This window comes from Passer domesticus, chromosome 1 (genome assembly GCF_036417665.1).
Source record: "Passer domesticus isolate bPasDom1 chromosome 1, bPasDom1.hap1, whole genome shotgun sequence".
Lineage (NCBI taxonomy): Eukaryota > Metazoa > Chordata > Aves > Passeriformes > Passeridae > Passer > Passer domesticus.
The window spans coordinates 106,553,184-106,625,272 of NC_087474.1; the positions used below are offsets into that span (position 1 = coordinate 106,553,184).

The window sequence follows — 72,089 nt, forward strand, 5'->3', positions numbered from 1 at the left end:
TAATTTCTTTGTCTATCATGAAAACATTCATTAAAAACATATAATTTTGCAAAATGTTACTAGTCTCTGAATTTCAGGACTTTCATAGGGATTAGAAGTTAATTGATGATGAGAGAATATTGGTGTGGCCAGTCATTAGAAAAAAAATGTATTGCTTTTCTGTTAATTGCATCTCATTTGCATATATAAGATCAAAAACCTGAGCCAAAAATAGGATGAAGAAGAAATTTTCCCTAGTTTTTGTTGTAAAGACCCCCATTTTTAATTTGGAGCATGACATTGATCTTTCTTGTAAGAGAGTTCATATTTCCCCAAGTGTCTTCTAGCAAGGACATGAAGGCCTTTTCCACAATATATAAATATATAACAAGAATTAAAACTTAGACCTGAAATTTAGATTAAAGAATGCCCTTGTGACAATAGAGCATTTTGTCTTTTTTTTTTTTTTTTATGTGTGTTGGGGAATTCTGCCAAAATCTTTGAAAAATCCCTGCTGTTCAGAAAGTGCTGCAAATGTTATGAATTGACATTTTACACTTCAGCAATTGTAACCTCTTAAGTTACGTATTTCACTCATGATTCCAGAGAATGGGATCTCTTCAGTTCAAGGCTTCTGGGGCTATTTGAAACATGGATTTTGAACAAGGACCTGAGGCTGTGGAGGGAGAGACCTGCTGAAGGAATGAATTTGTTTCATTGTCTTAGGATAAGGAGATCAGGTGATATATAGAAGACAAATAGGACAAGGAGCCTCTAAACAATGTAGGAATCACAAGGCAATATTGCAAAGTTTTACTGGGCAAAAGGGGTAAGAGGGACAGGTAAGTACAGTATGAACTTTGGGAAAAGAAACAAGGACTTGAAAGATATGAGAAAAATCTGCTTGACAGGAAACACAGGCTGGGAATATGAGCACCATTCCAGCATTGTACAATGGTGTTTTTAAACAATCCTGGGATAAATAACTTGAAGTTGCAAGTGCTGAAATTCAGGCTGAACAGGACTTTGATAAGCCCAGTCTATTGGATGATGTCCCTGCCCATGAAAGCAGGGAGTTGGAGTAGATGATCTTTAAAAGTCCTTCTAACATGAAACCATTCTCTGATTCTGTGAAGTGTCTGGAACTGCTGAGGTGGAAAGAATAGTGTGAGAGAAATTAAGAGGAAATGCAGTTAGGCAGCATCAGTCTGGAAAAGACTGACAGGAGGAAAAATGTAAACAAAAGGAAGCTGGTTTCCACTTATTTTTTAAAAGTACAATTCATAATTTGGACTAAAATAATGATTTTGGTCCTTTTGTGCAGAGTATGAAACTCAAGTAACATGTGTGCCTCAGAAATGTGTTGCGTGTTATTAATCCTTATCACATCATTCATTGGCTATGGTGTGGGTTTATGTGGTATTGTTTAATCTATTAGCTCAGCAGTCTAGAAGATCTAGAGACTCTGGTGATAATTTAAGAACGTAAATAATAAAATTTCAGTCTTTTATTTTTTTAAAAATATTTCCTTTGCTAGGGAGCCACAGAAGCCACAGTACAACTGTATCTTGATTTATTCACAATATTTATAAAGAAAAACATTTTTTATGGTTGAAACTTTAAGCACTTGGAACTTAGAAAATGTCTGACTGTGAGTTTCTCATGCTTCGTGTGACCTGACCTCCCTTACACCTTTTTAGGAGTTTGGTTTCCAATTAATCACAGTGACAGCCTAGGCTGTTGTGCTTTCTAAGCAAGCTTTGAAGATATAAAAAATGAAAGCAGCTATGACCTCAGCTTTATGGCATGTACAATGTATATCTAAAGCATTAAAGTTAGTACTATATAAAACAATACAAAATACTACAGGTGAAAGAAGGGAGAACAATTACAGATGTAGAAAACAAAGTTATTTTAATTAACCAACCACACAAAACAGTCAGTAACCTCTCTCTCCTCTGCAATGCTGCTGCCAGCTTTGCATACTTGACTACAGTATGAGAATAGCTGCCACAGCTTGGAGGGCAAGGAAAGTGGCTACCGTGGTAATGACAGAGATTGCATTCAATCCTCAGCAATAATTGAGGACTGTGTTCAGTAATGGATTTGCTGTATTTCCATACCCACAGCTTTTGTTTCATTAAGACAGCCAGAGTTTCAACCTTTTGCAGTCTAATGAGAGAAAAATGTTGGCTCTCGTTTCAAGCAAGTGCTTAATCATGCACTAATTTTGAGTATGTTTTGAAGTTCTCTGAATTTAAATACCTGCTGTGTGGAAATGCATCTTAATAAAAGAACTGATGAGAATGAAGGTGCTTTTTGACACATTTCAAGGACAAGCAGACAATACACACAGGTCATACACAGACAAGCTTGACAATTGTTTGAAGCAATAACACTTACCAAGATTTTCACAGAAAATATTTTGCCATTCTTTATTTATGGTGGAATTAACCTCCTTTCATTTTAGGTTTATAATCTCAGCATTTAGTTGATATGATTCAAAAATATCTTTGTAGTCAGCAGAGAAAAACAGCTCCAGGGAGAGAATGCTCTGAAAAAAAAAAAGTATAAATTACATCCTTCTCTCTCTGGTGCATGAGACAGCCCAGATTTTTGGTATTGATAAGATACCTAGACCACAGATGTCTAAAATGTGGTGACATGAACCCCATTTTTGTTGTCCAGCAAGAAACAGTCAGAACATAGATAGAGCATAGATACAGACTCTCTAAGCTGACATCCAATTGTCAAGTCTAGACATGTAAATCTGGTTCATTGATCCTTAAACTCTTTGGCAAAAATTTACTTGAGCTCAATATTATAAACTGGGTATGCAGAATCACACAATCCTGAATTTTTACCAATTGAAAAGTATCTGTGTGGGAAGACTTGCTATCTGGCTGATAGTGAAATACAGGTAATCCCAATTACTGTCAGAGTTCCTGACTTTGGGCAAGACATGCAGTGTGCCACTGCTGAGCCACGTTCTTTAGAAGAACCTGGTATTACTGCTCTGGTTGCATGAAGCTGATATCAGCAGATAATATCACTGTAGAAACTGTTAAAATTTCTTCCTAATTATTTTCAAAGTGAGCAGAGGGAGAAAAGAGGTATTTACAAGTAAAATTTGCTGGTATGAAAATTCACACAAAGTATTTTGATGTTGTTTTTGTTGTTGTTATGCACCTATGAGGTGAAAAAACCCCAAAAAATCTTTTATGCTTATGATATACCTTAATGACTCGCTGGAGACAATTTCACATAGATGGCCTGAAAGACCCTGATGTTCAAATAAGCCCTGTGTGCCTGTTCTGTTTCTTGTTGAAATAGCTTGAATTCATCATACAAAATTAAATTTCAGGATTTATTATAAGACATGAAATCCACAAAGAGGGAAAAAAATTCAATTCAACAGGTGCATGTTTTATACGGCTCTTAGATTTATTGTACTTAATCCCTCATTTTACTATTAAATGGCTATTAGAAAAAGAAGAGTATGCATGAAGTATTTTGTAATAGTGTATTATTTATCATTTTTTGTAAGTCAGAACTTGGGCCTATGGAGCATAATGGGGAATCTGTGAAGGTTCTGTTTAAAACACTCAATGAGCTCAGTTTAATATGAGAGATAGCAGCCAACATAAATAAGCAAGGAAGAATGTAGAATGGGATAGTTGTATAAATAGCCATATATAGGGTGGTTATTATTTAAAACTGTCCAAACAGCATACCCAAAAATCTTCATTCTTTAAAAAATATAGTTAAATAATGCCAGTCATGGGACATGGAAAACCTTAGCTTCGCAGGGTACATTAGCAAGTGTCAAAATCTAAAGAATGTACACATACACCTGGTTGTATTTCTGAATCACTTACTTCCTGAGTATCTGAAAGAAATGTTTTAAGTCCAAAGTGATTTCTGATAGCTGCGCCATCATCAAATTTGCAGATGAGTGGTGTGGTTGACATATGTGAAGGATAGGCTGATATGCAGAGGGACCTGGACAAGCTTGAGAGGTGGGCCCATGGGAATCTCATGACATTTAAGAAGACTAAGTGCGAAGTGCTGCACGTGGATCAGTACAACCCCTGGTATCAACACAGGCTGTGGGATAAACAGACTGAGAACAACCCTGCTGAGAAGGACTTGGGGTTGCTGGTAGATGAGAGGCTGGACATGTGCCAAAAGTGTGCTTTCACAGGCCAGAAAGTCAAACATGTCTTGGGTTGCATCCACTGCATCCAAAGCAGCATGGCCAGCAGGGCGAGGGAGGGGATTCTGCCCCTCTGCTCTTCTCTGGTGACACCCCACATGTAGTGCTGCATCTAGCTCTGGGGTCCCAGCACAGGAAGGACATGGACTCTTGGAATGAGTCGAGAGGATGACCACCGAGATGATTAGAGGGACACAGCACATCTTCCCAGAGCAAAGGCAAAGAGAAGTAGATTTTTTGCAGCCTGGAAAGGAGAAGATGAAACAATAGGCTGAACCCATTGTGGCCTTCCAGCATCTCAAGGGAGCCTTCAGGAAAGATGGAAACTATTGACAAGAAGAGTATGCAGTGGCAGGAAAAGAGGGCTTCACACTGAAAGAGAGTAGGTTTAGATTAGATATTAGAAAATATAATGTTTATTGTGAGGGTGATGAGGCACTGGAACAGTGTGCCCAGGGAAGCTGTGGATACCTGCAGCCATGATATTTTATGAAAAATCCTTTCCTAGGATTTTTCCTGTCCTGAGGAGCTGAGAGCCTCAGGAAAGAAATGTAAACAATAACTGTCTGCTGCTGTGGAATGCAACAGGTGCATCTTCCATTGGTCCATGTGGATTGTGTTCAATTAGTGACCAATCACAGCCACCTGTGCCAAGGCTGTGAGCAGTCACAGGATTTTGTTATTCTATTCTATTCTATTCTTGTTCTCTGTAGCCTTCTGATCTTCCTCTCTCTCTGTTCCTTTAGTATAGTTGTAACGCAGTATTTTAATATAATATATAACATAATAAATCAGCCTTCTGAGGAAAATGGAGTCAAGCTTCATGTCCGCACACATGGGTGGATCGCCGCAAGAGATACCCCATCCCTAGAAATGTTCAAGGCCAGGCTGGATGCAACTCTGAGCATCCTGGTCTAGTGAGATGCCCACGCTAGTAAGAGCTAGACTTTAAGATCCCTTCCATTCAAGCCATTCTATAAGTTTCATAATTATTTCTCCTGATTTTTTTAAATTAATATTCATGGGAGTTCACCCCTCCTCAAAGCAAAAAATTAAATTTCTTTTGATATGAAGCTCTAAAAATTCATTCCAGAATCTGGAAGTTATTTATGAATGGTCTTATGAAGACAAAAATATTTTCTGGAAATTTCTGTGAAGGCAGTTTGCATTTATTTACCTTTTATTTATATGCAGTTTTACATTGAAAGATCCTAGAATATCTTGAGTTGGAAAGGACTCACAAGGATCATCAAAGTCCAGTTCCTGACTTTGCACAGGACAGCCTCAAGAGTCACACCATGTGCCTAAGAGCATTTTCCAAGTGCTTCTTGAACTCTGTCAGGCTTGGTGTACACCACTTCCCTGGGCAGCCTGTTCTATTCCCCAACAACCCTCTGGGTAAAAAACCTTTTCCTAATATCTAAAATCACAGAATCACAGAATAATGGAATCACTAGGCTGGAAGAGACCTTCAAGATCATCAAGTCCAGTCCACGCCCTAACACCTCAACTAAACCATGGCACCGAGTGCCACATCCAACCTTTTTTTTAAAGCACGTCCAGGGATGGTGACTCCACCACCTCCCCGGGCAGACCATTCCAGTACGTTATCACTTTTCCATAAAATCTTTCTCCTAATAGCCAACATATATTTCCCCTAGGCACATCTTAAGACTATCCTCTTGTTCTGCCAGGTGCTGACTGGTAAAAGAGACCAACCCCCACCTCACTACATCCACCTTTCAGGCAGTTGTGGAGAGTGATGAGGTCACCCCTGAGTCTCCTTTTCTCCAATATAAAAACCCCTATCTCCTTCAGTCATTCCTCACAGGCCTTGTGTTCCAAGCCCCTCACCAGGATCGTTGCCTCCTCTGGATGTGCTCAAGCATCTCAATGTCTTTCCAAAACTAGGGGGCCCAGATGTGGACACAGCACTCCAGGTGCAGCCTCACCAGTGCTGAGTATAGGGGAAGGATGACCTCCCTGCTCCTGCTGGCCACACTATTCCTGATAGAGGCCAGGATGCCACTGGCCTTCTTGGCCACCAGGGCACACTGCTGGCTCATGTTCAGTTGGCTGTCGACCAGCACCCCCTTCCTTTTCTGCCTGGGCACTGTCCCCCTGTAGCACTGCAGGGGGTTATTGTGACCAAAATGCAGGACTCAGCACTTGGATTTGCTAAACTGCATTATTGGACTCCAACCATCCATCCAAACCTCCCCTGACACAACTTCATACAATTCCCTTGGGTCAGTTCACCAAAGAGATGACTTTGGATCTGCTTAGACTTTACAACTCTCAAAAAAATTGGAATTTATAATCACAATTCTCTGAAATCCAGAAGTTTGGGACTGAGTACGACAGAATGGTATTTTCATGTTGATATAGAAAAGAAGAGAGATAGAAAATCATGTATTATTTTCATATCATGTTGATATGAAAAACTTGAGTGTATAGATTTCTAATAGCATATAGGTAATTATTGCATCTAATCTAATTTACTTGGTACTACTGAGCCTTTGATTTAGAAAAATAAGTTTATATTGCTGCATTTCTTTCATTTAATAAATGTCAAGTCTTCTGAGCCAGGTTTAATCAGTAGAAGTAGTAGAGTTTGTACATGTCTGAAAGTCAGAGGCAAATGAAAAGACATTATCTCTATCATTATTGTTTGCCATATATTTTTTCTTTTATTACTATCAATGTTTCATAGCTCATTGTTAACAGATTTTTATTCTTAGCAAATATACAGTTGTCACCTGAGCTCCACACTTTTGACAGGTCTCCTAACTTCATTCTTTTTAATGAGTGTTTTTAGAATTTGCATTTAGTTTGTTTGACATTTGAGTATTCTGCCAGGGAAAGAAAGGTTTTAAAACTGTGTTTATGACAAAAACCTTTAGGAAGTCTTTAGAAAACTCAGATATGAATTTATGAAATTTGAAGAGAATATGGTATCAAAGTATCAAATTGATAAAAAGAGGACAGAGACAATGTAAGATGTGATAAAAGTCACTTATTCCTAATCGCTAAAGATATTTTCAGTCAGGACAGTATTGCTTTGTATTGCTCTGCTTTGTTAAAATAATTTCTGATAAAGCAGCTGTAAAGATCAAAAAAAAAAACTAACAAAAACGGTCCAGACAAAAAAGTTTGAGATGAATATTTAAGAATGAAAAGAGAACTAAATGCTCCTTATTAATTCCTGCATTTATTCAGACTTCGATAGACTTTTTAAGAAGTATCCCCTTTGGGATAAACATTCAGTGCAAGTAATTAAAACAATTATTGAGCTGGAGGAGGTTTCTTGAGAAGATTTAGGAGGCACAAGACATGCTTGTGACATGTTTGGGAGTATGCTTGTTGTACAAGACTTGAGCAGGGCACATGTTCAGCTTGCATATTTTCTTTGAACACCCAGACATATGATCTTCTACCACTTTTATATCAAACCTATCTTAGTATTATTAAAGAATAATCCAAGGAATTATCATAAGATTCATAGAAATAGGCATAAGCTCTATATCAATACCAACTTTGTACTTTGCATTTTCTTCCTGAAGGTGCATAAAAGCAAGGTGATTGAATCAAAACCATGGATTCACAGAGTCACTTGATTGTATCACCAGCTGCAGAACTCAAAACACAGCCTGCCTGATTTATACTGCTTAAACCAGACTGAGATGAATACAGATAACAATGGGAAGCTGGTCTGTAATTACACAGATAAATTAGGAGGAAATTATAACACTCTAAATGTATGTCAGGAAACAAATCTCTACTAATATCATAAAAAAGTGCTTTTAAGAGAAGCAATGATGAAGTGCTTCTTTCAGGTAAGAAGGTTAGAGAGTGAAAATAGTCAGAGAAGAGAAAGGAAACAGTGATTAATTAGAAATAAGGCCTTCACCCATAAGTCATAATAGCTGAAAAATAATTGCCCTTTTTTTCAGCTGAGCAGAATGAAGTTTCTTCAAAATTTGTACATTGTACAAACTATGTTTCTTCTTTTTTTTTTGCAAGACTTCCAATACTAACTTTTTAAAAAAAATTTCTCCATAAAATCTCTATAACATTTATTCCATCAGTATTCAAAATTATATTACCTTGACATTTTATAATTTATAATGTTATAATTTTCCATGGAAATCTTTGAATTTGTACTTCAATTAGAAATTTTAAAAATACAGTTTTGATTTTTTTTCCAAGAGGAACACTTTTTGTTTCTTTTAGTTTTTAAATGAGCAGCTACTTGTCATTAAATAAATTGAGAAGAAAAAAGGGAATTTCCTATTTTGAAAAAAATGTGTGTTGTAAAGAAAATTAAAATATAAGCATGCAGAGGCAATTATGTTATTAAAGTTATTAATTAAAGCACAGTATTAAAAAAAAGCTTTTTAGAACTAAAATGGGGATTTATTGTCTGCATGCTAATTTTAATCCTTAATAATGTAGGTTTTTGAAATCAGAAGAACCAAGATTCAGATGAACAATCTTCGGAGAAAGTAATACATGTCTGTATGGAATTTATTTGAATGAAATTGCTACTGAGCATACTAAAATAATTTCTCCAAATACAACACTTCTTGTCTTGTGCAGTGGAGACTGATCATTTTACACAACTACAGAAAAGAATAAGAACATAACTTACCAGTTACAACACAACAGCCTTTTTGAAAGGCATCATAGCACTTCATTTAAAAGTCCTTAAATGGTGGGATTGAATGTGCAGGTACCAGCATTATTACGGATGGTCATTCTGTTGGTCAAGAAAAGAAAGTCAAAAATAAATGAAATTGATAAAAAAGAGAAAAAATTGTTAGAGAAAGTGAAATGGTGAAATAAGGAACAACGAAATAGAGCTTCCTCTTGTCAGGAATAGCATAGCAAGGGTGGATTCGGGCTGGATTTTGAAAGTCATGTGCATATGGAAGGTTATTAATGCAGCTGGGGTTTTTTGCTATGAGCCACCATTCCTCAGAGAAAAAAACTTCTCCAATGCAAAAGGGCATGCAAACACCATAACACAGCAGCAGCTGTAACTCAACAGTCCCAGGACTTCACTGAGCTTCAATCCTTGATGAGATTTTCTGTCTAAATATTTCTGCTGAACACCAAATAGAAATGATTGCTGATTTCTGGACCTCTCTCTTTTAATAGCCTATTGCTGTCAAGAACATATGTCATCCTGTCATAAGATGAGTAGTAGGTGACACTTAGACATAGCTCCTTAAGGCAAATTTAAAGATCAGAGTTAGGATCTCATGTGACCTTAGTCTAGAATCAAGGCCAAAGCACTCCCTTGTAGTAAACAATTCTTTAAATTTCATAGGTATCCTTGACTGAGAAAATTATTATTTTAATCTTCATCATAATGTAAATTTTCAACTAAAAGTCCATTATGTGTTTAAAATGGTCTTCACCTACACACTCAAATTGAAGTGAAATTCTCATTTTTTAGGATTTCATATACTTGAATTGAATACATGATTCTTGAAAAGGAAAAAAAATCTTCAGTTTTCATTTTACTGAGTGAATTTCTTATCTTTGGCAAATATTTCTATTTGCATATATGTGTACTAACCCTGTAGATGCCAGGGCAGTAAAGACTTAATGCATTACTTTGTCTCAAACACTGATGACCATTCAACTGGACAAGTTAGAACAGGATGTGCTTGGAAAGGGAGCCAGTATGAAGGTGCAACAGCACCTTTCTGGAGACAGTTTTCCTCTTGAGTTCCATGATGACAAGTGCAGAAGTGGCATTAAGGAGCAAGCAAGACCAGTGGCAGGGGAGGGGATATTGAGATGACCTAAAGACCTCAAAGCCCCCCAGCCCATTCCTGGAAAGCTCCAGAAGAACAGACTGCACATGCTAACTAATTTTCATGAAAAGGTAGAGATCTTGTTCTTGTTCTTGTTCTTGTTCTTGTTCTTGTTCTTGTTCTTCTTCTTCTTCTTCTTCTTCTTCTTCTTCTTCTTCTTCTTCTTTTTCTTCTTCTTCTTCTTCTTCTTCTTCTTCTTCTTCTTCTTCTTCTTCTTCTTCTTCTTCTACTTCTTCTTCTTCTTCTTCTTGTTCTTCTTCTTCTTCTGCTTCTTCTTCTGCTTCTGCTTCTGCTTCCTGGGCTTCTTCTTGTACTTCTTCTTGTGCTTCTTGTGCTTCTTCTTGTGCTTCTTCTTGTGCTTCTCCTTCTGCTGCTTCTGCTTCTGCTGCTTCTTCATCTTTGTTGTCTTCATCATGCCAGGAGTGTAGTGTGCTAATAAACTTAGTGCGTTTTTCTTTTTTTAAACCTTTTTGACTTTTTCTGTTCCTTTTCAGACCTGGACATCTGCAAATCTTGGATGATCCCTGCTGTGTAGGGAGCATACACATAACACAATTTTTCTGGCTTTATTGTATTTTTGGCAATCTTAACTGAGCTTCTCAAAACTAGCAGGACTGTTTTCATCACAAGGATCAGAAATGTAACTGAAATTAAATATACAGAGGTGCAGAATGATTGACATCCTAAACTATTTTCTCTAGGATTTAACAACAGAACCTTATACTTTGAAATGTAAATGGTAGACAAAATTTTGCATCCAAAGATTGGTTGATCTGACAGCTAAAATTGGTTGATTCTGAGACAGCTAAAAGTCTAGAAAAGGAATGAGACATAAATTCACATATTCTATCTTCTTAGAAACCTTTTCCCCCCTCTATATATAAGAAAATAAAGAGTATCAGTATGTAAACAACCTAGAGTTTTGGGAGCAAAGAGTACACTCAGCTCCAGTTACACTGAGATGTTATTGATTCAGTTTGGTGATAGGTACCCGAGTAAGCAGAAAAAAATAAGGAAAGGATTACATCATAACGATGAAATCACATGGCTGCCATCAGCCTAGAATTTGAAGGTGATGCCAACAGCAATATGGAGGCTGAACACACAGAAAAAAAAAAAACCCTGACATTTTGAAAGAAAAGATTCAGTGCATTCTTGGCAGTAGGGACCATGGCTAGCAACACTGACATGGTGATTCTGATGCAGGTTCTGGGAGTCCTAAGTGGCTGAATGAAGAAAAGTGTGTGTCACAGAGAAAGTCTTGTTTCTTGTTTCACTAAATATCTCTTATTGGCTACTATTGTGATTTGACCTGGATAAACAGAATCAGACTAATGAACAAGTTGGGAAGACTTTGTTTTGTTTCCATGTGAAGATTTTGTCAGACATAAATCATCTTTAGTCTATCTGATCCAGATATTCAGGAAACACTTGCTAACTCTCCTATATGGTAGAGGGTTGGGCAGCATGGAGTTGGTAGTGAGTAATGGAAGCAGATAACCTGGAATCTTCCCCATAGTATATCCATAAAGTTTTTCTTTTACGGATTATCCAATATAAGTTTTAAAAAACATAAAACAAAGAAAAAAAAATCAAGCCAACGTCTTACCCAACTCCTCCTGAAATTGCAAGGATATGTAGTTCAGGAAAAAAAAATTCCAGGCATCTAATAATTTTTAAAAAACCTCTCTAGGATCTCAAGATTTTCAGGTTTTGCTGTATTGACAGATAGGTTCTTATGCAGAAAACTGGTTATCTTAAAGTATCTTGTGCCAAATATAGTAGGACTGTGAATAAAAAAATGGATAGTTAAATTTTAATGTATTAACATAATATTAGTCATTTAATGTTGGCATTAACATTAATGGTAATATAAATTAACCTGTCCTCCTATGAAAATTGGTGCATATGTCTGCATGGTTTGAGATAAATGTTACTATTGTAGCAGTCTTCACTCAATTTTATATTTACTTTTTTATGTATATTTAAATTTATATTTACTTTTTAAGTCCATAACTAAACAGGGAGGATCTGCCTAAACATTTTCTTTTGCTTACTTTCTTTTTCCTCCCATGTTTTAATGAGAAATACTTCAAATTAACTCAGAAGATGTTAACTGTAGTGTATTTTGCTGTGAGAAGGTTAATGTTAGGAGGACATCCTGTCTGGCTCAGTTAAGAAAACGTCACTTGGCATGAGAGATTAGAAAATTTTCATCAACACAGTCTAAAGAAAAGGGCTTTTGTATGTCAGTGATGGATTACTCTTCTGCAGCCAAGCAGAGTTCATTAGTTCTTGTGCCTTCAGGGCCCTGTTCCAGGTTTCAGCTCTCACGTGACGCTACAAATTAGGCATACACAGTATGCCATATTGTAATGACATATTTAGTCCTTGCTGTGCACAACAGCCATGCATCTGCAGCAAGTGGCAGAACGTTTGTCAGTTTGAGGAGGTTTTGTGATGCACAGAAGGAATCCTGTAGCAAAGTCATTTGGCTGAACTGACAGCTTCTGGTGACTGTACTGCTCTAATGCATGTCTGACCCATCCAAACAGTCTCCCATTAAGATATAAAGCAATTTTAATTTTTCATTGAAGTGTTTATTAAATATTCTTGATGATTTACCTGTGCCTTTGCTGCTGCAGTTTGTTTCTTTGTAGTGTGGTTTTTGTTTATTTTTCTCGTGGGGTGGGATTTTTTTGAAGGGTTGTTTGTTTGTTCTTCTGGGATTAATTGTACTTTACGAGATTTCAGGTCTTTTGCAGTTTTATTAAAAAAAAAACTGAGACACTTGGAGATTTAATGGTGTGTAATATACCTGCTTTTGCTAAGCTTTTCAAGTTTTATGTACAAATTTACTTTTAAGAATTGATTGTAGAGTCACTTTTAACATAACCTTTTCATAGGTTATAGCAAGGCAACCTTACACAAGTAATGCTATTGATCCCATTAATTCTTAAAATTCAGGTTTAACACATCATTGTGTTCACTCTGTCTTTGTGACATAGATCTTAAATCACTTCTTTTTTTTTCCTCAGATATGCTAATTTATTCCACTGTGAAATTTTATCTCATTTATAGAAAAATGCAATTTCTTGTTGTCCAACTATGATTCCTTTGAGTTATGTTCATTTTTACTCATTTACATATTAAATTAAAAAATAAAACAAAAAGGAATAAAACCATATTCCAGGGTGTTGTAGGTTAAGAAGGAAGTGAGTTTTTTGGGAGGTTGCGATCAAACCAATCAATGCTTGGATTTGAATATTGGCACCTGGTTTAACCACTGAAGGTATGGACCGCCTCTGAGAACACAGGTGGTTAACAGCAAGAGCTCCCAGGAGAACTCTCTCTTTGGTTCTGGTCCATGAAGGAGCTCAGAACTCCCCTGCCCAGCTGGGGCTGGCTGTGAAGCCATGCGGCCGGATGAGGTAGGCTGGAGCCTCGGGCAGAGGATGGGCATGAAGGCCTTGCAAGATGGAAGGGTGGAGGAGCCCTGAGAAGCATCGGGCCCCCCTCTTACCCCCCGGGAGGTAGAGAGAGAGAGCCAGTGCCTGTGCTGTCTTGAAATTCGATATCATGGACTGGCAGCACAGCCGGCCAGAAGTGGGGGATGCAGCACCCTCAGTGGGAGTTCTGGGCAGACAGAGGCGAAGATTTTAATCCCTTTGTAGAATAATGGAAACCTTACAAATAGTGATCCTCCTGAATCTTAATGAGGAGAGAGAGATGAAGCAAGAGGAGATGGGCAAGTGTGATGAAAGTGAGTGCAAGTGAGAGATGTTAGAAGAGGTGAGAAGAATCCTAGGGGGGAGGAGATGAGAGAGTGGCCTTGGGCTGGACTCTTTCCTTGTATGGCCATGGACAGACCCATGTTTTTCCTGTGACCCGGAGACTGTATTTAGTGGGAGGCAATGCCTTGAAGCCAAAGAGAGTGAAGCAGTGAAGCAGTGGCGAGAACAGAGATGGCTGAGGAGGGTGTGGGATGCCCTCTGTCTCCATGGAGAGGAAGATCTCTGTTCACGAGGCCCCTTGGCCCCAGGGGGTAAATTTGGGGGGGACTGGCGTCCCGAAGCTGAGAGACTGCTGCTTTTGGAATTGGGTGGAGCATCCTTAAACGGAGAACCGTAAAAGCAGTCCTGGTCCATGTGCAGTGGTGAGAGCACTGGACATTGGGGGGAGAAGTCACGAGGACCGATGTTCTCTGGGAAGTGCCACGAGTGACATGGAAACACAAGAGGTTTCAATTGTGTTTCTGGGGGAAGCCTATGGTGCAAGGGGAGACTCCTCTCTCTCTGATGGACTTGAATTGATTATTTGAGGCGGGATGATGGACTGAAAGTTGATTATCTGAAAAATGGTGATGGGGTGGAAATCTATGGTGTTATTTCATGCTATGGAGGAAATGGAGGGGAGGAGGAGGAATGTATTTGGAGGGTTTTCATTCTTAGTGCTGTGTCTGTTCCTTTTTAGATATTGTAATTAATAAAGTTTGTTTCCTTTACTCCTAAGTTGGAGCCTGCTTTGCTCTGTTCCTGATCATATCTCACAGAAGCCACTAGGGAAAGTATATTTTCATGGGGGTACTGGCATTGTGCCAGCCTCAAACCATGACACAGGGCAACTTGCTTTTCAACAACAATATAATTTTAAAGAGTGCAAAAATGTAGTTGATGGAGTTAACTAATACATAAACTATTTCTTAAACCTTCAATACAAATACATTGATTTTGAGGTGAATCGGCAGCTCATGCAAGGAAAGTTATTTGGCTCAAAAATATCTAATCAACTAAATTTGCTGTTGCAAAAGTCCATCAGAACCAAATACAAAAGTTAGTTATGAGAACTGAGAAGGAAAAAATGATGTTTTTCTCTCACTGCTTTCATCTATCTTGAAAATAACCAAAACCATTTTAAAAGACTCTTCCCAATTTATATTCCCTTCTTTCAGTCTTGGAGTAAAGTTATATTCCCATGGCTTCCTTTGATATTGTGAAAACTAAAAATATTTCTAAATGAAAAATTATATTTGATGTCCCAGGCACTGAGAACTGTAAATTTTGCGATGATATTAAATGAAGGGTAAAATATCTAACTAATTTCTAATCTCTAATAAAGAGCACTGTGTTAAAATTATATTATAGAAGCTAGTAGTAAAATAGGAAACAAATAAATAAAATAGAGAAACTACGAAAAGGTGTTAGTTTAAAAGAAAATTGCATACTATGTACATAGGTTATTATGTCATGTCTGCCAGAGTATAAAGCATTCAGTTGCTTAAAATGTCACTTTCATAATGTTAATGATTGGTGTCTCTATTTGTTGCTTAAACAGTTCATTATTTTTCCTTTGTCCTGCTCCTTATTTTGTGTAAAAGTACAGTTTTCTAAAATCTAAATACTTCCTGTGCTTCAGGGACTACCCATATATCTCTAAGCAAAATTTTAACATCAATAAATACTAACTCTTCTGTTGTGAGAGTACAATACCAATCCAAAGCCAATAAAATCTATGCTTAATAAAAAATTTAAAAAAATATTCAAGAACGGTTCTCTATGATCTTCTTAGATAATTCCCATCATGTTCTTAGCCTTTCTCCTTGAAATACTACATTTTACACAGACATTCTTGTGTACGTTTTCTTCCAGTCCTCAGTCAATAAAAACTACCTACAACTTAGAAGTATTGAGTTCCTACACTTAGGCCTCCCACTTCGCTTTCATACATTTAACTTTTCAATTTCTTTGTAAATCAGCCTCTGTGAGTCTTAGGTCAAGCACTGAAAATGGATATATAAAACTGCAGTTAATGTAGCTGCAACCCATATAATCATTCTGAAACTTTAGCCAGATGAAAACGATCCCAGTAAAGAAAAGCATGCAGGAAAATCACCTAGCTACTTAATTGGATTCTTAACTCTGTTTTCAATCTCCCAACAGCTTTGATGCTGATACAATTGTAATGAAACCTAAATAAAATTAATAATCATATCTGCATGATTTAATTTTATTTTTACTACATTCATCAGTGTAAATTTGAAATCCAATCTTAGAACATAGGAAAGAAAGAGACAGAGAAAGAGAGAGAGAGGGAGAAAGAAGGAAAGAAAGGAGAAGAGAGAGGAAGGAAGTGGCGGAAGGAAGTGGCGGAAGGAAGTGGCAGAAGGAAGGAAGGAAGTGTCGGAAGGAAGGAAGTGGCGGAAGGAAGGAAGTGGCGGAAGGAAGTGGCGGAAGGAAGTGGCGGAAGGAAGGAAGTGGCGGAAGGAAGTGGCGGAAGGAAGTGGCAGAAGGAAGTGGCGGAAGGAAGTGGCAGAAGGAAGGAAGGAAGTGGCGGAAGGAAGTGGCGGAAGGAAGGAAGGAAGTGGCGGAAGGAAGGAAGTGGCGGAAGGAAGTGGCGGAAGGAAGTGGCGGAAGGAAGGAAGTGGCGGAAGGAAGGAAGTGGCGGAAGGAAGTGGCGGAAGGAAGTGGCGGAAGGAAGTGGCGGAAGGAAGTGGCAGAAGGAAGTGGCGGAAGGAAGTGGCGGAAGGAAGGAAGGAAGTGGCGGAAGGAAGTGGCGGAAGGAAGGAAGGAAGTGGCGGAAGGAAGGAAGTGGCGGAAGGAAGGAAGTGGCGGAAGGAAGGAAGGAAGGAAGGAAGGAAGGAAGGAAGTGGCGGAAGGAAGGAAGGAAGGAAGGAAGGAAGTGGCGGAAGGAAGGAAGTGGCGGAAGGAAGGAAGGAAGTGGCGGAAGGAAGGAAGGAAGGAAGTGGCGGAAGGAAGTGGCGGAAGGAAGTGGCGGAAGGAAGGAAGGAAGTGGCGGAAGGAAGGAAGTGGCGGAAGGAAGGAAGTGGCGGAAGGAAGGAAGGAAGGAAGTGGCGGAAGGAAGGAAGGAAGGAAGGAAGGAAGGAAGGAAGGAAGGAAGGAAGGAAGGAAGGAAGGAAGGAAGGAAGGAAGGAAGGAAGGAAGGAAGGAAGGAAGGAAGGAAGGAAGGAAGGAAGGAAGGAAGGAAGGAAGGAAGGAAGGAAGGAAGGAAGGAAGGAAGGAAGGAGAGGAAGGAGAGGAAGGGGGAAAGGAAGATTAAGGTGTATTAAGAAAAGTGCAATTTTTACCAGAAGAGTGTGACAATTATTCTCTCAGATCAAACTCCATGATGTCTCACAGGATAACCTTAGCAAAATATACTAGCTGCACAAATTTCTAGTTTAACAAAGCCTGCTCAGAGTTAATCTGCTTGACCATGAACACAAGGGAACATTAGTACTTTGTCTGTGGTGCTGTATTTGTGCTACCTCTTACTGACATCTTTTTTGAGTGACATAGGATTATTAGTAGGATTGCAATATTTGTTTCTTTCTTCCTTATGCTTTACCTTTTTTAACTTGAATCTTATCTTTTTCTGACTTTGCTTGCCATGACCCATATTTGCTTGAATACAGAATCTGGGATATTCTTTCTTCTCAAAAAAATACACGTTCCTTTGTCTTTGATGCTTCTGGTGTGACTTTGAACATTTAATTTCATATTAATTGAGTGGTGGTCAGGACAGTTAAAAACTTTTGTTAATTTTTCTCAATTATATTTATTTTCTTTCCAGTTCTAATTACCTAAAATATTGATTTTTTTTTTCTGAAACAAGAAATGGAGCAAGAAATTCTCATGATCAGTATATTCACACAGATGAAAATTATAATTACGTGTATCTTATTTATGCACAAATACTGCAGTGAAAACTTGGTCTTGCTTTAAAATTAGAAATATGCCACGATTTCTGCTGCAGCTGGTGAAAGAAGCAAAATTTCTTAGATATATGTTCTATTTATAAAAAGCTATATCCCTAATCACACATACTTTAAAGTGTTTCATGCACTCTTCAATCTGTTAGTGTTCTGTGCATCACTTCTTAGCCTAGCATCTCTCAGTCTATTATCACTTGCTACCATGATATCATTTCCACCTGCAATTTGTGGCTGTAAATAGTCTTGTCCAGTGATCTCCCCTAGATGCACTGCTGGGGCGGGGGGAAACAAACCAAAAAAATTAGTTTCAAATTTGTGTTGCTTCATCAGCAATACCAAATCCCTTGCTACATAGTAAACCATTCTCTAGTTGAATAACTTTGCTTCTGAAGCAGTGGCATTTAGTTTATTGTTTAGTTCCTGATTTAGCAGATGTCTGAACTTTACAGCTGCTGGAATTGCCTTGTCAGTGGAAACAGGCAGGAAACCTTACAGACAATCTTAAGTTAAGAGTGGTGACACCATTAAAGAATTATCTGGGACCCTTGATTCCACAAAATCAGAGGTTTCTTTCAGATATTTGCTCTTCAAATTGTGCTAGACAGGAACTAACAGAAAGCAAAAGATAATTTTCAACAGTTATGAGTCCTGAGCAAGACTTAAGAACCTGATATTTGTATTGGGGTACTTAGTGCCCCATTTATCCTTGCACTCTTTTGTGCCTTTTGACATTCAGTAGTTTAAATATCACCAGAATAAGCATTTTAGCAAGTAATATCCTTTTCCTTCTTAAAAGTCAGGAAAGAAAAATTAGTGGGAAAAAGATTTTTTTCACATTTTCTCTTAACAGTTGTTTCTGTGTCATTGTCAACATAGAGAAGAATCTAGGTTTCCATGTTCAGCATGCAAGTTTATGATAATTTCAGGCACTAATTCCTTCATATTCTTAAAGGCAGTCCTATTTTTCTTTTAAAAAGGAAGTATATATTTAAGATAGCACTTCATAGTAGTAATGGTAGCACTTTCAAGTGATGGAAAACATTTTTCATCTTGCAGAGAATAGCAATATTTTCTCCCATATAAACTGCTATAATGATAGTGATACCATGGTGACACAGAGTAGTATTTCTGTAACATGGGACTTTCAGAGAATTTTCCTTCATGCCAAGTTTTATGAAGTGTAGAAGATGCAGAGATATCAGACAATGAGACCACCAGACTAAAGTATGTGCATATATATATATATATATATATATATATATATATACACACATATATGTATGTATGTATAAAGGAAAAAACCACTTAAGAGCAGACTAGGAATTTTAACCAAAGAAACCAAAATACGTATTTCTCTAGAGAAAATGCTCATAAGTGAGATATTGTCCTCAACAAAGCAGAAAAATGGCTATCAGAATAATACAGTATGAAAATATATGAAGGTCCACATATATTTTCTCTAGTGTATCTTTTTTCTCTAATGTTGCAAACATGAGGACAGCCAGCTCACCCCTTACAATAAAATAGAGTGTGACTCCAACTTCTTTTTTTCTGAGAAAAATATCAGGAAATCTTCTGATGGCTTTTTGTCATTTCAGTGTTCCCCTTTGACTGAGGAAAAAATCCCACAGACAACGAAAAATTTATACAAGTATCATTTCAATGGATAAGCACAGCACTCCACAAATGTGAGGTCTGGAACATGGTATTATCTGTTGTTACTGTTATGAGATGGTTAAAAATTATATTATCTTTGCAGTTCTGACATTGTGTCAAAGAAATTTCCTACGTAAGTTCTGTGGATTTGTTTGTTTAAAGCCATTAATAGTTATGAGGATTTTTACTTTTATAGTTAAAAAAAAGAAGATTAACTTTTAACTACTACTACTACTACTACTTTCTTGTCCTTTCTTTTGATTTTCCTGGAAGGCATTAAAAAAGTAAAATAATGTTCTGGCCATAAGCATAATTTTTAAAAATAATATTCTATAATAAAATCATTATAATCATCACATAACATACATTATTATTAGAATCATAATTATTACTACTATTGATGAGAGGAAAAAGGTTATAATTTCCTACCTGCTTATCCCACTACAAATCAATCCTTTGCTTTTTAAAACAGAAATATTTGCATTTTGGTATTTGTATTCACAGAGAACATGCTTCCAAGTGACTAAAAAGCCATCGTTAGCTGTATGATTTAAAATATAATAACAGGAAAACACTGGAACTCAAGAGTGTTTGTGCATGTGTTACAGAGAAGCAAATGACATTGGATATAGCCCTCATAGTATCACCCTCACAATAATGGAATTGTCTGATTGCTTATTGTCATGCCCTCGATTGCACATAGAATGTAATTATCTGCACAATGCTTCTGGGATTTGAAGGTGCAAGCAGAATAAACAATATTTTTTATACGAACAAGCCATAGAACTGGCTAACAAAAAGTTTTAGCACACAGGCTTAACATTCACTTTCTAAAATAAATGAGACCAAATAACTACACCTTGCTCTCTTACCTAAATAACAGGATAAGAGGCAAGGAAAAGTTTCTGTTACAAAAGCCACCAGATGTCTGCTGGCAATACATTACAGCAGAGAGGAAAATGTCTAGGAGTTTCTTGAAATGCGTGGACAATAACTTCATGACACACTGGTGAAAAAGCTCACTAGGCAAAATTCTGGACATACTGCTTGTGATCAGAGAAGGGCTGATGGGTGTTATGAATAGTTGGAAGCCATTTCTGGCACAGCAATCATGAAATTATAGTTTTTGATTCTTGTAGCAAGCAGGGACATCAGCAGAACTGTCTCCTTGGACTTCCAGAGGGCAGACCTTGGGCAAACTGGTTGAGAGAGAGTCCCTTGGGAGGCAGTCCTGAAAGGAAAAGGAAAATGGAAAGGCTGGATGTGCCTTGAAGAGGAAAACTTAGTTACAGGGACAGGCCACCCTCAAATGCCTGAAGACAAGCCAGTGGAGAAGACCAGCCTAGCTAAAGAGACCTAGGGTTGAAACACTCTGTTTTAGACTCCTGTGGATATTATTTTGAAATTTTCTCTACCATAGTACAATATAATTCAAATATACAGTCAAACATTATTTTGATACAATCTTCAAAAACAGATATGATGATGAGCCTTGGAGAAATCTGTAAAGAGTGAAAATACACATTCAAGGTGCATCTTAAAATTCTCAAAAATTGTAATATTCTGAATACTCTTTGAGAAAGCCAGCCATAGCCTTCTTTTAGTATTCTACAATAATTTTTGCTGTTGTTGAGAGATGACTGCTCACTTTTGGATTATATCTGAGCAACTTGAAGTCCAAGACATATGTTAAACCATCAGTTTTTGACTGTTTTTGATATGATAGTCCAAGTAATCAGTATCATAATATAATAGGTATATAGTCATTGCCACATACACAGTGTGGATGAGATGGCTTGCTCAGTTCAACAAGTTTTGAAAACCATTTCAAAAGCAAAATTTATTTAAAAAAAAATTGCATCACACAGACATAGGAAAAAATATTTGTTTCAGCCAATAATCATCATGGAGTTCTAGAACAGTTTGGGTGGGAGGGCACTCTAAAACTCACTTAGTTCCAGTCCCCTGCCATGGGTGCAGACACCTTCCATTAGAGCACATTTGCTCAGTGCCCCATCCCTGTTGGCTTTCAACGCTTCCAGGGATGGGGCATCCATAACTTTTCCAGCAACTTTTTTCAGTGCTTCATCACCCTCACAGAAGAGAATTCCTAGTATCTAATCTAAATCTACTCTTTTAGTTTGAAGACATTCCCCCTTATCCTGTCACTATGTGGTCTTATAAAAAGTGTCTCTCCAGCTCTCTGTAACCCCCTTCATGTACTAGAAAGCTCCTCTAAGGTTTTCTGGAGGCTTCTCTCCTCCAGAGTGAACAACTCTATCTCTATCAGCCTGTGTGTTGTAGGAGCAGTGCCCCAGCCCTCTGATCATCTTTGTCTGGACTCACTCCAATAGGTTTGTGTCCTACTTAAGCTGGGACCCCCAGAGCTGGAAGCAGCACTCCATGTGGGGTCTCAAGAGGATAACAAAGATGGGCAGAAACATCCCCTGAACCTGCTGCTCATGCTGCTTTTGATGCAACCCAAGATACAGTTGGCTTTTGGGGCTGCAAGTATGTACTACTAATTTCCATGCAAAGAAAAAAAAAAAAAAAAGGCCTCCTGCCTTTATTTCTTCAAATACTTAAAAAAAAAAAAGAAGAAAAAAAGGGTTTTGTAAAATGTCCTAAAGATGCAAAAATTGAGGTGGCTAATTACTGAGAAAAAGCAACTCTGTAAAGGAGATTATATGAAACAAGCAATGTACCAAAAATGGTGATAATTTTAATGTTGTACTTTGTGAAAGAGTAATTTCTTTTTAAAAATCATGTTCAATTATTGAGGAAGAGATTTCAAAAGGGTCAAGGAACAGACACCTATTTTCTGTTGAAAGGCAACAGGTTCTCTAATTCATTTTCATGAATTCAAAAATCTACACTTCTGGGAGAATTGGGTCAAAACCAATTAACTTTTTAAAACTCTGTAGAAACTAAGTTAAATAAGTGTGGATGAAAGATCACAAGCATAATCCCCTTAATAAATTACAGCAGCTAATAACTGACCTTTCTGAATTTGAAGAGCTATATTTTCTAAAAAGCATTGAAATACATCCTGTATGGATCATTAATCCAGAAATAAGGTAGGCAAACATGACTGTAGCAAGATCTGTATCATAAAGTAATTTTAATTTCAGATAGGTAAATTAAGGGAAGAATAGAAGGAAAAGGAAAATAAAACGGTTGAACACTTGAACAGTACCTCTATACAATTTCCCAAACACTAGATGGAAATTTAAGCAGTTACCTACATTTCATTTTTAAGCAGATTTGCACACTGTGATTCAGCTCTGAGGCCAAAACAATGATTCCCTTAACATCTTCTCCCTTCTACCACATGTTAGACAGCTCTCAAAGAGTTCTAACTACCAGCTATGTATCAACTCATACTAGATAATGGGTGAGAGCATCAACACCACCAAATAAACCTGATGAAAGAGAGAGGCAGTCAATGCAAAGGACCTTGTCTTTGAAAGTGTAACAAAGATGTGACAAAGAACCCAGTGAAAGAGGGAGAAAGGGATTGTTATGGGTGGCCATGCAGGACGTTCCCGAGTGAAGAAAATTAGCCATCAATTTACATGTCATGGAAACATCTGTTTTCTACAATTAATGAGTGCACAACCAAACTTGTGACTAGCAATTTATGCAGAAATTAATAAATAAAAAACTATTTCCACTGTAACAGGCATTTCTGAATGATCTTGATTGTCAGTTGTTATCTACATGAAAAATAAAAGGATTTGTCTACATTGGCCCAAACTTCTGACATCTGAGGAATCATCTGCCATGAATTGTAACAATTACTGATGTCAAAGGACCAAAATTCAAATGATCATTTAATGTTGTTTGACATGAAAGAAAGCATAATTGAATTCTAAACAAGTAATATCACATTCTGTGAAATAATTGCTCTTTGGATGACAGCAATAACCCCCCAAGGAGTTGCTGCATTACACACAGGAAAAAAAAAAAAGTATTTTTGCTTAAATATTGTGTTAAAAGAACTCAAACCAACAATTTAACAAAATCAACCTTCCTTCCTTCCTTCCTTCCTTCCTTCCTTCCTTCCTTCCTTCCTTCCTTCCTTCCTTCCTTCCTTCCTTCCTTCCTTCCTTCCTTCCTTCCTTCCTTCCTTCCTTCCTTCCTTCCTTCCTTCCTTCCTTCCTTCCTTCCTTCCTTCCTTCCTTCCTTCCTTCCTTCCTTCCTTCCTTCCTTCCTTCCTTCCTTCCTTCCTTCCTTCCTTCCTTCCTTCCTTCCTTCCTTCCTTCCTTCCTTCCTTCCTTCCTTCCTTCCTTCCTTCCTTCCTTCCTTCCTTCCTTCCTTCCCTGTTATTCTTCTTTCCAGACCAAAAATTTAAAAATCTATGGTCTCAAAAGCAAACTATTAAGTACCTGTACTTACTACTAATTTCCTTGTTTAGTTAAATCTTGCCACTCCCTCCATATTGCTCCTTGATATTGTTTTGGTTATCATAGACAAGAAGGGATTATTCAGGGTCAATGCGACGGAATAATTTAGAAGGTTATGCTTACATTCTTAGGCAGATTCTGTTATAACGGCTTGCATGACCGGTTATCTTAAAACCAGGAATTTTTGTGTCACCATCATGACTTTTTGACCGTTGTAGTTCTGTATCAGTATTTCAGCTCAAAACACCTTAGTGATGACTTCAATTAAAGTTAATATCTCCTCATTATGCTTAGAACAAAACTGTCAGAGACAGTTTCTGTCAGAGACAGTTTCTGTTGGATCATGACTAAATTCACGTAAGAATTTTGCTTGATCTGAAAACTACTATCTATTAATAAAAAAAAAAAAAAAAAAAAAAAAAGGATTTTGAAACAAAATACCAAAATCATACATTTAAATGGATCCTTTTTCTCAGGACATAAAAATATTATGGCTGTGACCCCGGAAGGAATCTGGAAAACACATAAATTCACATGCACTCAATTTGATTGTAGGAATAAAGAAATTAAATGCCAAATACAAGTTTCATACCCTGTATCTTCTGAGATGCCCAATCCAAAAGACAATTTTCAGAGCATTATTGCTAAATATGGGTTCATGTTGTGTTGCATAAGAATGTAATATATCTTTTATATAGTAGTCTATTGACTGAAATATGGTGATGTACTTTCCACAGAAAAAGAGAAAATATGATGGTCTACTTTCTGCTCTCCTGGGTTTTGTCAGGTAAGCAATGGCATTAAATTCCATTTTGGGGGACTTATATACTTATCAAAGTAAACATATTCAAAAAGTAAATGATAATATGCTTAGTAAAACAAGTAAGCAGAAAAAAATCCAAACAAAACCACAAACTACGCCACTTTCACCACATCTTTGAAACAAAGACTGCAGGTGATTGGGACACATTTAACAAATTATTCAGGGTTATAGATAAGTCTTCTTCAGCCTAGGTAACTCGTGTATTGATCCACACAGAGTACCCAGTATTTTGTGTACCCTCTACTCCAAATTCTGCTCTGGGTCTGCGTTCAAGCCTGCCTAGGAGTTTGACAAAGTCATGGATTACGTTCCAGGATGAAGCTATGTGAACTAATTCGGAAGCATCAATAACTTCATTGGCTAATATCAGGGCGATATTTTTGTCCTGCACTGAATCCAGATGCTTTCCTAAACCAGGAAAGTATTAAGATTAATCTATTAGGGAATATTGATTTATTAATGTCATAAGAAGCCTCCACAAGTAAGCAAAGAAAATTATATGATCTTGAATACTATTGGCATCTTCCCAGACTTAGGCACCACTATTCACTTGCATAAAATTAATCGCATTTATAAATGCCTTCTGAATTTAACATAGGAAAGATCATACCCTTCCTAAACAAATTATTGAGTATGCCATGGAATATATAACTCAAAGAGCCTCTTCTTTGCATTTCACACTTTCCTGCCTTGAAATATCTATGCCCTCAGATTGTAATAATTTCCCTTTGACTATTTGCTTAGGATTCATTTCTTTGGAAGTGAATTTTTCATATATACATCCCAACATATTTTACTCAAAATCCCAGTGTGATATGCAAAAAGACTGTCTCCTATGACAAATTCTCTGTAAATCAAAAGCCAAATGTACATTTTTATGGAAATGATTTATGCAAAGCAGCTATTTGATCCATAATAATAGTCACATGAGAAAGAAACAATGGAGAAAGAGGCCTGAGAACACATGGCAAGAACACAAATGTAATTACAATCAGCTCTTATTTGTCAGACTTAGAAATACAAAATGTGCATTTACTAAAATAATCATAAAACAAAATGTCCCAGAGTTTCACTCAATTTTATCCCATTTGTTTCCGAGGAACACATAGATATGAAGAAAAAACTAATTTAAACCCAGGAAAAAAAAAGTGAAAAATTGAGTGAAATATAACTCATATATTTGAAACATTCAATTGCTGACCCAGTCAGATTTATTTAAAGCAAAACACAACCTCCTGCATATCCAATTAATGGTTACCATGGCAAATAAGAGTTCCCACTGCACTGTCTTACTGCAATATGCATGACAATTGCAAGTATATCACTCAGAAATTTCCATAATGATATTAGCTGATCTATCCAGCATCAGACAATTAATTTTGTAAAGCATCAGGTGTTCAATATTTATCCTCATAAAAATTAAATGCAAACATTCACATATCATATGGAAATGGATTCCTTTATAATCACTGTCATGCCTTCTCTCATTAAATATTTTTCTTAAAATTTAGCTTAGGATGGGAGACAGATTTTTGGTAACTTTTCTGTATGAAATGTCCATTGTTAATACAATATTTTAAGCTTTGAATAACAGCTAGTTTTAAAATGAGTTCAGATAAAGTATACATTTTCTAAAAAATGTTTTGTCAGTGAGTCTATACTGGCTTGTAAACATGTTTTTTGGTGAAATACAGAGTTCATTCTATCTGGTTTTGTAAAGATTTTCTGGGGTGATAAGGGCTGGATGAGACAGATCAACACAGCACTGCCAGATTTGTAAGGCCATCCCGGTGCTGCCAGATTTTGGAAGAAATAAGCAGAAAGAGTGTTGTCTCCCAAAATTACATATTTATAAGGAATACATGAAACAGAAAAGTAAGGATGAGCCTAAATTTCCTCTGCTTTGAATATGGGTATCTTTAAACTGTTGTGACCCAGTGCTCAGATCTTCCCTTTCAGAAATTTTATAATGGTTTTATTTTAGGCAACTCATTGTGGTGTTTTATATCATTGCCATCTGACTCATTGTGCAGTCCAGCCTGGAGAGATAGCTGCCTCCAGGACATTGCTCTCTTCTCTAGGCTATAAACTCATCTTTTAGTGGGACTCATTTTCTATCCCTGTGAAGGTGAGTTTTGTGCTGAAATAAATGCTGGAAGTAATCTACCCCAAAGATACTCAAAAAATAAGAGCAGTAAAGAAACCCTGTGGTTCTGGGAATTTGGGACAAAAGATTTCTAGGTTATGTCCTTAGAAGGGTTTCTGGATTTCTACACAGCCATAGTTTAATCTCCAAGTAATTCTGAGAGAAGGTACTGAATATTTAGGCAGTTTCTTCTCTTTGAAGAGGGGAGCTTTCATATAAATTTGCTTAATAACAGATATAACATTGTGATGCTCCTTCAAGTCAATCTTTTAGTAAAAATGCCTCTTCATAAAAAGCCTTAATCTTTGAATCTTCAGCCTCCAACAGATGAATAAGGAATGTAATTGTGGGGAAAAAAAGAAGAGTGGTGTTGGTAAAGAGCTCAGCATAGGAATGAATTCTTGCCAAAGGACCAATAATGAAAGTGAAGGACTGGTAAAGCTACAGTTGACCAAATAATTATCATTAATAGCACTGGTGGTAGCAATAACAATCCTGCTATTTTGGCAGTTTGCTTTTGACAAATTTCAAGAAACAGATGTTTGTAGCAAAAAAATAATGTGGTCTATGAAAACAAACTTCAGAGCTCCTCATTTTTACTCCTTTGAGAATGCATTTTTATGTCTAGATTCTGGTTTGGCTTGATTGTTTTTTTTCCCTAGTGTGTTGTTGGTTTTTGAGTGTCTTTGGTTTTTTTTCCCCCTCCTCATCCACAGGATAACTTTTTTAGACAGTCTGAAGTGTAGTTTTACATGAAAATATATGTCCAGAACTTTTTTGGCATATTTAAGGCCATCCTCTGAAAATTAAGACAGAAACTTTGGAACAATTCCCTTTGGTATGAAATTATTATTATTAGTATAACAAACTCTTCAAATAATTGTGATCTCTTTGCAGGGAACAGGCAAAGAGTTAATTAAAGACAGAATATACATTTTGATTTTTAAATAGGTTTTGATGATATTTAGCATCTGTAAAAATAAAACAAGCCAGAGAGTAAAATTAAGGTTCATTGCACATATTCAGATTCATAGCATTAATCCCAAATTACCAAAGTCTGAAGCTGGCTGTAGACAGCAGAGGTGGACGGAAAATCTGGAGTCCTTCTTAGCATTTTTTTACACAGAATTTTACAGTGGTTTTAGTTTTAATCTTTTGGCACATACTGTAACCAATAGTTCCATTTAGAATTCAGCAGTTGGATGGATCATATTATTTTTTAAATAAAAGAAACTATTTTTGCCTGCAGTAACTTCTACCACACCAGTTGTTGCTGTTATCACTGATGCTGTCATCATCAGCAGCAGCAGCAGCAACAGCAGCAACAACAGCATAACTATAATTGCTTTTAGAAAGATAAATCAAGGAAATGCAATATTGGAAATACAAAGTGCCAGGACATAGGGTTTTCCTTTGTTTGTGAGTCTGAACAGTATTACCTTATTGCAGTTTGCATTGTGGCAAATTTACTACAGCAGATTATTTACTGTCTTTTGAGATTTGTTAGAATTAATGGTGATTTCTTCTGTTTCTCTTATAAAAGGTGTAAATAAAAGAAATTATATTACCTCTGGACATTTTCTACAAAAAGTAGAAAATCAGTTTTGATTACATGATAACTAGTCTAATTGAATTTGCTTGTCTCATTAAAAAGGGAACACCCGCAACTCAGCAGATCCTCCTATTATTTCCATCTAATTTATCTAGGTAAATACATACTAAAAGCCAAGAATAGAAATAGAAAGAGACACTCTGAATATTAATTAGGTACCTCTGAATTAATAATATGGTCAGATGTCCATTAGAGTTCAGATATCAATATAATGACCAAATTGCACTGGCTTGGTGTGAAACTATAAAAAAGGAAAGGAAAGGAAAGGGAAAATGTAGTTGGTACCATTTTGTGCTCTTTACCTCACATTCAATAACCTTATGCATATAATCAGCTGTCTGTTTATAGCTGGGTAATGTGAGAATAGCTGCAAAACAAAAATGCATTAAAATTCAATTCTCTGAAGTCCTAGCTCTAAATGTCACTACAAATGTGAATTTAATAGCACTTAAAATCTGACTCCCTGATTCTTAATATCTCCACAGGTAACACAAACATAAACAGGAGTTTTTGCCACTGAAAAGGAGAGAGCACAAGGCATAGGTATCTTGGATTACTTCAAATGTCCCTTCCATTTTTCTAAATTAAAAAATTAAAATAAAATTTAATTTAAAAATCAAATTTAATATTCAACTAATATTTTGTAAACAAAATGGCCATAGTAATGTCCAGTAAAACCACCCAAAACACTATGGAAGTTCACATGTTTTTTCTAAAGACAAGACTAAATTTCTGTTATATGACACATCAAGATTTAGTGTGCAGTCTTTCGTAAGTCTGAAGACCTAATCACTTATTCACACACACATTGTTTAGACCTCAGGGAAAAGAAGGTTGTAAAGAGGCATTCTATGCTTCAACACTTTAATCTTCCCAGATTCAGATAGCTAAGACAACTATTTAGAGTAAGTTGTTTTGAGCCTAGAACAATTGATCGTTTTCTTCATGATCTCCTAGAGCAAGAATAAACTTGATGATAAACTTTTTCCATAGGTGAAAATGTTCTCAAGCACAAGCATTCCTCATTCCTCTCATTAGGCTTGTCTTGTCATAATTTTGAGACCAAATGCTTTCCTTACCTAGCACTCTGCAGTTCCATAAAGTGAAACTTGAATGTAAAATCTTAGTTTTTCCCTCTTACATTGCTGTATAATACATACTCACATTTCCCTTTAAAAAGGCTGAACTTAAAAAGCCTTAATATTACAAAAAGCCACTAGCGTTTCACTTCATTTAAAATGCAAAATTAATTTCTGTGGGAACACAATTTCACAATAACCACTGAGAGCTATAAATATGCAGAAAGGTTGCCAAAATTATACCAAAGAACCTTAATTAGAAACTGAATAGCTTTTAATCTGGTGAAGTCTTTGTTTTTACAGATTGACAAAGTTGCTGTTTGAATGTTAAACAGTACAATTCCTGATAAAGAATGTGCACATCTCATCTTCGTCTAGGAAACAGAAAATATTTTTGAATACCATGGTTTTTATTCAGTAATGCATTTAATATACATTTAACATATAAAGTTCTCAAGTGCTAAGGAGTTTGAATTATATGTTTAAACATCTTGTCCAAAAGGGATTAATTTATTAATCCCTTAATAATTAATAATTAGGAGCCATTGTGAGTATTTTATTGTTGGCCCTTGTTTTCCAGAAATTATGGATAACAAATTACCTAGTACTCTTGTGCTTTTTTCTCACTTGCCTATAAAGAAACAGCACTAAAAGCTGCCCTAAGTCTGTTCACAATAAGATATTGAGCACAGTGCAAGAGTACATTTGGATCATGAGCCATTGCAGTATGAAAGTAGCAAATTAGAACTATCTGTTACTGTAATAATAAAGTAATAATTGAAAAATGCTCAAGGTTTCCCTTATTGACTGGAAGTCCTTCTTCTATTATTTTAAATTTTTACTTGCCCTTTTTTCAATTATCTCTTTGTAGTCTTTGGGGCTTTTCCCACCATCAAAAATTAAAATAAAACATTATTTATAGCATGGTTTCTCCCCCATGGGAGGGGGAGAAAATGTGAAAGCAACTCCTGGACATACTAATGTATTCTTTTCTTTTTCATTTGAGCCTTTACAGTCCATTCCCTAAAATCAAATTTAGCAACATGAGTTAATATCTCACAAATATGAGGAATGTCTTCTACATCACTACAGTGTTTTCACTTTGTGAATTGTCTGGTCTACAGAGAAATGTTCTGAGGATCCCTTTTTATTCTGTTAATGCACAGTAAAGAATGATTTAAATATGATTTAAAAATAAAACTAGTAAATCTACTGAAAAGAATCAAAAGGTTTTCTTTAAAAATTAAAAAACCAAAATTGGTAGGAAGGCGACTGGCCTGAGTGGATCATCCTACCATTATCATCTGGATAATGCTTCAAACGGGTCCACAAATTGATTTGCCAGCAACGACTACCCAAAGTAATCTGATGGAATTCAAAGAGGGAAAAATTAAAATGAATGACGGAAGAAGTGAACTATCTGTGTTTAATCTTCAGTTTCATCAGAAATCGATTAACTAGCTGACTTTGGGTCCAAAAGAATTAATTATGCTCAGTCTCCAGTATAATTAACAACACTATGGCCATGTCCCAAAATATTCATTAAACAGTCAGGAACAATATGAAATTCAAATTAAAATTGGAAAAGAGATTAAATAGAAGTAGTCATCTCTAAAAAGAATCATACTACATCTGAGATGAAATCATTTAAGCAATACAAAATATGGAAATACATTTTGTGTTACATTCAATTATCATTAATTCCAGCACTGCAAGCTGGCAGCTATTTTAGGCTCATTAAAAAGACTAAAATGGGCTGGAATTTTAATAGAAATCAATCCTCATTGGAATAATGGGAATATGATTCAAACTTACAGGAAGTTAAGTTCTAAAATTCAAGTTTTCTTTTAGTTCTAACTTCAACTGAGAAAATTTGCATCCTGATGTACATATACCATTAATTTGAAACACTAAGGAATATGCACATAGATGGGAATGCAAGGAAAGAGAAGAGGGAGGAGAAAAGATGGAGCTTAACTATATGTTTTGGAATCCCTATTTTTCCAATTTCCCAAATTGAGTGTCATTTAGCCTGTGGATCTGAATAATGTTTCCATGTGCAATATGGAATTTACTTTCAGTTTTCTACACATGAGTTTTTTTCACACCCCCATAATTTTACATTGCTATATTTGGTACATTATTCTTCTAAAGTTAATAATTTTAGTCAGTAAAAGCCTTTTTGCTTTGGATTTTTTCTGTTTAAATTCAAGTATTACAAATCCTTTCATTTTAACAATTTCTGTAGAAAGTAATTGCAGCAGACCAAAGATAGCTACATTTAAAGTAAGCCATCTTGGTTGAAGGGAATGTTGTGTTTTACACTAAAGGTTCCATAGAGAAAAATATTCATGAGCAAATCAGAAACCAAAAAATCTCTTATGCTTGTCATTACTTACCAAAATTAAATCTTGTATTAGTTTATAATTTTATTTTTAGAGTTTTTTAATCAAAGGCACAAAAAGCTCCAGTTTTTAATTATTGATTTTTTATGCAGATCTCATTTTTGCTTATGACACTTTTACTAAGGCTGTTTAATAAGACTATATCAAGAAATTTGCATTTAGAATAAAAAACTGTTGGATTATTTAATAATTTGATATAATGTCAGCATTCTGCATGTCAGTTTTTCTCTTCTTCAGTCCTCTAGCTGGCTTGACTAATGACTAATCCACTGACAGAATTTTGACATTGCATGCAATTTTTTTCTTTGTTTCTGTGGTGTATTGATGTTGGCTGGACATCATATGCCACCAAAGCTGCTCCATCACTCCCCTCCTCTGCTGGAAAGGGAGAGAAAATATAATGAAAGACTCATGGGTCAACATCAGGATAGGGAGAGATCAGTCTGCAATCACAGATAAAACAGATGTGACTTGAGGAAAAATAATATATTAGCAATCAAGTGTGTGTAGGATGAGAAATAGAACTGAATCTTAAATAAACACCTTCCCACACACTTCCCTTCTTCCCAGGCTCAACTTTGTTCCTGAATTCTTAACCTTCTACCTTCTAACAGTGCAAGGGGAGGGGGAATGGGTGCTGCAGTCACATTGACTCTGCTGCTCTTTCCCCCTCAGGGTGAGGACTTGGCACACTCTTCCCCTGCCCCAGCATGCAGTCCCTCCCATGAAAGACAGTCCTTCAACCACTTCTCCAGCACAAGTCCTTCCCATGGGCTGCAGTTTTTGTCAAGCTTCTTCAGCATGGTCCTTTTCAAGGAGTGCAGTCTTTCAGGAACCAACTGCTCCCCCTAATAGCACATTTCAACCAGCTGGATGTCTGCTGGAAAATCAATACAACCAGTTGGATTGAAAAGCAATTTAGAGGGCTCCTGGAATGCATCAAGGGTAACTTTCTGGTCAAATTATTACACAAACCAACTGGAGAAGACCAGACCCGGTGCTCACTAGTTCACCTAAGCTCATTAAAGAGGTTCAGATTGGTGACAGCCTAGGCTGTAGAAACTGTGTCCTGGTTGACTTCCTCATGATTTTGAGGAACAGGGACCTGGCAAATAGTAAATTTGAAATTTAGGACATGTCTCTTGGCACCAAGGAGCTCTTCTTCTACATGTTTAGAATGTAAGACAAGGCAGGCCAGAACTCAATATGGTCGAGCAAGGATCTACTTCTCACACACAGAAGCAAGAAGGAAATGCACAACCAGTGGAAATAGGGATATGTGACCCGGGAAAATGACAGGAATACAGTTTAAATGTGTAGGTATGGGATCAGGAAAGATAAGGCACCATTGGAAAAAGGACTTAAGGGATATGAAGAATAATAAAGGACCTAAATACATAGGTCAGAACAAAAAGCCCAAGGAAAATCCAAGTAGAATGTAATAGTGAACCTGAATGATGAATGAGAATAGAGAACCAGTCATTACAAATATGGAGAAGATGGAGGTACTCATTGAGTTTTTCACCTCAGTCTCCTCTGGCAGTCAGGTTTCCTGTGTCTCTCAAGTACCTGAACCTCTGGGTGGGAACTGAGAGGGGAAGGCTCCTCTCACTGTAATCTAGCAACAGGTTTGGGACCTCTTGATGAAAGTAAATAGTCACAAGTCTATGGGATCTGATGAAGCACATCCCAGGGTTCTGAGGGAGCTGGCTGATGTTGCTGCCATGAAAAGTCATCGCAGTCAGGAAAAGTCCCTGGTGAGTGGAAAAAGCAAAACATCAGTCTGATTTTGTAAAGGAGATAATGGAAGACCCAGGGAACTACAGAGCAGTAAGCCTCACTTTTTTGCCTGGTAAGTTCATGAGCAGATCCTCATAGAAGAAATGTTAAAGCTCACACAAGACAAGGAGGTGGTCTGAGGCAGCCAGCATGGCTTCACTTAGAGCAAATAATTCCTGACCAAACTGATGGCATTCTGTAACTGACTGCAATGGTCACAAAGCAAAAACTGACTGATGTCTTCTACCTGGACTTCTGTAAGGCCTTTAACACAGTCCCAAATGACCCTAAAGTGGAAGGAGCAGCAGAGACAATGTGTGACACACAGCCCCCATTTCTGTCTGTTGGTGTCACTGGCAGGGAGTAGATAAAGAAATTTGGAGTGAAGTTGAGCCCTGGAAGAAGGGAGGGGTGGAGGAAAGGTGTTTTTTAAAGATTCTGTTTTATTTCTCATTACCTACCTCTGATTTGACTGGTAATGTATTAAATTATTTTTCCCCAAGCTGAGTCTTTCTGCCCATGACTGTAACTGATGAGTGATTTCTTCCTGCTTTTTTTCTTGACCCATGAGACTGTCCTTATATTTTCTCTGTTCTCTTCCAGCTAATGAGGGAAGATAGTCTTAGATGACTCTGTCCAGGCAGAGTCAACCCATCACAAGGCATCAGGAAATTACATCAAGCCTGCTCTCAAAAGGAGAGTATTCTCTGCTATGCCATTGCAGTGGTTCTGTGCAAGGATTTTCCTTTTAAATCAAATGCATTATTCATTGCAATATTTGGGAAACCTTCCCTGATTAGAGATGGAGCCTGCTACACTAAACAATAAGACAAACTTACTGAACTTCTGGAAATCTTTTAAAAATTCTTATTTCACAGAAATTTAATTAGATTGATTAGGATTATTGAGCTGTGCATGTGATATTCCCCTAGAGGCCATTCCTTCTGAGTTTCCTGCAATGACTAAACTGTAGTAGGACACTCAACTGTAACTTCTAATGATTGCCTTGCCAAGAAACTACTAGGAAGTGAAAGTGGAAGATATGCTTTCTGAAAGCCACAAAAATAAAGAAACACATTCTTTGAAACAAAAAAATAACCTAGGAAAAGACAAAGAATGCACTGATTTTTTAAATATAGGAATCTTCTAGAACAATTAAGTATGCTCTAGAGATGTCAATTAATTATCCAGACTATCCTCAAGGAAATATTATTTCATTTTTTTTAAAAGTCACAAAAATCCCTCCCAAATAAACAAGGAAGAAATAATCCTTTCCTCATTTTGTTTCTTGTTTAAGCAACTTAAAAAAAAAAACCCAAAAAACATTCAAAATCATGCAGCGATCCAGAGATCTAAAAATTGATCAAGAAATATTTCTGGGATGTCTCAAGACAACTTCACACCTTAATCATGAATATGTGGTATTACACGGCTTCTAGGTTGCTATAGTTTGCTATACTTATATGCAATATAATCACATTAACAAAGATTTCTGGTATTTTTGCTATTTTTCTCTTATTGTCTTAATCCCATAAAGTAACAGTTTCTTTCTGTAGTTTTTTAGTAATTATCTCTACCTTACTGCTGGATTCTGATGTTTAAAAGGCCATAGTCTCCTCTCCCTTCACCAGTCCTGATTGTACTCGCAGAGGACAGTGGCAGCTCTCATTTTCTCCACAAGTTCCACTTGATCTGCTCATTATTTTTTCAAACTAGTACAATAGTTTTTTGCCAAAAAATGGAAGAAAAAGGCAAAGTTGGCACTCACTGGATCCTGTAGAAATGAGTTTCACATGTAATTAAACAAAAATTCCTTCTGATTGCTCTCAAGCCATGATCTGATTTTGCTAGATGTCTTTATTATGAGTAAAGGAGTGAAGTGGTTGCTTCTTGATAATTTTCATTAAGCTTGTCAAGATTTTTGGATCTCTTTCATATCCCTCCTAAAGTCGTTTTATTTCTATCATATACAGAAACTATTCTGGGTCTTTATTATGTATGTTGTCCTTCTCTGTGCTTTGACATTAAAGGGGAAGGATGTAAAGAGGAAGGAGTTGAGAACTGCATTCATATTCAATGTGTGAAGGCATGGACTAAACACAGATGAAGGAGAACTAAATTACAATGGATGATGATTAGGCATATAGTATGAGAAAAAAATTTATAGGGGAAAAAGTGTTAAGAAGCATTTAAGTTGTAGACTACCCAAGCATTAAATGTTCTATACTTAATGCTATAAAATTTCAAATACAAAAAAAAAAAAAAAAAAAAAAAAAAAAAAAAAAATTGGAAAATTTATAACATTTCTAAAGTGAGAATGCAATTATTTAAGAAATTTTTTCTAGATTTAAGACATCATCCCTAATCCTATTTAGATAGCTTAGTTTCTTACCTGAAGTTTGTCTCAACTCTTTTCTTCTTTTTCTCTTCTTTTTATAGACTGAAAAAACCTCAAAAATTAAATACGAAAATAACATAACAAAAATCCTACACTTTTAACCAGAAACATCCCAGAATTTACGCTTAGTATTGTAATACTTTACATCATCTGGTTAATATAAAAAAAGACAGAAAAGATCCAATCAGGGATTTTTTCCCCTCCCTGTTATATCTGAGATGAATTACATGGTTAATACTTCCTTATGTCCAGAATAATATTCAGTTTTTTGAATGAGACCAGAGCCAGGTGCTATAAACTATAACCATGTGCTTGGTGATGTGGATTTTGTTATTCTACAGGGCTCAGGACCAAGATTTTTCATTCAGTTGTTCTGCATCAATAGCATTTCAATAGAGCTCAGAATATTGTCACTCCCACTGCAATGCTTATGGCCAAACTTAGGAAAAAACACGACAGCTACTAAAGTGAGATCTTTCAAAAATCTGGCAAATAGTAACATCCTGAAAAGATAAAAATTACAGCTGATGACTTTGCACTTGTTTTATTTTAGATTTTTTTTTTGTGACAAAATGAAAAATATTATTTTCTCTTGTATTCTCTTCTTGGTTAGCAAAATAGGCACTTCTTGTATTGTCCCTCTATTTCTAAAAGGAAGTGATGAGTAGGAACATACATATGTATAGATAGGAAAAATGTCATCAAATCTAGAACTCTTAGCCTATAAATTTATTTTAATAAAGTTTAAATGTTCAGATGCATTGTGTGTAGAACTGTTCATATACATGGTAAATGCTTACAAATGCTGCTTTCTGAAGAGTATTTAGTATATGGAATAATTTGCTCAGATTTCTTATTTCTTTGATGGTTAAATTCTGGGTTAAACAGGCAGTGACAGACAATGAGGCTTCTCTATCAACACTACAGGAAAAAAGGAAAAAAAGATGTATCAGTACTTGGGTTTGCAGACCAAGCATGTGATACCTTTAGCAGATATGTTCACTATCAGAATTTCTCTATATCCTGTTTGTAGACATGGGATGGTAATACCTCCATATCTAAAAGTATGATGCAGGGGAAGTGTAAATTAAAGATGTCATGATGCTCAGATACAGGGTAAATCACTGTCAGAGTTTTTCCATTTCAGGTGGCCACATACTAGATACATGTAGATATGTATGGGTTTGATCATTTACACCTATATATAAAATAAATTAAATGTATCCAAACACAATACCAAATATTAATGCTGACTGAGCACAGAATGGCCCATATCTCTGCCAGCAAATTGTCTTGGGTTTCAATTTCAGGCAGCTGAAGGAATACGGACTATCAGGAGTGGTCCGTGGACTCCATCTTAATAAATATATACAGAAGCTTAAAAGTTAAAAAATTTTGAAAAATGCAAAGATATATCAGCTAATTATACAGTCCTTATAAATTAAAGTTATTTAATAACAATAGAATTGTTTAAAAGTTAAAGACTTTACTTAGAACTGAAGTGCTCTCACATTACACATGCTCCTGATTTGATGCAAAGGAACAAGTAAAATGGCCTGATCTAGGAATACTTTGAAGAAAGGAAGACTTACAGAAGGCTTGAAGCCATTATAGAAAAGGAAATGAGATCCTATTTACGTCTTGAATTTTCAGCTGCCAGTTAGAACATAAGCAAATCAAAATAACTTTTAAAAAATTATATATTATTCAAACATTGCTTTTATTTTACCTTCATTCAGATATAAAAACCAATTTATTGTCTTGTACTTCATCTTTGGCTCTTCAGAGATTCATACAGGTTCTGTAATACATATTCCTTATTTCCAATGAGAGCATAGCATAGCATTTAGAGTGCATAGCATTAAGGAAGGAGATGTTAATATACACAAGAAAATGAAAGTTTAGCTAAAAAATGAAATGTGAATTTACATTCCTATTATATTCATAGCATTTTCGATATACATACTTTTCTTACTTTTATACATATTCTTCTTCTTTTCCTTTCTTTTAAATTAAAAATAGATATTCAATTTTAAAAACCCACACAAAAAACCCCATGACTTTAAATTTTCATTCTTCAGATTAAAAAAAAAAGGTATTATATATTCACAAAAACTTGAAATAAATTTTCCAATCACCGCTATTTCTCAAAATCAAGGCTGGGATATTTCTAAATCTGTTTTTGATACCTGCCTACAGATCATTCAAATATCTTATTCTCCCATACTTTATAGTACTAATATAAATAATGTTTTTAAAAATATATTTTTGAAACTTTCTACAACAAAAACTATATAATTGTCTTGTGTAGCACTAAACATTTGTTCTTCTTTCATGTACTTTTTTTTAAAAATAGACTGATCAGCACATCACAGGCCAAAAATTACTTGTAGCTGTGTATTGGTCACTTGCTTATTGATACAATTTTTAGAAATAGTTTTTATAGACACTGTTTTCCTTTTAAAAAGGTTAAGTCTTGTTTTCCTGATCGTCCCTTTTTACCACAGAGCAAACACAGCTGCAAGCATTGCAACCCTTTCTAATCTTCATAGTTAAATACTTAGGCAGGTGCACAGAAAACACTTTTCTGTGAGATGATTCCCTCCCCCATTTCCCAGACTTTCATGTCCCACCATTCATTAAAGCTTTTTAGACTGCTACACATCACTGAACTTCAAATGATCAAGAAATGGCTTAAATCTTCCGATGTTATAAACATGAAATAAAGTATATTGAAACTTATTACAAAAACATAGAGAAATCCATAATCTCATGGGTGTTTTTGTTGCCTGAATAGTGGGAGATCAGACTCAAAATCCTTTTTTCATTTTTTTAAACAAAAATGGAAATTAAGAAATCCAGGAGCAACCTCAAGAGAAAAACTTATTTTATGACAGCCTAAATAAAGCAGAAGAGTTGCTCTGGTTCTGTAGTTTACCTTTCCTACCACTCCCTGGCCCCTACCCTTTATTAATGACACACTGAAGATTTCTTTTACCAATCACAAGTAGTTCTCACCAGCTTAATTTATTCAGCACAGCTAGTATCTTTCTGATTTTCTTAAAAACTTTTCCAGTGCAAATGCAGTACTCTGATATATGCTGGTCACTGGGGGCACTGATTTGCTCTATTTTTATTTGGTCTTTCTAACTATGCACCAAAAAACATTTTATGTGAAAGAGAAACCTCAAAGAAAATGCTTTTGAAGATTCATATCTCATGTGAATGGTTATTTTTCTAACAAATATCTGCTGCCAGAACTTAAAACTTTGCCAGCAGATATATACTCCTAAATCTATACTTAGATTATTTTTTTGTGTGTGGGTAAAAGAATTCAGAAAGCACCAACCATTTGAGCTAGACTTTTGTCATCCATGTTCCTTCTAAATTGAAAAACAAACATGAATACATTTTGATTTTGATGAACCAAGTATTTATCTGTGTTGACACCCATTGTTACATTCCATCCATAAACCAATAGAATTTACCTTATATGGGGTGAGATGTTAAATATAACTACAAAAAAAATCAGAGTGTTCCTAGCAGAAAGCTTGACTGATTGTTAAATACAGAGATTATCAGACATCACCATGAAGGAATTGTTCCTATTTTGAAGTCTCAGGACACATTTCCTTAAATTTAATGGATTTATTCATTGTCACTTTGGAACATCTTGAAATTTATTCCACCAATATGATTTTCATGCAGTTATGATCAAAAAAAGGTATATCAAGCCATGAAATTGCTTCTGACAAAGGAACTTCCATCATATCATAACATATTATAATACAAGTTCAATATTTGATGAATAAAAGAAGATTGAAGAAACAGCTGTTTGAAAATCCAGGTATCTTTCTTCCCTTCTGCTTGTACAACAAAATAGTGCAGAAGTAAAATTTTGAAAAAAACTGTTTCTTTCTCTTTATTAAGTTTAATAATTCAAAACAAATGAGTAAGGTACCACTGTGCACAGCCAAATTTAAATCAAAGGCCTAAGATGTTTGGCAGGGTATCTCTCTGGAAAAAGAAGCTACTCTGTTATGCTAATGTTGCAATGAACTATACACAAGACCTTTGTCACTCAGGACACTAACATTAGCACTTGCTGAGTAAATGATTTTTAGCAATTGCAATTTCTTTTTATTTGTTTTTCTTACTAAATTGAGAGTATGAAAGCAGAGTTCATTATTATGTATCTTTTTGGCAAGTAAGAAAAAATTTGCATTATCCCAAGTGGACTCCCTATTACTTTAAATTGTTTACTAAAGCAAAAATTGAACTTATGTTACAGAAACACTAAGTAGAAGAAACATAACTCCTTTCTGAGCCTTGTTTACTACTCCACAGCTTATCTGGTTATATTGAAACTGTATCAATTGATACTGGAAATAACATAATTAAAGATGTCAGTGCACTCTCCTATAACAGTACTTTTACATCACTGCATTTTTCTTTGATTAGTTTTGGTAACTTTACAGACATACTATTTTTCCCTGATTTGAGTCTCAGTTGGTATGAAAATTCCTAGTGCAATGTCTGCTAAGATTGTATATACTGACTGACCCATAAGAGTGCAAAAGTGGTAGGAAGGACAGATTACAAGTCACAGCCTGCTAATAGGGAATTCCAGAAGGCAAACTACCAGCTTACCTGTCAAGAATAATGACATTGCAAATCCAAAATGCAGCTGTCCTGTACCATGTTGAGAGGAGGCAGAAAAAATAACAGAAGAATCAGATGTGACTGGAATAGGCAGCTATTCCAGCAAACTTCAGAACTGATGGAGTGAAACCGGCAAGAAAAGTTTATATAGGACATCCTCCTGCTCAGAACCAAACTGGAGCCCAAATCTAGTCTAACGTATGAACTTCTATATATCTAAGATATGAGCATAGCCAAATGATCCTTATGATATGGTTGCAAAAATTGTTTGGCAACTGTTTTTTTATTCCAGCCCTTATCTGCATGGATCAGCTCTCATTGTATTGAATTCCAATTCATCTCTGCTCAGAGCCAGAGTGTTAACACCAGCTCCTTTGCAGGAAGAGCTGCTTAAACCAAATCTGAGCATGGGCTCATGTTGTGTGCTGACATCAGACCTGTAGTTAGGGAAATATCATCTTTTGGATGCAACTTGGCTTGCATCACAGTATTTCTCATAATACAGCTTTTCAATTATGCAGAGCTTCCTTATCTGTGTAATCATTAGTGTAATCAAGACCTGCTAATAAATCATACACGCAGTTCTCATTTTATTAAGTTAAAACAAGATTATCAGCATATTCCTGAACTATTAAGGTTGTAACTGTCCCAGTCTAGAAAGGAATGAAGGATTCTGGAAGTATGGAAACCTAGCTCCTCAGGTATAACACTAAAGATGCTTGTCATGTTAGCTTTATCTGGCTGTCATATCAGCATAAAGCAATATCATTTCTAACACACTGACAGAAAACACTTTTAAAATTATTTTCAAAATATTCTTTTTATACAAGTTCACCCATAGAAGATGTAGAATAAAAGCATCTTTTATTTGATAAGTATATCTTCCAAGAAAAAAAAGAGATTTAAACTATGAAACAGATAGTAAATAACAAGCAAGCTGCAAGTAATGCCCACCTGAAATTAAAAGTTAGGGCTTGATGTTCTTCAGTGACTTCAGACCTGGGGATGGAAGATAACAGACCTTGGGAAAAAGGAGGTACAACTGATAAAGGCAGAATTTATGTGCCAAAAGGATATCTGGCAGGACTCCCAGTATAAATAAAGAAATTAATAAAACCAACTCAGCAGTTGTGCTGAAATCATCTCCAGGTGGGTGAAAGGTAATTCTGATCTCTGACCACTGATCCACAGACCACCGACCCAAGAAGCTCAATGACCCAAAAAGAAGAGATAAACTGAGCATGCAGACTAATTAGAATGAGAAATGACAGAATCATCAATGACCAGAAGGTAGAATACAGATTAAGAAGAGAACCATGTCACTTCTAGCCAGTGAACACTATTCCCTTTGTTTGCTAAAATTTATAAATAGTTAAAAGCTTCATTGCCAAGACAATTGATGTACACGATAGGTGAAGAGTTCTGCCACGTACAGAAGCACTGGATAAAGTAATGCTCGCTTTCTAACCTAACAAACTTCTTGGATAATATATTTCCTGGGTTTTCAGTGACAGACCTGGGGCAGGAAGGAAGAGCTGGAGCACACCAGACTGGGCACTGCTAGCAGCCACCCCATCAGCATCCCCATCCCTGCCAGCCTGGGGCAGACGAGCTCTCTCACATGGGACAGGCAGCCTGCACACCTCTTCCGGGTGTCTGGCATGGGAAGAACTGCCCCAGAGCCATGGGTGTGATCTTACAGGGTCACAGGGAGCAGGATGGGTCCAGGCCAAGACACAGCACTGCATGTGACTGTAGACCTTCTACGGGAAGGTCTGCAGGCAGGTGTCCAAGCACTCCCCAATGAGAATATACACATCTCATGTAACCCACATGGCCTAGGTCTGTGTAGGAGGAGTGCACATAACTGTGCAGCATTATACCTTTGAGGAATTAGTTATAAAAGACTGCTTAGAAATTTGTAGGTATTTATTGACATTTCATAATGTCTGCTAATTTATCCATTCTGCTAGCAATATTGATCCTGGATGAATCATTCAATGTTTGCAAGTTAATTGTGTGTCATTAGCTAGCCAATAAGCCATTTCAGATATTATTTGGTTAAAACTATATGAACTGAGCAGTTTTGCTTTCTGATAGCAGCTGTCTACATTACCATAAGCCATTCTGAGATAACAGCAGAAGAGATTGTCTCTCTAAAATACTGGAGTGTTTCTGCTGGAGCATAGGAAATCCTCGAGGATAGAAATGAGGATTGCAGCAAAATGACCTGTGGATATCTGGAAAGATCTGTAGACACAGTAAACAGCACAGTACTCACACTGCCTTGCAGAAATTAATCAACCAGTACTTTATTCCTGAGGAGGAGGTTTATGAAATGCTTTGTTAAAAAAATATCCCCACAAATATTCTGTGCCATCCTTCATTTTATTTCTGCAGAACTGATACTACTTAAGTTAGATTAGTGCAAAATGAATATGTGACAGTACTTTAAATTGATTCCTTCTTGATTGCAAGATTATCCATTATTTACAGCAGTATCTCTGCAGTTATGGACTCCAAACTGCACCATCTAATGACCTATCTGGTTTAGCATTAAATGTTTCTACACTACGGGTTGGGTTTTAGTTCAGTTTTGCTTGTTTTTAATGGGAGGAAAACCTTGTTATAGACATTGTAAGCAAGGACCCTGGAGCTGTATCCTTTTCCCCCAGGAGGTAGCTGGCATTTTATTGCAACAAATAGCTAAAGATTTCTTCTATAATATGCATTAATTATATATGGATTTGTATTTCATATTTTATGAATCTGACTAGGCTTTAAAATTGCTTTACAGGAGTAACTTTTTCTTTTGGTTGCACTCATAAAACCTCCCGATAACTTCCTTTGAGTGCTGAGGGCAGAGTAGGACACAGCTATGTTAAGTTAGTTATATTCAGAGTAATTGTTCCATGTAAGTAGAAAGGTTCCACACAAAAAAAACTCACAGCAACTGTAAAATAAAGGATTAGTCTACCACTAACTCTGAACTTGTCAGTTTGTTTTTCCTCATAATTCACATTTTCCTGTATTTTACTTCTTTTTGTATATTTTATGTCATGGCAAGAAATTTAAAAGTAAGAGTTTTTCTAATAACCCCAGAGAGAAAAAAAAAAAATAATTACTTGCTATCCTTATAGTAATCAGTATTTATAATAAGAAATAATTATCAATCTTATAATAATCTCTCTTGACATCACATTTATTTAATATTCTAGTAAGACAAGAGTGATTTTAAATAATTTAAACTTAAAATATGTCATCTGGAAACCACTACAGGTGAAAAAAGAATCTTTGCAGCAAGCATTAGAGAAGTAAAATGGCAGTTAATAGATAAGTTAGTTTCTAATTGAATTTTTTTTTAATAAAGAGAGTTAAGGTAAAAGATAATAAAAATAACACCATTTTCATCACACAGTATGACACATTTCACCAACCAGTGGTAATAGTGGATTTTTCAGCAGCCAAAAAAAAAAATTAAATACTCTTTTAAATCAGATAGCTGTTTGTCACCTACCAAAAAAAAAAAACCAAAAAAAAACAAAACAAAAAAAAAACCAAACAAAAAAAGAAAACAAAAAAAAACCCACAAAAAAGAGAAAAAACCCAGAAATACAAAATTTAGTCCATAAATTAATTTAAAATATACCTTTTAAATTAAGACCCTAATAATTGCTTTCTCTTTTGTTCCTTTTCAGACTTTAAATGTACTCAAACCTGGTACTTACAAACTTTTGCTCATTTTGAGCTGCATTGTTTTTAGTGCACTGAGTGCCAAAAAAGTACCATATAACTGTGATTATTTTAGTTTGGCTATTCTATTATAGAAAAGGGAAAAAAAAAAGTAGAATCCCTGAGGGTGAAGTCAATTAACTAGATTTTGCCAATCAGGTAATTCAGATGACTGAAGAATTTTTAGCTAACAAAGTTTTAAAAGTTCATACTGAAACAAAGTGCTAAGAAAAAAAAAAAACAAAACAACCAACCAACCAAACAAACAAACAAAAAACCAAAACAAAACAAAAAAACCCCCCAAAAAACCGAAAAGCAAAACAGTGTTTTTAGTCATCTTTTATGTAAATTGACTCTGAAGCAGTTTTGTTAGGAAAAAGCCCTATTTAACTAGACAGCATAAGAGCAGTTTCAAGAGTTTAGAACAAAAAAATCACCAAAGCCAGCACCCTGTCTTCAGCAATAGCTACAAAGAGATACAGAAAGAAGACGCAAGGTAAGTAGGAAATGGCAGAGATAGATTACCCCATTCTTGAGAACTTGCCTATTTTCTAATACTTGTAGCTCTGAAAATTCTTAAGCCTGCCAGAGTTCCTATGCAACCTTCAGTGGATTCTATTTAATAAATTAATTTAATCTTCTTTTGTTAGCACATGGCATTCTAGCAGCCATGCTCTGTGGGCAAAGGATTCAAAACAAGTGGCTACAGTTTCTTCATTTGACAGATTGTGGTTATTAACAATTATAATGAAGTTACTAGCATTAAATTCAAATCAGATGAATATGATTTTTCAAAATAAAATGATTCAGAGTATGGGTACAAACTGAAAGAGGGGAAAATTAGGCTGAATATTAGAAAGAATTTGTTTACTGTGAGGCTGGTGAGACACTAGAACAGGTCACCCAGGGATTCTGTTGATCTCCCATCCCTGTCAGTGCTCAAAACCAGGTTGGATGAAGCCTTGAGCAACCTGATCTAGTGGGAGGTATCCCTGCCCTTAGCAGGTGGACTGGGACTAAATGATCTTTACGGTCTCTATTCCAACTTCTTAACATTCTATAATTCTATGACAATTCACATTCACTTAGACCCAGTGATATATAAGCTATTATGGACAATCCTGTGACTACATTTATGTGATTTTGCTTTGTATTAAGTTCGTTTCCTATTAATTTAACCCTACACAGTGTTTTTGTGATCAGCTTTTATCCTTGAATAATCCTAAAAGTTAGGAAAATGCAAATGGTGAATTAAGCACAAGAAATTCTGTGATTTGTCCAAATCCTCATAGTAAGTGCTGTTTGCAATTAGTGATGTGTTTCCTGGGCCTTATCTAATGTTTCTGTTATTGGAATACTTTTTCTGTAAAAGGAAAACAAGAACTTCCATGATTTTTAATTATTCCAGTCTTATTTTGGATCCCACTATGATGTAAAAAAAAAAAAAAAAAAAACCAAAAACCTCTCTTTTTTCTTCAACTCTTTAGAGGCATTAGACTTTTGTTGTCCTCATAGCCTTGGATGAGATTAGGAAAGGTTGATGCTTTGAGAATGTTGTCTTTGCCTGCAGAGATACATTCACTCATGTCCTCCTAATTTGTCTTTGCATCTTCTCCTAGACATCATACTCTCTTCCCTATTTTCTAATATTTTTCCTTTCCAAAGCATTCTAAAGAAGACAGCATTTGTTCAAACTTTTACCAAAGTCCTCACAATCTTTCTTCATATTTTTCAAGTCCATGTCCTTTCTCCTCTTGCAGACAGACCTAGCACAAGGTCTCCTTTGGCACTAAATTTTTTTTTAAATAAAAAAACCCATGATCACAGGATGAAAAACAAAAGTTACTTGCATGAATGAGTAGCCTCCAAGAAACAATTTCACAGCTAAATAAGTCAACTTAATTAGGATTTCAGTGGTTATGGCTTTCCTTTTACACAGCTCTGTAAATATCAGAGCTAAGTGAAAGGTACTAGTAGAATTGGTCTCTATCTCTTGCATGAATGGTTTGATCTCTGAGCCCCACTGTAGCAGATATCTCTCAAGGATGGAGTCCACTGAGACAGTATATAGGCTTCCCTTACTTTACTATTCGTTCACACAGCTGCACTTGACACAGGAACCTACAGGACATGGCAGACTGCAGACACAGGACTGGTAACCATCAGAGTACATACCCTTCACTGCAGTTTAGCAAGATGGGTTCACTTTCTAGGTGTAGCTGCCAGCCTGGGAGAAGCTGTAGCAGTATTTTGAAAGAGATGTTTAAAATATTAATGATGGATGCTGCCATCATGAGAGGTGGCTCAAAGAATGCAATGTAACTGGAAAAAAAACCAGTTTCATGGAACAGATTGGATCCCTGATCTTAAAGAGGAAGAAAGACAAAATATTAGTCATTGCTTTCTCCTCTTGCCAAAGAAGATATCAATGAAAGATCTCTAAATATACAATGAAAAAAAATTTACAGTTTTTCTATTTTATGTACTAACGAGTTTCAAAAAGAGCACAAATTTTAATAAATAATTTTAAAATTATGGGGCACAAATATAAACTCACTTGAAGTCATCATGGCACCAAAATTGGGAGTGCCCAAGAAGTGTTTGGACAAAACTCTCAGTCACATGTGATTTTTGGGGTTTTTTCTGTGCAAAGCCAAGATTTGGACTTGGATGATCCTCGTGGTTTCCTTCCAATTCAACATATTCTGTGACTGTGACTTTCAAAGTGAATTATACAACCAGTTGTACATAGGAATTAAATTTTCTGAGTTTATGTACAATACACAGAGGTTTTCAAGATTCTTTAGGAGAGTCAAAATTTTCACAAGTCTTGAGAATACTAGAGGTATTAACCCTACTGAATTTGAGTATTGCATAACTATTCATATGAGATGATTATATACTTAATATCAGCATTGATAAAGCCAATATCTTAATACATACAGTTGCAAAGATAAATGTCTTGCCCTTTCACTTTCTGGCTTCCAAACATATTCTAAAAAGCATTTATGATTTTGTTCTTTCCTTCATTTTAAAACATAAAGGGAAAAACTGAAGAGATGTTTCTCTTCCTCAGTTTTTCGAAGACACACAGGAGTTAACTTGTGGATTTCCTCATAAAAGGAATACATCACTGTAGATTTATACAAAGTCAGCTTGATTAACTTTGAGAATTACTAAATGAAATTGATAGCTTTAAAATAGATTTTATCATATTGGCTTTCTATTTTCATAAAAAAGTTATTTATCACTATTTGATTGTAGACTTGTGAGGTCAATATTAGGATGCTGGAGGTAATCTAATTAAAAATCATCTTGCATAGCCTTCTTTGCAAATTGGCAGCACTTTCCCTGCTGTAGAGCCTGTTATGCTTTTATTGATTTAATAAAGTAGCATGCTTTATTTATACAACACACTTCCTGAATGTGTGCTCATCTGTAATGGTAATTGGAGGTTAATAGAACCTTTATGCTAGTATTGGTTCAACTCAGACAATGGCTATTACTCTTTTGAGATAATAATTTAGTCAGACAAGCAATACTCGGTTCTTCCACCTGAGGAGCTAAAGTACCTCTTTAGACACTGATCCAGGGAATTTTTTAATTCAGTCATCATAATTTAGAGGGCAGAAAGAACAAATTAGAATTTGAAAGGCTGGCGTTGTAAATTTTAGTAAGAGTATAATTTAGGCTGAAAAAACCCCCCAGGCCTTACTTCAGGGGACACAATCGGATGTGTGCCATATGCTGGTGAGGAGCAGAAAGGCAAAGCAGAGCTTAAGATGTCACTAGTAAAACACAAAAGATAACAAGAATTTGTTCTGCAAGTTCAATCAGTTAACAAGAGACTGAGAAAAGGATAATTCAGTTGCACAACATGGAAAAGAATGGCAAAAGAATCGTATCAGGAAATATAGTCTTTACTGCCTTTTTTGTTTCAGTCCTCAGGAACAGATCAGCTAAGACTAAATGACTGCTAGAATGCTTGTAACTTGAAGTGCTGAGGAAACAAAAAAAAATACTTCCTTGTGACTTCATTTTTTAGATAAAATCAGAGTCAACAAATTACTTATCTTGGCTTTCCTAAAGATTACAATGGAAATTCATTACAATCTGGTAAACATGAAACAAAGAAAACTTCAACAGTGTGGGTGGAAAACTGGTTGGAAAAGATAACCCCAAAGACTAGTTATCAATAACTTGTGGTTATAATGGAAGGATATATTGATCACTGTTCCACATAGAACATAGGTAAAGAGGGTAAAGGAGAATGTATATTACTGAATATACTAATGTAAAAGAAAATCTGGGAGGGACTACAGGGGCACTAGAGGACAGGATCCAAGTTTTCAATAAGCCAAAATTTATGAAAGATTTGATAAAGAAAAAAAACTAAGAGGGGTAAAAAAAGTGCAGTGCCTGTGCAGGAACAACTAACTACAGAAATACAAGAGGATTGGCAGAAAAGTAGAATAAGAGTAATGGTTTATAATGGATCACTAACTAAAGAAGTGACAAATTCACATACTTACTAAAGAAGGCACGTGCCATATTGGGATGTATTAATACCAATACATACAACTCTGTTCAGCCTTGGCCATTATACTTCAGAAAATATGTATGTCAGTGTGAGAAAGTCTAGAAGAGAGCAGTAATGTTAATTATAAGGTCTAAAAACATGATTGACCTAAGAAGAAAACCTGAAAACTTTTAGACCACAGCACAAACATGGATGTTCAACTCTGGTGGTTTAGATTTGTATTAGGCAAAATAGTACAAAGAAACTCTAACGTTATTTTCAGACTCTGCTTATTAGACTTCACTTTTGGGGTTTTTTTACATCTAAATGTCTAAGCATCTAAACAATTTAGAAATGTCTGAATTTTGTCTAAAAAATGCCATGATACTTCTCTTAAGTTTCAACAAGAGCAGGGCTTGTAATATCTTCAGAACAGTATGTATTTCAGCCTTACCTAAAAAGAGCTGGATTTTATTCATTAATTCATTACAGCTAGAGTATCTTATGGAAGGAAATGCCACTAAGTACTAAAAGAACCAAAAACAACCCAACAACAACAAAATCAAAAACCCACTTAAAAAAAAAAAAAAACAAAAAAAAAAGAAAACAAGAAAAAAATGAGGGTTTTTACATGTCAGAAAAATGATTGTTAAAAGGTATATGCCAGACCAGAAAATTATGTTTCATTCAGACAACACTCAATAGATGGTTTCATTTCCCTTTACCTCTCCCCTTCTTTATGCCAAAGGCTGGACATGTGATGTAAGTGCCTGAAGGATGATTCCAAGAATGAACCTCAAATCACAGTGTAATTCTAACTGGGGCACATTACATTGCTGCTCTCAGGAATGGCTACATTGTCAGATGTGCATTTAAGTGAAAAAAATATTCTTCTTCTCTTAAATCTTGATCGATGTATCTCAATGGACTTTATTCTTAATAAATATTCCTCATTTTTTTAGAGTAGCACTGCACACAAAAAAAGCAATGGGAATGAAAGGAATTTCTTCTGTTTACAGTCACCCAATTTCCTGAGGTATTCCACCTTGGGAAATTCATTTTCAAAATTTAAATGAGTGCCTGTAGCACAGACACAGGACTAGAAGGTTAGTTTTCTATGTTTTCCATAGCCTCGTATTTCAAAAGTATTTTTAAATCATACTAGAGGTTTCTGAAAAAAACCCCAACTTTTGTGTTGAAAGCATAATATCAAACACCTGATAGGGAGAATACTGCTCCTTATAAAATCAAACAATCAAACAAACAATGTATCAATATAGAATGTACTGAACCATGGCTCTTCTTCCTCTGAAGAATAGGAGGCCAGTTTTATTTTTAAAATGGAAAATTAGAAAATTTCAAATATGTATTTCCTTTTCAGAATCTTTTTCTTTCATGTATGTTTAATAAACTTAGCCAGTATATGACGAGAGTCATAAACGTATTGTGTTGAAATTTCCTTGCATGTAAGGGTTTAGCCTCTGCTCCTGGACCTGATTAAAGTGGCTGTGATATTTTTGTCTTTGACTTGGATGATACATCTCACCCTGTCAGATTCCCTTTTTGGAAATGTAGTTGCTGTTGCAATTGCATTTTCTTTTACATTCATCAGTAAAGATAATTGAAGCTTCCGTTACTAAATCGGTCACCAAAGAGATCAAGTTGCCTTTGTTCAGCTTCTTGGAGTTGAGAAAACATTATTTGTTATTAACTCTATCTTGAACCCTTCTATCTTATCCTCCACTGTGGGCAAACTGAATCAGCTTTTATCATGGAACATTTTATGATACAAGCCATTAAATGAAAATATGGCCTTTTGCTTCATAAATGTGTTAAAGCAAGCACAATATGATGCCTCGACAATATTTTATGATATTACGTGTGGAAAATATGCAGTGTCCCAGTTTATCTGCCTATGTGATTAGTTTCTTTCTTCCTTGAGTTTCTCAGCTAGACTTGACTCATCACCTAGATTAAATTTAGGAGATATTATGTACTAAATAAATAAACTCTTATAAAATCTTAGATTTAAGTCTGTGTCTTACATGTAAAATCTCTAGTATTTTTTACGACAGTTTGAATATATTAATTTATCAATATATTTTCATTTTAGTCGGCTCTTATTTAACATCTCTCCTTGAATATTTCTCACAAAATTGAATCCTAAAACCAGAGGTATAGATTTTGCTGGTATAAGTTTGATGAAAATCCTGTGAAAAAATATTCATACAGAGAACATCAGAAGAAGTTTAACATACAGGGGAAAAGCAGGGTATAATTATGGAATCAATTAGGAGCAAATGACAAATATCTCCAAATAAACAATATTATATTTTGCTTATTTTGGAATGAAAGAAAATTGAATTTTCATCTGTTTATTTCTTACCATAGCTGTAAAATTGGGTGGTTTTTGGTTTTGGTAGAAAGAGGATTTGAATTTTGTTTTATGTATGTGCATAGCAAAAAAGGAAATTCCCCATCTCAAATTCAAGAAATCAAAAACTATTTGGAAGGCAAAAAATTTCCTTCTCTGTGTAGACATAGCATGAACGTACTCTGCAAACCCTCCATTCCAGTTGGTATATAATTTTTCTATCAAAATGTTCAAATTTTGAGCCATGTTTGGTTCCAGACATCTTTGTTTCAGTTAGTATTCATTGAAGCTTAAAAGAACTCCAAGAAAGACCATATGGAAAAATCTATTTCCTTATTTCCAAAAAAAACAAAAACCAAGAAAGCCCCATGCAGACTTGCAACATGTCCTGCCTCAGGTTTTTCACTGAGCTTCTGTCCTCTGCTCCTCATTTTCTCAGTGCTGTGTGGTTCTTCATATGTTAGGTCATTTTCTCAGTTTCTCACTGTTTGATCTTTGACAGCTGCTGGATCACAGCCTTTCCTTATCTGCATCCATATTTTCATGAAAACGCAAAAAGAGTGAGTGCAAAGGCACGGGAAAAGGACTCCTGCTTCTTGTTCCTGCTTTCCAGTGAGACCTTTTAACATGGAAGAACTCTGTGGAAGAAAATGAAATTTCATCCCTGGAAACCCACAAATTATTCCAGATATCTGAAAGCAAAGGATGCAAAGAAGAAGAAGGAAGGGCCTCTGTTCCCTTTCCTCACTATTAAGATACTTGCAGAAATGAAGACATCAATAATTTGAATGTTAATTTAAGTTTGATCAAAGTCTTATCACGGAGGTGACTCCCTGGACAGCAGATATCATACATGTGCCCATGTAATTTCTAGACATAAAATGGGAGGTCAGAAAAGGTGTATATTTTAAACAGGAAAGCACGAGATCGATACATCTGCAGAAAAATGGCTACTAGATATTCTTCTGACTTCCCAAGCAAAAGAGAAGAAGATTATTATCCACAGGTATAGAAAATAGCTGAACTCTTCCTTCCAGCACCCGGAGTCATCTGGTTCATTATCAGCACATCAAAAGTACTGTTCAAATTGCTGAAAGAAAGAAGATATTGTCATTGCCCTTTACAGAAAACTGAAAGGATGTTTGTTCATTGGAACAACATAATTGCCTTAAAAAGATGTAGTACTTTTGGGAAATATAAAACTCTCTTCGAAAGAATACCACATAGAGTACATTCTTTCCAATTAACACTAAACTAGCCCAAAGCACACCAGAAATCAGTCTAAGAAGTTGGTAAAATACAAAGAACATCAGTAAGGAAGGAAGAGAAAAAACCACCCAAAGAAACTAAGAGATTAAAATGGAAGGCAAGTTAAAAAAATCCAAACCATCATCACCACCAACAAAATCCCAAACAATCAAAACCCCCCCAAAAATCCCAAAGAAAACCACAATGCAGATAAAAAATTAAAAATATAGATTTTTTTTTTCTTTTAATGAAAATGAGAGAAAGTCCAGGAGTATTTGGTACTTGAGTACAAAGAAAGGAAACAAAGGGCAACTTCTGGGTTCAGATATAATCTGAAGGTTTGCAGCGTGGTAGAGTGCTTTAGGAAAAAATTCTGTAAAATAAGCACCAAATATTAATCTGAAATTTAGTTGAAAACCTCTTGTTTAACATCTATACTACTGTGTCTGTGGTCTTTTGAATAAATTTCTTTGTATTCTGACAAGTTTCTGTGGTTTCTTGGATTATGACATTGAACAGTTCAACCCATTATCATGCACTTCACTTTTTTGCATTTCAGACATGGCAGTTTTTTCCCCCTCTTGAGAAATAGATTAACTGCATTTGGGTGCAATGTTATGATAGGTAAAAGCACTCATCTCACTCCCCACTTCAGAAAAGCATTATCCCTCCATCAGAATGGGCTTCCTGCAGATTGGCAGGGGTTAGAAACTCTCATTCAGCAAACAGAAGACCAATTATTTTAAAACATATAAAAAAAACCCCTTTTCCTTTTCTATTTCTGTCTCATCTTATGTAGATTGCCTTTTTATATGCTTTGATTTTCTCTTCTGCTGTTGCTGACGTAGAGTTCTGTAGAGCTGCTAGGAAACTTTCCAGTCTGACCATTCAAGAGATTCTCTGTCAGTCACACTCCCAAGGCCAGAGACTTTCACTGCTGGGGCTGAAGCTCTTCTCAAAGGGTGAGTCCAGTGTCCCCCTTGACTCCCCACACACCCCATTCTCACAGGGTCAGGCCAGGTTTCCTTACCAGATCAACCTCCTATTTCCCAGGTCAGAGTCTCAAATGTCTCATTCCACAAAGCAATTTATTCACAATGCAGAAACATAGAAACAGCCACAGCTGGTGCCTCTGAGGAGGGACCCCAACAAAGGAACCCCTGGGCTTTTATAGCCTCAGTCTAACCACTTCTAAATCTCTTTCATCCTCTGAGTTTTTGCTCCTTCTGTGTGCCTCAGTGTCCATTCACCTGGCTGGCACCACCCTCTTTGTGCCCTTTGTTAACAAAAGTGTGAGCAGACCATAGCCCCTTGTCTCTCTAGGCTTTCACCCAGAGCTCAGCCTGCATCTCAATTTGCATCTCAATCTGCAGTTTGGAAACCTGGCTACCTGCTCCAGATATATTCCTCAGCAGTGTTTTCTTGAATAAGAATCTCCCATGCTAGCCAACCAAAGGAATTGATTACTAAGATAAAACTGAAATGCATATTATGCCAGAATGACAGTATTCTTGATAAATAACTTAATTATGGCACTTGAATCCCAAGCAAAAAATTGGACAGGAAAATAATTTCCTCATACTTTCAAACCTCTACAATGAAACTGTACTTGAAATCAAGCAGTAGCAAACTGAGGTGACTAGAAAATTAGCTTCCATGACCACCAAAGAAGCATGGTGGACACACAGACCAGGACCACAACAGAAAAATAAAAAAATTGTCAGGGTCTGTCCTGAGACTTTGGCCAGAAGAAAGCATGTTACACAGAAGACAAACGCCTTTTACATGACAAAGATATCAAAACATGCCATCCAAAATTTTTCACTGGAGGTGACTGGGTCCATGTTGTTAATATTTATAAAACAATAACCATTGAATTCTACACAAAGAAATTCCAAAATATCTCCAATACAGAAATGAACAATTTTATAGCAAAATATGGCTAGAAATGAGAGGGGGTTTTGACAGGAAAGAGACAAGTGAAATATGTTTCATTAATTCAAGTATTACTGAAAATATGTTGCCTCCATCTTGATTTAAGATGAGGTGAATTATGGCAGCATTCCTCACTTCTTTAATCAATCTGGTTTGTTTTTTTGGTTTTTTTAAGGTCCAGTCAAAAATAATTTTCAATGTTTCTGTTTTTCAGGATGAAATCAATGGCTGTGAAAATAATTTTCCCCTTGTATCCTTTTCATATATTTGCTTAAGCTTCTTGAAAGACCTGAGCTACAGCTGATTGCTTTTAACTGCATTTTAAGACATAACTTCTAAAAATATCTTTCATGAGTTATATGTGTTTTAATGGAAGATAAATTGAAACTGTCATAACCTAACACAAAAACACAATTGTTTTCCAACATAGTCAATAATTTTGGTGGGGATTTTTTTCACCAGCATGTAACACCATTTTTTATAACAAAAATACAAAAAAAAAGGAAAAAAAGGTGGTGGAGAAAGGCCTCAATATTTTTAATGCAATCAGGGCTATGAATTTTTGGTTTTGTTTCAGATTCCATTTAAAACATTGGCTTTTTCTTTCTTTCTAAGATAGTGGTTAGTAGAAGGATGTTGACATGACCACAAACAGGTACTTCTGAACACTTATTTCACATATAAACAACATTACACCTTTATTAGTGTGAAGGTGACAAGTGATGTGTAAAGAGGCATCACTTTGGGGATAGAAGGAAAAGATACAGCACACCAGGTTGGGCAGTGCCTGCAATCCTCCCAGTGGCCTCACCACCTCCCCCGGCAACAGGCAGAGCCCTCTCCCACAGGATGAGTGCTTCAGGCTGCCACTGCCCTGCTATTTGTAGGTGTTGCTTAATAATTTCCAGTCTCATGCTTTATCTGTTGTACTCCTGGTATTGATTCCACACACATACTTCACTGGCTCTCAATTAATAATGTGCCATTACTAAATCAATAAACTCTTTCAGTTCTGATTTTGTTTCAACTGAGTAAATGGAGCAGTTTATCTCTCTGAACACTTAGTTGTTTACTTTTGATTTGTGTTTTTTTCTATTGTGTCCAGGAATTCCAATCAGCGATACTGCTTGGCTACACATTAAGAAAAAGTAGCAGAAAAAAATGTTATACCTTTTTAAGTGTGTAAGAGTTTCAGGATTTCTTAAATTGCTTTGCAATTTCAAAAATGCTGCTTTATTACCATTAATGTGATCAACAGATGTAAAAGAGAGAAAACTTTATTCTCTATGCTTACTTAAGGTTATTCAGATCATTATATTATTTTCCATTTTTCAGTTGGGCTTATCAATATTTTAAGCACATTAGAATTTCATAAATATTTGTCACAATGGTTTCTACAGAAAATTTTAATTCTTTATTAACTCTACTGAAACTCAATAAGCCCCTCAAAACTTAGCTTAACTTTAATGTTACATTTAGAACTTGTATCACATGCATTTCTTTAAGTCTGAGTTATCAATATTATTCTAAGCTTTTTAACTGAGAAAGTAAGTTTAATCAAGGCTAGCCTAGGCAAGGCTTCCTCATCCATGTTAAAGAGTAAGCTGCATGACTTCAGGTTCTTTCTAAGGAAACATATTTTGTTTAAAAGAGTGGTAATGGCGGAAAACATAATTTTACACATTTCCTTGGAGAACAAAATGCAGCCATGCCAAGATATTCTATTGCTTAACATAATGTAATTTTTTATGTCTTTCTCTATCTGTGTGTTTGCACCAAGAACCCCTGATCAAGGCCATTCCATTTTACTTGACATATTAAAAACACAGAGCTAACATAATGCCTAACTCCAGGACTCTGTCATTTCGTTTCTCAGGTCTAAGCAGTCAATATCTTCAGGAAACAAACATTTAAATCTGTTATTCTGAGTCATAATTCAGAATTATATCCTCCTACTACACATACATTTTTATTATTATCAGTGGATATGCCTTGAACTCCTTTCACCTCAAATCAAGACTATTAAAACTAAGAAAATTTAATTAGATGCCATAATAGTCAAACACTGTATTATTTATAATTCAATTATTGCTTCAAAGGCTTGAACTGTAAGCATTCATCCACTCTCCTATAAATTATAAATCACAGCATGCAACAGTTCATCTTAAATACATGTGTCTTATCTTACACCTTCCTGCCTTGTTTTATGCCTACGAAATCATAATGCTAGCGCTGCCTCACCACTTCCTAGAAAATTATAATACCTGTCCTCCAGGTTGCAAACAAAAAACAACAATGGTGTAAGAAACAACCATACACACAGTTTCTTAGCATTTGGTTAATTCTTAGTCCTTTCTTTCACATTTGTTTCCATGAACTGCAATCAAAAATACTGTACTTTTTTATCCACTTCCTTTTTATATTTGATTTCATAAGGAGTTGTTACACTTGCCTCAAAACAAGAACAGGAATACTTGAGTAGCAAAGCCAGAATTCCCTCTTTATTTGTAGAAATTTTATCAGGTATTTCCCATATTAACACTACAGCTTCACATCCCACCACACTCCCTATCCCAGGTCCAGATTTTCATATCTGTTTTACTAAATATACACACAGTTGCATAATAAAAATTACATGGATTCAATATTCTTGTCTTTTAGTTGTTCTACTAAAATGATTTTCACACTAAGACACTCATTCTGAAATTATTGGGATGGGGTTGACCACACAGTTTTTTCCAAATATTCAAATTCAGGAGGAGGAGGAAAAAAGATGATTGTTACCTTATCTCCTCCACAGTGAATGTAGAGTTTTGTTGATGTACTCTAATCATGCTGCCTGGAAAATCATGACTTAGACTTGAAAAACAGCTGTTTCATGATCAGTTTTTCACAGTTGAAGCAAGAAAATGTTAAGTCTCCACACTAACCACAGCCCCATCAACCACAGTCATATAAAACAAAGATGTCAAAAAAAATCCTCCAGAAATACAAAAGAAAATATAAAAAAATTCCATGGGATTCTGTTTCTTACAGTCATTCTAAAAACATCTATTAAATTTTGCCTGGAAAAAAAACCTCACAGATGTATTAAAGAATCTCATTCTTTAAGAAATGAAATAAATCTCCAAAACTGTTTCTCAGAATATGAACTGTACCTCTTTGACACATGGGAAGAACTTTGTTAATGCACAAGGGGAATGAGATTTTATGTGGGTGAGTGCTGGGTGACACACAGTTTTGGCATTTTAAGGCCAAAACTTTTTCTGCCTCTGCTGAACATAAGTGTTGAATTATTCACTCACATATTGACAAAATCTTCCTAATATTCTGCATGGAGTGCAGGGCCCAGGTGCAGGCAGTGGGAGAAGCTGTGCCCTGTGTGAGGAGAGTCTTGGGATGCCCCACCATGGACACAGCTGTTTCCAGGAGAATCCAGCCCACCCACCACAGGGCACAGCTGAGACACGCAGCTGAGAAGGTGACACCTCTTGGAAAGGGTACTTAAGAAAGCTCAACATGCCACATGAGGCAGCACTGAGAGACAAAAAAAAATAATTACTCTGAGAAATGCCCCTGCCCCCTAGGCCAGAATAGAACAAAGCAGGGGAGGTACTTTATGAGAACTACAGGGATTAGATCATGGGTCCTGTCCACCAGCAATCTGTGCAGGATGTGGTGGATCCGAGATCCATCTGTAGCCTGTGGAGAGCCCCGTTTGGCAGCAAGTGGACATGTGTCCTGTGGAGGGCACAGACAGAGCAGGTTGCTGGCTGAGGTTGTGGCCTGTGGATAGGACTCACACTGGAGCAGTTTGTGAAGGTCTATATCCCACAGCAGGGACATTTCGCTGAAGCAGGGGAAGAGGTGAGGAGGAGGAGGAACAAGTGGCAGGGAGAATCTGCTATGGCCTGAGCAGGACCTCCATTCCCCTTACCTCTGCACTGCTCAGGGACTGGAAGAGACACAGGAGTCAGAAATGGAGGAGTGAGGTTGAGCCTTGGAAGAAGAGAGTTGGGGGGAAGCATTTAACAGATTGACATTGTTTCTCACAATCCTACTCTGTTTTTAACTAACAATAAACTAACATTCTTCCCCAAATCAAGTCTGCTTTTTCTCTGACTGTGATTGGTAACTCCTTGTCTATATATAACTGCACGTTTTCTGTCTTACCTTCCACTCTGTCCCGTTGAGGAGTGATTGAGCATCTGGGTGGGAATTTGGCAGTGAGCCATCCTTAATCAACCACATATTCTTATGTCTTTTGTCTGGATAAGGAAACAAAATACACTCCCTATCTTTTGTGTAGATTTGGAAGCAGAAGCTGTCCTTTCATACTGATTCTCCAAAAATATGATGACAGATCTCTGTAAATTTCATCTTGCATTCAGCATAAAAAAAAAAAGTTAGTATATTTTGCTTTTTAAATATTTTAATTGATAAACATTGGGGTTTATCACTGTTAACTAATCTATTAAAACTGTATAAATTTTGTTTTATGTGCACAGGTCATATATGTATTTGATGGGGTAGAGAGAGGTATTAGTCTTATCCACACGTGAACTTTACAAGACAAAATAAAGAAAATTGCAACATAAGAAGATTGAGGAGTGAGCATCTAGTTTAAAAGATGAGAACAAGAAATGTAATTGTGCCTCCATGAACAAACAATGCATACAGAAGCTCAGAGAGCTGAAAACTTCTCTACTGCACCATGTATATCTCAGAACAAGAGAAAATTTCCATCTCAACAGAAAACATGAAACAAACTTGTATGGTTTTATTTCCTTCACAATATTTAATATAATGTTCTGGACAACATACAACATGAATAACATAATAGTTTCAAGTTAATGTTGCATTGTGAATCACCTTCCAAGGCACAGAGGCAGAAGTTACATTTCTGTTAACAGCAGAAATTGGTATTAACTGAAGATGAATAAAGGGAAGGATTCATTTGAAACCAAAGTGATAAACCAAAATCAATAGTAAAATGTATTCACATATTTTCCTCATTGTGTATTGATTATAACATCTAAGCTGTTGCTGCTCAGCACAGATTAAATTTCATTTAGTAAAGTAAAATAAATACAGCAAATAAGGATAATGAAAAGAAAATTTTCAGTGATAAGTGTGGCTCTTGCAGAGCTTTTTCAAATGAGTTTGTTAGAACCAGCAGCACACTGGATTACAAAAGCTGAGAAAATCTTATCCAATAAACAAGAATATGGAAACTGAAGAAAACCTGTGAGATAGAGTAACTGTGTATTGAAAGATACCGTTTGAATCCCTGGATTACACTGCAGATAAGCATGTAACCATGCAATGGATTTATCTCCTCTGTTTAAATCATCATAACTAATTTTTGTCAATCCACTTTCTAGAAATGCTGATACAGAACATTTTCTAGACTTTTTCAGTCTTTCAGTTACCTGATACTATTAAGTATGGTTTAAATTTAAAATGTATTTTTTGGTTATATTTGAGCCAGTGGCACTGTAGGGATTTCACAGAACTCTAATAAAAGAACTGAACTGTGTAAAACACAGAACTGCTATATATATTACTTGTGTGGTTAAATAGTTAATTTTTTTATTATTTTTTTAATTAATTACGCAGATTATTAAAACAAAATGGGTGAAAATAAGGTGTCTAGAATGAAATTTAAGACCATTATTCATATCATCTATGCTTTAATAGATAGGGAATAAATATCTCAGGTAGTTATCCTAAGATACCTTCACAGTAAAACACAAGCATGCATAAAGCCAGCCTTAAATACCTTGTTCACACTTAACTGTTTACCCAACTTTTAGATGACTAAGTTAGCCTTTCAAGAATGAGTTCAAAGAATATACTGTAAAAATTAGAAATTCAGAATAAGACAGAGCCTAAAATAATGCAAAATTAGGTGGGAAAGAATATTAAATATTAAACAAATGGTGCTAAACAGTAGAAACCAGTCACTAGGAAGAAGTAATGCAAATAGACTGAATCAGTGATGGGATTACAATACAGAAATTCTTTCATCAAAAAGCAATAACAGCATTCACAGTGGGATAATGATGTTCAAAACTGGAAATTAAACACTAATGGCCTCCATACCTAATCTTTGACCTCTCCTGCCACCCAAGCCAAAGCTCATATTTATTTACTCTGTTACCATGTGTATTCTGTGATCAGAAAGACATTGCTTTGATATTGCGCAGTGCAGTCTAAGCTTTCATCTGTTCTGTGTAATCACAGAGTTCTCCCTAATGATGTATTTACATAAAACATATTTCTAGCCTAATTTCAATAGTGAAGTCAAGGAAAACTCTCAGAGAACCCATGCAAAACCTTAGAAGTTATTTTTGCTGATGATGGTAATGAATGTTTCATAATACAAATCTTGGATATTTTTGATTGTCTGGCTTTCTAAAATTGAAATGAATATGTATACGTATCTCTATTTCATGCTGTGTTGTTCTTTGCATAATTGTATTTCTACTTTGACTTCTGTGTCTGAAACACTTAACAGAAAAAAAAAACGTGTAATGTATATATGATGTATATTTTTCACACCAAAAGTTTAGATAAAATGAGTTTTAAGAGGAAAATGTGCTTGATCCTTTACTACTCACAACTAAAAAAATACCAACAAAAAAAAATCACACAAACCAACAAATGTTAGCGTCCTATGTCAAACAAAATATCAGTATTCAATGATATGTAAAAAAAATAAATATACAGTTGATTTTGCACAGATTTCTAAATTTTACTATTTGTTTTGAAAGGTTTAAAGTACTTTATTTCCATAGACAGTGAACATAGGCATGAACAAAATAATAAATTTAGAGTTCGATAAGAAATCAGGAAGCTGAAGATTTCTAAGCTATAAAAATTAAAGGGAGAGAAATATTACACATCTTATATTTCTAAAGAACTCTATTCCTTAAGAGAAGATATACACATAAAATTCAAAGTGATTGATATGATCAAGTATTTATGATTGCAAAGCTCTTTTGGAATAAAGAGGCAAAACTTAATACTTATTTTGTGCATTTTAATTTCAAAATGACTAAAAAGTACCTTTTTACTAAATCACATAGTTTAGGCAAAAGAGTGAGGAATGTAATTCGATCTTGAAAAAATGAAAGAACAGGATACTAAAAGACAAGACCACAAATAAGAATTAAATTAAAATAGGAAAAAACATCTATAAAATATTTATAATCAATGTCACTGTTTCTCTTACTGAGTTCTTAGAATGTTTCAAAATTGAACAATAATTTCTTATTGATTTAGAGAAAAAAAGGCAACAAATTAGTTGTAATAAACAAATTCCTTCAAATTTTTTTTATTTAAAAATAGTTTGAACTCCATGTCTTCTGTCAGTGAATTAAATTAACTACAAATATCTTGTGGAAATTTTATTGGAATTTGCAAATTTATTTTTTCATCCTTAGTCTTCTAGAATCATGAGTTGAAAATAGAACATTTCAATATCTGTCCAAACCCATCTGTTTTTAAATTAATTTCCACAATACTTTACAGAATTGTTTCTTATCATTCAAAACATGAAGCAGCTTTAACTTTTTGTGAAATCTTATTGAGTGCCATTTATAACTCCTTAAATTTATAATCCCTGTAGACCATCAATAAAACAGACTCTATGCAACAGGTGTTCTTTGACTGTAAAGTAGCAATTATTTTGAAACATTTCTCATTTCAGAGGAAAAAATGCAATGCTGCTAATGAAGCAAACAGTTCTGTTTCTTTTCTACCCTCTTATTTTTTTTTTCCTTTTGACTTGAATGTCAAAGAATTGGAAGTAGATCATCTGGAAAATTAATGAAAATTTAAATGTTGAGGATTGAGCTTTTCATCATTCCCCTAAAAAAGGAGCAGAAGAATTTTAGGCATGAAGATGCAACAGACATTACTCTGTCCATCAAAAATCTTTAAAAATGCATTGAAGTAAAAACATTGCTGTATCTTCAGTACATACCTTCAATTACAATTGTAGAGTTGTTTTTTTTTTGTTTTTTGACAGTGACACAAAGAAGACTATTCATACATATACACACACAGCACACGCACACTCGTGTACACCTATGCACACTTATATCCAATATACCTCTTATTTTTAGTGTAATGTTCTGGGATATATATATGAAGTTTATAGTCCAAAAAAAGAACCCTCTTTAACTCACAAATTAAGCTTCAGATGTCAAGAGACTACTGTATCTTTATACAAATTACCGGGAACAAGGTATTTTTTGAGATGACTCATTATCTCATTTCTGAAATGACACTGATAGGTAAGTAACACTGATATATATATAACAGTGATATATTTGATATAGGTAACACTGATACACCAAAACAGAGAAGGAGAAGAGAGAAAAAGTGTTCTATTTTTTTTCAAGGAATAATAAAATTCAAAATGCAAAATAATTTCATACTTAATTTAATAAAGTAGTTTTCATTTGAGGCACAGAATACAGCCAGTGGTGTTTATGAGAACAGATGAAATCACTTTTCAGATTTAGAGGGTAGTTAGCCTAGAGAAACTGTCAATAATTTTTGAATGAAAACATATTTCTTATTAAAAACACAACTCATTACTAATTATTGGATACATTATTTCACCTGCTGTGAAGCTCCCAGTGACCTCAGTGAGATGTGGCTTTTGTGTCTATTTTCACAAGTGTTTATAAACCTTCTGTTGCCTGCTACTCAGATTCACTTTGCATGATTTGAAATGGGCATTATGAACAATTTTGACACATATGTGGTAAGAAAGACTGTTGCATCAAACTTATTTCTAAATACCAGCCCAAAAAAATTTTACTTGCTATCACTTAAGAAATATGCAAAAAATCTTTCTTTCCCATCTGTGTATTCAGTGATTCAAACCCATGAATTGTTAATTAGTAGAAGCAATTATATAAATAAACTGTATCTTTTGTCATATCATTCAATAATGATTCATAATTAAGAAATATTTTAACCAATACCATCAACCATCATTACTGAAGGATCTGTGAAGTGCAATCATGATCAGAACTCCTTAATACCACTTTTAATCTGAAGTTGCTCTCACTTGTCCTTAGATGTCTATAAGTATCCTAAAAACAACTTTAAAGTAGGTCTTCCTTTCCTTTTCTATCATGTCAGATATATTTAATTTGTTTGAACACATCACTTTTTCCCTCTAGGAAGTAGTCCAGAAGCCCAGATGACTACAGCAAGCTAGATATTTAGATGGTTAAATATTGATGAAAGAGTCCTACCTGAAAATGCACTCTTTTCTCCAGAGAGTTGATATGTAACTAAATCATATCACTAAATTCCAATTACAGAGTGGCCCCAGTAGACTTGATGCCTTATTTTGATGACAGTATTATAGTAGTCACTGCAAGGGGAAGTGATAACTTGAGAGAGTTCCCAGAGTTTCCCCTCCAAAGCTGCCTCCAAATCAGATGGGCAATGTGAGTGGATGCAGGGAAAAGAGTCCTATGCTACTGTCATCTTTTCAATCCAGAAGCACCTGCATTGTTGGAAGCTCAAAGAAAAGAAACTTCACATATCCTCACCTTGCAGTAGCTGGTCAGCCAGAAACTTAGATAATAGAAACAATACCGTGCTATATTTTTACCCCAAGCTCTAAACTAGCTACAAATATATTTGATCCAACAAACACTTAAGAGACTTACATAGTTTAGTCTTATCTGTTTTAAACCTCTGTGATTCTTCTCTAAATAAAGCATCTGAATAATTTGATTGTGTGCCCGCTCTTTTAGGAGCTAAATTTGAAAAGTAGACTTTAATGTGCAGTTGCATAACATATAAATACCTCAGTACAGGAAATCCACATCTGCTGATATGTACAAGCAAAGAAGTTATACTACAGAGTTAATCTTTGAGCTACTAAAACTTGTAGAAAACAGATTCAATTCACAAATCATTACTGCAGCATGATACAAGAAATAAACAAAAATTCATTTCATGGTATTTCAATTTTTATGGTATTGTACCATACAGACACAGTCTGTAGACTGATATTACTTCTACTATAGAAATTGTAATATTACGGTGGTGACTGGTAGCATGGATCTAGTTAAAAGTCTGCCACCTTTCCCATTATAAGCTGCTATTTTAAAGCTCTTGGAACTCCACCATAAAATCTTCTTCAGAGAAGCATGTTGTAAACAACTTATACACAAACAGAAACACAGACACACTTAATGGACATATTGATGACTTTCAAAAGTAAATTTTAAAAAAATTGAAAAAAGTGATACACAAGAACAACAACCTGTATGCACTAGGAAACACATCTTCTTGAAGCAAAATTAAAAGCCTGGAAATATGTAGTTAAACTCATGCTACAAAAAATTTTAGCAAGTCAAAGTGTATTTTTTTTATCTCTGTAGGACTGTCAGAACAAATTGGTAGTAACAGCATTGGTTGTGTAACAAACCTTTAGGGAGGCATCAGTAGATAAAGATTATCCCAAAATATTTCTCATCAATCTCTCACCTTCTTTTCCAGAGTATTTTTGACTTATCATAACTTTCTTAGTCTGGTCCTCCCACACTCATTGCTCTTGTACATATATAGTGAGATAGAAGGAAAAAATAAATAAATGTTAGAACAATAGATTGAGCAGTAATGAGATCAGAAAGCAAAATTCCTTCGGGTATTCTGAACACTATTCTGTTTAAACTATTTTGAAGCAGAAAATCTAAGCTTTTTTACTGAGACAAAGAAAAGTAATAATTTAATGCTCTTCCTGACAAAAACTGCTGCAAAAATAAAGAAAGCACTGTAAATATTTTTCTTCTCGCTATGGTGTTAACATATTGTCAGATTTTGTAATATACAAGAATGTGGTGGCTTTTATCCACTAAATTTCTTTAATTTATTGCAGATTGTCACAAATACTGCAATCACCACCAACAACTTTATTACCATAAATATCTTTCTGACCACCAAGTATACTTATGATTAATTGTACATATATATGTATAATATACAATATACATACTATTACAAATTTCAGCCACCAATAATATAGTATCAATAAGGAATATGGCAGTGAAAAATCATATAGCAACAACAAATAACAGCAACAACCAAATAGGATCACATTATGACAGACTACTCTGAACTTAGATTGGTGAAGCAAATTATCAACAATTAAAACAGTAGATATATTTATTATGGACATAGATAATGATATATAATACCTGTATCAAACATATTAGACAGACTTTACAAGGGATGCAGATGCAGACTTTACTGCATCTTTCAGTGTTATTCTTTATGGTTTTCAAGGGAGAAAATACCCTTTAGTTTGGGTTTTTATCTCAAAATGATAATAAGTATGCTCCATACAAATTTCTTAACTACTCTTATTATTATGTACAACTGCGGTGCTGAGTGGATGGCAGATCTGCATGGGTCTGTTAAAGCTAAAATGCTTCACTGTGAGAAGTTCTACACATATTCACTTTTTCAAGCTGTTCTATGAAGTGGAGTAGCATAGTGAATTTGTGTGGTTTTCATCAGCAATTTGAGCACCCTTAAATTGCACTTAGATGTTTTTCTGTTGGAGGCTTTGTAGTAATTGACTACTGGAGGTTGTGTCAGAGGAAGGACAGGTTCAAAGGTGATGACTCAAAAAAATGTAAGAGGGAGCTAAATAATCTCTCTGCAATTTTTTTTTTGCATGGGTCAGAAGAGTGAAAGAAAATTAAATACAGTTTAACATATTGTCATGTACATAAAATAACTTTAGTAGTAGTTTTTTCTTTCAAAATAAATTTCCTCAAAGCCATGAGACAATAATGTTCTAAGGCAAGGCCTACATTTGATTCTAATTACAACTTTTCCTCCCTCTTTAGAAGCTGTCACTTACATGTGTCTTACTGTGTCCTTTCCCCTAACATTTTCTTCCTAAAGCCACTATTCAGCAATGGCCTTAAAATGAATAAAAGATATTCCATAGTCAAATGCAGCATTTGTACTTTACAGACAAATCTTCTGATCTGTTACTTAGATGTCAAACAGCGACAGCAATAGCCACTCAGAAAAGCATCTCAAACCACTACCAGTTGTTGCAGTATCCTGTGGCTGGTGGTCAGAACTTGATACTTTGGAGCATGAAACTGTATAGTTTGTTTTGCTTGTTGCCCATAAAGAGCCTTGATATTGAATGAAGGGGAAAATGAGACCATATTGCTTGACAATTTTACAGTAAAAGCCTGGAAATATCCACCTTCCAAAACAGTTTGTTATTATCAAAATTGTTATTTGATCTTTCTGGAGAGAGACAGAAGAGATTCAGCTTTTTGAATTTATTGGTAAAATATATCCAGGACCCAGGGAAATGTCAGATGACTCCAGCATGCAGTGATTCCACTTTGTGATGGCAGGTATCTCTGTCTCATTTACAGGCATAAGTTTTTATGTCCTTGCTTCTTATACTGCCTGTGGCCATTACACATAACAGTGTCTCTCTCTTGCTTATTCCCTCCAGTCAGGTATTTATGAAAATGAATAAGTTTCCCCCTTAGCTTTTTATTCTTCAGGACAAAAAGCTTGCTCTTTTAGCTCTTTGAATGACAAATACTTCAATCCCTCAGTTGTCTTTGTGGTTCTTTGCTAGACTCACTTCAACAGGAAGGAAGGATAACTTCCCTCAGACATCTGGTAAAACTTGTCCAAAACACCACAAACTACTGATGGCTGCCTTTGCCTGAAGAGTATATTGCTGGCTCACAGTCAGCTTTTGCCTACCAAGATGCTGAAGGCCTTTTCTCCAAAATTGCAAATCCTCTGGAAGCAGTTGAAGTATGATTCAGAGAGATTCTGTTCTAACCAACACTTCATGTGAGTTAGACTTCTTGGGAACATGGACTTCAATCTCTATTTGCCAGGTCATGGTTTTCCTAACCATCTGCTGTTGGTTATTTTAGGATAAGCTTACTTGTGTATATAATTCTGGAATTTTTTCATCCTAGAAAACTGACTTAATGGCCAAATTGCCAATTCCTTCTCTGTCGTTTGTCGTTGCTGAACAACAATGTTGGGCAAATTATGCTATATGAAATTTCAAACTTCTGCTTCTTGTTTCCACACTGAAAGGAATGAATATTATCCACTATCCTGAAATTCCTTCTTGGCCAGCAGTGTAGCTACATTATCTTTTGGATCCATTACTTACCCAGAAATTTCCTCAATTCCTTTTGGGAATACAGCCCCTAATTTGTCATGTGGTCTGTTTGCAATGCAAGATGGGAATATCCAAAAATATTATGAGCTGTTCCACTGATGAAGATAGTGGCCCTGATGAGTTTAATGACTTCCCAAGATTATACCAGTTTGAATGAATGCTAAATCATGTGCCAGTTCCAATGGAGAAAGAACATGACAAATACTGTAGTTGAATTGAGTATATGCCACACGTCATTTCTCTCTTATATTCTAACTATGATACACTTGTGTAACAGACATGTGGGAATTTGGTCTTTGCTTACAGCATACCTATCACAGAGGTGTGAGAGAGAAGATGAAGATATGCCTTTTGCAACAATCCTAAGGTGTCATGTTTCTAAATGGTCTGCATTTCCTACAGAAGTTAATTGCACAGAGTCTCTTTCCTCCCAGGCAGTTTTTCCTCTACAAATTCTTTAATATTTTTCAATTAAAAATTCAAGTAGGGAAACATTGTCATCTTTCCCTGAATTTGGTATCATCTGTCCAGAGACACACAGAGTTAATTAACTTTAGTCTTTAAAGTTGCAGTTAAGGAATACTTCTCAGGCGTGTAGTCCATCATACCTCAAAGCTAAGAATCAAAATTAACCAAATATACATGCATTATTTCCTGCTCAGCAGAGGAGATTAAAATTTTGAGGGAGAAAAAAGTCTTTTTGTAAAAAGTAATTAATTTTGTCATTTTGTTCATGCTGAAATTTAAAGAAAATGCCTCATATATTATTTGCATCTATGTACATGTACCTGATGCCAGCCATTTTAATATTAAGTTATATTTAATGTTATGAAGGATAAAGTATGGCCACAGAAATGGTAGTGAAAGACAAATGTATTTTTTTACATTTTCCTGAGAAATTCTGGTAGGCAAAGTAAAGGAATGGACAAAAAAGGTACAATAAATAACACCCAGAAATGTCCCAACATCTCAGTTCTTCTGTCTTTCTGACATGTTAAGTGTTTTGTCTTCTAAAATGCCTAAGCTCAACATTGCTTTATATTTGGAATTCAGAAACAATCCAAGAATGTTTTCCAATTAATGTCATATATAAAATTCAGAAAGCAGGTGGATTAGACTGTTCTTGAAAGTAGTATTCCTGTCATCTTTTAAATAAATCCCATGGAAAAATATAATCTACTATCAGAAATTCTAGTATGATATACATTTCTTACACATATATACAAAGGAAAAAAAAAACCACAAAAACCATCAGATAGTCAAAATAATGAAAAACACATTTCACTCTGCACTATATACAGAAAGTAGACAAGAAAAAAAAACCAAAAAAACTGAAATGTGCAAGGATGTAAAATTATTTCTCACAAACCATTAAATTCTAAGAAAGATCTCTGATGACAGATGTTAAAAATGCTATTTTCAGGTCTTCCTTCTTGTTACTTTCAGGTAGCTGATTTATAAGAATAAAAAGCTGGTTTATAAAACTAAAAAGATAAAATGTTTTTCTTTTGCAGAACTAGCTTTAAATATGTTTTCTTAGTAGTGGGTTTAATTTCCTAAGTGGAAATATTGTCTTATATTTTACCTCTTTTAATTCTTAGTCATATTGAAGTCCATTGTGTGAATTTATTGTGTTTGTATGATAGTGCATGCTGTGAATGTGAGTAGCTTTATATGAGAACAAATTATGTGCACTCAAAATTTAAAACTCAGGTTAAGAAAGCCAGTGACTTTTTTCAGGGGGAAAAAAAAGTAAAGCAAATTATTTCTCATCAAATAAATTTCTAATGAACAATCTGATAATTGTGACATGACTGGTTGCATACAAGCAAGCCATTAGAAAAATGGTGGATGCTGCCATCATCCTTGTACATCTTTTTCCTTTGAAGAGATTATAAATATTGAAGATTGCAAATATGAACCATTATTTAAGGTATTATGTCAGTTAGCAATATGCACAACCAGTAATCAAAATTGTAAGATACTGCTATGATCCAAGTGTGTTGGGTGATGTCCATCACAGCACTGGAATACATTGATCAACACACACTTGAAAGACATTTTCAACTGCCACTTCACACTACAAAATTTGCTACACTGCAGAGGGTTTAGTAGTAAATGTATCCAAAATTTCTGATAATTTTATTTAATTTATCACTATTTCTTGCAAGGCAAGGTAAGGCATGGAGAGAGGAGGGCAGGAGAAGGGGAGAGGAACACAACTTTAATGTTATATCATTACAAACCTTATACTAACTTTTAATTCTCTTGACCTAAAATAACTCCCACAAAGCAGGTAATTCATGTAACATAAATTGAACCAAGTAAATCTTTTGCAATTAGTGATTTTGCTGCAGTTTCAAACAGATTTTGTTGTTGTGGTCTTTCTTCTTGCAATGTAAAGAAGCCTGAAAATATGCAAAGAAGCCCATATATCTCCTTAATATTAGAAAAGGCTTGTTTAGGTTAATATCTTTTAGAAATTTACATATATACAATTATCCATGAAAATGTCCCACTTGATAAGTCAGCATGATCTATGTGTTGGTTTTAATTCTTCAGTGAGTGTCAAAACAAAGAAAGAAAAAGAGAGAAAAGAAAGGATCACTGTTTAATATAAAAAGGAGATAATTTGCATTCTTTAAATAATTATTTTGAAGTTGTTTAAAGTAAAAAGCAGATACACATAATAGTGTCTAACTAAAGAAGTCTATGTGATGTTCCTGAAAAATGATGAGATTATTTCTTCCTATCACAGAATCACTGTGATCAAGAAGATTAAAAGAAATGATGATTAAAAGAAATACATACATACACACAGTTCAATGCTGATCTTGAAAAATTGTGACCTGCCAGCAAGCTACAGTGTTTCATATTCATAATAAGACAGTTAAAGGCAAATATGCCTTTCAAATTACTTTGAGAAATAACAGACATAATCTATGATACATAAAGGAGGCAAACCTTGGATATTAAATATTTGCTCTTCAATCGATTGCTAACAACCATTCTTTGCGTATGTCTAGTGATTAATAAGTGAACTTCCCAGTTTTGCTCATTGTAAATTAATTTATATTCCCAGTATTGAATAATGTCATAAGAATAGATCAAAATCCTCACCTTTGAGTCAATGTCAAAACTTAGAGCTTGCACTCAGTACAATTATGATGAGTTTGTGTTTTGAAATTACAGTGATATCTATTAGGAAAAAAGCCACAACAAAACCCAACAAATCTTTAAGTACATAAGAAGCATGAAAAGCACTTTTATTTTGAAAAGTATAATCAATGTAATAAATCTAGAAAGAGTTATAGGGATTAAAGAAAATACTTGATTTTTTAATGTGCCTTTTGAGAGGAGCTTGATCTAGTCAATGCACTGCTTAAAAACTGACAAGAATGAAAGAAAGGGTAACAAGTTCACAGCACAAATAAACCTGCCAAAAAAAGGGATGGTATCTGCTGGTTGTGGTTTCATTATGATGCCACTGAGGCACTCAGAGAAATACTAAGTCAGTCACAAATTTGCCAAGTGGGTCATGTCTGCTTGTTCAAATACATCATGGAAACATCCTTCCCAACTTAGTCTTTTTTGAGAATATCCTAGACTTGTAGATCAGATAAAATAATCTGTTAAATTATTTTATTGAGATAAGGCTATAAAAACAGATCCTGTGGGCTAAAAATGAATTTATTTCTATAACAGTTCAGCTTATTTACAAAGTTGTAGAATGAAAAGGAAGAGAAAATGGGGCTGGTTAATGAAAGGTTCAATCACAATCATAAAGGCAATAAATGGAAATACACAATATATGATTGTGATGTATTTATTCCTACAGTTCTGCTTCTTATAACTGTTTATTGACCATTTTAAAAACCAACAGGGTTTAATGATAATGCCTTGTGATTTTGAATGAGGGTTAGTCTTATATTCCTTCTGAGTTTCACTGAATCAAATGCATAAATATTTAACATTACAGAACATTCAATGGTAAAGGTAAAAAAATTGCTTCATTGTGTCAGTGTGCTATATTTATTGACATTTCAGGATTTTACATCTCCAATGAGTGCCTGGTTTCAGATGACCTAAAAGAAATTAGACTGCTAAGAAAATTAGAATTGAACTCTGAAAGCACCTGAAAGCTTGAAAACACCTTGATTTTACAAATCTGAGATGTGTTTCCCTCTGGAGTACATGGTATTCAGCATAAAAGTTTCTGAATCTATCATCATGATCACCTGTACTTCTTCTCTTTCATTCCACGTATGGTTTCTGTAACCCATGAAAACTTTTAAACAATGGTAACTTTTGGAGATGAGTTATTAAGTTTACTTTGTATAATTCTGGCTGAAATTGATC

General features: G+C 35.3%; 1 long non-coding RNA gene across 1 annotated transcript; it reads left to right on the forward strand.

Annotated features, from left to right (window-relative positions):
* The first annotated feature begins 13,382 nt into the window (after positions 1–13,382).
* Positions 13,383–51,915, forward strand: LOC135289139 (uncharacterized). The gene is made up of 3 exons (XR_010351938.1): positions 13,383–13,451; positions 24,531–24,580; positions 51,825–51,915. It is a non-coding gene; the product is annotated as an uncharacterized LOC135289139 (long non-coding RNA).
* The last annotated feature ends 20,174 nt before the right edge of the window (positions 51,916–72,089 follow it).